Below are 66,601 nucleotides of genomic sequence, written 5' to 3' on the forward strand. Positions count from 1 at the left end.
ATTTGTATTAAATAGTTTAAAGGAAAATATAAAACAACTCCATTAAAATAGTTGTGGACCAGTAATATTAGTAACATGCAAACCAACATGTCCGTAGCTCTGGGATTTGCTTCCTCGTTTTTCACGCAACGGATAACTCTATCACTGACATGGTAACGGTGGAATTGCGTGTTATATTAATTGATACCTTCTCATACAACTGCATGTCTGGCCTTTTAATCCGCGTTCAGTTTCTTATTCTAGGCAGCCGTTAAATGGCAATAAAAATGATTTATACACTATTTAAGTTAATGTTTGTCTAAGGAACGGAAACTTCTCAAACGGAAAAGCCGGATTTGGGAATATGTTCTAACAGCACGATAGAGAAAAGGAAATCATGGAATGTATTACAAGATTCATATTTGATATAATAATATAACTTGATAATCTTTTAGACCTTCACTTAAGCTCAGCTGGAAGAGTAAGACTGACGAGGGGACGAAATTTTGAAATCCCATACCTGGTGAATGTACCAACAGACTATTTAACAGAAGACAATGTGACTAGCGTCTTTCGGTTTTCAGCTCCTATACATGCGGAGCGGTTGCAAATAACTTGTTGAGTATTTGTTAGTACTGAAACAGAGTCCAGTAACGCTCCTTAGGTTGAGTAATCTCCGTTATGAGACTAAAGCTATCACTGATTATCAATTTTCTTTATAATCCGATGTAAGACTCATTTGCTAATTCAAGATTTATAGATTTATAAGTACTATTACGTTACCAAATAAAACAATTAATGTAAGAATCAGCCCTGGTTGGCATATTAAAAGAAAACATTTGCAAAAATGAAAATTATTTCGATCAGACAGGATAAATAATCATTGCATAATGGAAGCTTTGCAATATGTGCAAAGTAATTTTTGCATGTTGTGGTACAGCTTATGACTTGTTCAGTTTCCGATAATGCATTGAAAAAAGGTTCGGCGATTAATGAATCGCCGCTGAAAAGTCTACCTCAATTAATAATACCAGCTACAAAATTGAAAATGACATGTTGTTCTGTTTCTGTAGTGTTACAAAAAGTGCACTTGATATAATACTGTGATTAACTGATTCATTTGTACTAGACTAGTGGTAAATTTGCTTCGATAACCGTTAATTAATGTTAATTGACTCATGCGATGATGCCATCTCATACTGTCACAAATTGCATGTTTGTCGGTGTCACATATATTCTATTCTATCCAACTAGCTTGTCCTTTACTATTTACAAAAATGAATGTATAAGCTGTTGTCAATAAATGTTCAGTAAGTCTTATAAACACTTACTTGTATTTTCTTACATAACAATTCCAGCATTTGTGGCATTTACTTCGTCGTTTAGCAGGCAAAAGGTAAATTTATCTCTGACATGTTAACGGCTAGATTTCGTGCTGTGTAAGACGAAAACTTCTCCTGTCTGGCTTTTGAGTATGGGTGTCTTTTCCAGGTACCATTTTATGATCATACAATTTGATGTAGACACTATTTACTGTGATATAAGTGATTCTTAGTTGTAGGAATTAATGAACGTTGAGCACGTGTTAGGTACGTAGAAATTACTAAATGTCATGTCCAGATAGACTGATAGTAGGGTGTCACGCAAACCAGTTCGGAAGGTCTTTGTAGAATAATCACATGCATTACATCAACCAGTAATGTGTCCGAGAAACAAATATACCCAAATTACAGATTTGATACAGAAAATAACTTCACATTTGACTTGTAAAATCAAATACTGAGCATTATTTACATATAGTTTGGTTTTGTAATTTTGTTTATGTATGTTTGTGAACACATCCATACATTTTCGGTTAGAAGGGGCTGCGTTCTGATTGGTCCTTGGTAGTTATTTGTAATAGCTATGACAGTTGTAATCATAACAGTGTGTCGCAATGTTCCATAAAAATCAGTAAATTAAAGTTCTTAAGGTGACAATATAAAGGCCAGACAGTTTTGGCTGTACGTACATTTTGGTCACTTTTTAAAAGCGCAGTTATTCCAATTATTACCTTAACACCGGCGGAACATGCATGCACCCATATGAGACATTGATTCATGTCAAACAAGCATGCTATCTGCATGAGCAAAAGCTAGTCAATCTGTATGACATTTGTCTATGATCAACAGGCATGCAACCTTTATCATATCGATCCATGAGCAACAGCCATGCAACTCGTATGACATTGATGTATATAAGGCATAAGGTCTTCATGAAACTTGTGATCATCATATGTTTTATGACGTCTTGATATGGTAAATATTCCAATATATAATGAAGAATTATTATGTTACGATACCCTCGGCGGTGAAAATAAACCGACAGTTTAAGAATTATTAGTTTCTTGACTTTTGTTTTACTAGTATTACTTGTCAGTAGGTGTACATATTTATAGAATGATAGTAGCAAATATCGTTGTACATGCTTTTTTAGAATTTCATAAATGCACTTTAACCCTGACCCTGACCCTGACCAATAAATTCAAGCGACAAAATCCTTAAAATATCACAAAACTGTAGCACACGTTTGACCCAAAATTGCATTCAAGCTGTAATACAGCTTCCAGTAAAGACAATATGAAAATAATGTGATTGCATGAATGTAAACAAATATAATAAACAATTTTTAAAACAAACGTTGAAATATGTGCATGAAGAAATAGCTGTAATGTGAAATTTATGTTTCATTTATAGTGTACACATGATATATTAAACGATGTTTCTATCTAATTTATCCAACATTTATATTTAACTTAATCCGCGGTATTCAAGAGCAATTTTATGCACGACTCGAAAATGTTATATAACTTAAAGAAATTAATTTCACTTTATAATGTATGCATTCCCGCATATATGAGGTATACCGTGGTTCCTTGGGTGAACCTCAAGCATATTTCGCTGATAATCGCTGATAATCTATTTCGTTAACTTTGATACATTTTTACATAACTGTTTTTAGATATGCTTTACATTTTTACATGGATGTTTTTAGGTATGTTTTACATTACTTATAGTGTTCTTTACATCATCAATGTCTTTGGGTATGCTTTACATTTTTACATCAATGTTTCTGCTTTACAGTTGGCGTTTGAAATATGACTTCTTCTCGGCGATATATGACCATTTGTGTCGATTCGCCGTAAAACCCAACTTACTCACTCACACACTATTTTGTTTGCATTGCAGATTAAGTGTTTTTCGCGACAAATTTCGCAAAACGCCTTAACCAAAAAAAAAAGTTCAGGAAAAGCGTGGACATATTCATTTCAATATCGACGCATATTTACGATAATTATATTTTTCATTTCTGACAAATCTCTGAATATTCGATAAGTGGAGTAAATCTTTATTTAACGCAGCCATTTTGTGACATCGTCGTAATTTATTGTAAGCAAGTTGGTGGAATTGATCTCAGTTCGTCGGATCGATGTATGGGAAAACATTTGAAAAGAAGAAACTGTGTCCGATAGAAAGTACATTAACTATTTTCAGTACTTACTACTAATTATTATGACACAATGTCTGTATAAATAAATGAAAATACTCTCAAGTTCACATGACTGAGGTATCAAGACGGCTTTTTTTTTTAATTTTAGAAGTCCATCTTAGACCTTTGAAGTGTCAAATTGTACAATGAAGAATAATTGCTATGTTTAAAGTCTTCATAGTTTTGCTTTTGTAATGAAATGAGCTCTGGGCAAATCACAGTGCAAATGGTTTTGCTAGACATGGAAGTACAAATCGTTTTAGAGTTGCAATTTGCTTTCGTTTTACGTACCTACTGATTGGCGACCCAGAATTTCGGACGACCCAGAAATTCGGACAGTCGCGTTTTAAACGCTTATTTTGGCGATCTTTTTTGACAAGTACACATACATACACTTGCTTTATGTGCAACATCCACTGCAACAATTGCAACTCAGTAAGTAAAACTTACAAAACTGGAATATTTATATTTGTTCACGAAATGCTGTGACAGCTCTCGCTAGGGAAAGATGCATGTGCTTTCAGTGCGCATGCGCCTACTTGTTTTGAGGCCCCAACATTATTCAAGGGGTACCCATCTACAATCTGCTAAATGCAGACGAGGAAACTACGTGTTTTAATATGATCAAAATGAGTAGATGGTGCCAGGTTTGAATAAAAAATTCCAGAAGATATTTGCCATTATTTATTTCTTAAGTTATTTAAAAGAAGGAAAAGATGATTTTTTTAACTCTCGACAGCCTTATATTAAACATTAATAGTTGAATGTAAACGAGGGAAACATGTCTTTTTATCATTAACACCGACCTAAAAGTGATTCTGCGAGAAAGAAATGACGATGATTAGCGTTTTCCTACTGTCCGCTTTCTGGGTCCTGCAACACGCTAAAATGTTAAATTTACGTACCCTCTTTCGGGCCTCAGTGTCGTGTTCAGTTTATTTTTAGATACAAACAAATTCGCGTTTTGTGACACCGAAGAACTTGATTCAGGTAACACTTTATGGATTTTGCATAAAATATGAAAATATGACAGCTGAAAAGGCTGTAAAACTGTCCGAATCTGGGTCGCCAACCAGTACTGAATAATTTGGAATGCTTTTTCCACGGAAACTGAACTCAGAAGTGATAAATATTGATCAAAGTTTATAAAAGTTCGTGGACATGGTACAAAATTTAACTGCTAATCATTTGTTAGTGAGACAAAAACATATAAGAATCAACAAAATTTTAGATAGCCAGCAAACAATTCATCAAATACATTAAACTATTTAATCAAACGATACGTCGTACAGTCTCAGTTCAGTTTAGTTCAGAAGTACGTTTTATTAGCGGATATCATCTTGATGTAGATTCTGTTTTTGCTTCTACTGGTACGACAAGAAACCGTTATTACACGTTTTTCTTGCTAGATTAAAAATTAAAGGTAAGAGTATATCCCTATATTCTTTCGAGGCACAGTAAACCCATCAAAGTGCCACAAATCGCAAACTTGGGGCCAACCACAACCAGAGACTGTTGTGAAAAGATATAGCAGGCGGGTTGCTTCAAATATCTACCAACAAATACATTTTCCAAATATAAACTATATTAAAAAGAGGTAAAAGGAGGGTAAAATGTTATGGTGCACTGATATGAGTTTATTCAAAATATGACGAACCTGACATACTACAGGAAATAAGACAACTATGCCATACTTTTCTTTGTCCATAGAAACACCAATAGGCGACTGAAAAAGGCTTATAAAAGTCTTCGTTATGGCATTTTCACAAATTGAAATCCTGAGTAACGGACGTACATATTAAGTAATTCTAGACAACCTATCATCATATATCTTATTAGGCGTTTGGGTAATATCTTATTAGGCGTTTGGGTAAAAAAGAAATTGTACATCTGTGAATAAAATACGAGTATTATCCTCTAAGTGTACCCAAGGTATCCAAGGATATTCATGAATGATTTCTGCCGATAAAACATAATGGACAAAATGAGTCCTTTTCAATGGTAATTTGATAAGAAGGATTAAAGCCAGACCACATTGTCACTTCTTAATGACATCTAAAATCTCACGGGACATAATCAGCACGGACACAGATAAAGAGTATGAAGTTAAATGATAATTACAATAATTTCTGTGATTTAATGGACGTACTCTGAATAACATAGACAAAGGCGTCTCCAACTGGTGTTTTGAGTTACACAATAGGGACTAAATCAAATGAAGAATCCACAATTATTAATAGTTACAATTACAAGTAAAGCGATAAATGGACATCACAGCATTTATATGATATAAATCATACATAGTTCCGCCCCTCCACCTCCAAAAGAGATAGATCATAATGTTATATTATTTCTTACTATCTCTCCATCCCAGCAATCCCAAATTCTATTTTTATCTTCCGTAATATTGAATTTTATCTTATATCTCACATTGTTTCTTTATTTCCCACATACCTTATCCTGCAAATGCTTCCTTCCGTTGTCAACATTTCTACACCTTTTTTGTATTTAAGTATTATTGATTAATTAATAATTAATGTAAGTATTAAACATAAAGTGTTTCGAAACCCTCCCCTCCCATTTTCCGTTACATATTTTTCTGTAACGTTCATTGTCTTCCCTTATTATATTATCACTTACAACAAACATTTCAGATAGTCGAGCATGCTGTCCTTTTGAGAGCTTATTGTTGTTAAAATCAATTATAAACTGACAAATATACTAATAGTGTACATACATTTGATGTTATCTTTATCTAGGAACAAGGATTAGTGAAAACAATTTGCTTTGTACTATTAATTGTACCTCTGGATCAATCTTCTGTCATACTGACAGGTAGACAACAAATAAATAGGCAAAATAGAATGATGTACATATTCTCAATATTTTATTCCATCAAAAGAATTCATGAAATATTCGTTTGTGCATTAAAAATTGTAATATATACTTTGCTGGATACAATTTTTGTGACTAGTTTGCTTGTATGTTTCTTTCGATTCAGACCTTTTTAATTGTATTTCCGTTATAAACGTCGGGCAGTTAACCTTACAAGTGTGCTTGAATTTTACACATGCACTAACCTGTTCTACCCAAGCAACTACCAATTCCCAACATAAGTCAGATACGGAGAACGAATGATACCAGACCCATTGTCTTCTATCAAACTGTGACATTTAAATACGTAGCCCCAGCCCGGGGATCGACCATAAAATCCCAAGATTCATTGAAATGCTAAGAGGGCGGACTCTTTTTATGACTAAGGAACAGATGGACGAATGGACAGAAACAGACACAAAATGAATATAATGTGCATATTTTCAATATTGTTTTATGTATTTCTCCACTTTCATGATCACATCTCTTTGAATTGTAGTTTTTTGTTTAGTTACAGCTTGATCGACATTTTGTCAAACATTATATACGTGTTGCCAAATCATGTTTTGACAAAGAAAACAACTGTATAACGTGCAAATGTTCTATGTCGATATAAGCAATGTAACACATTTCATGAAAATATATCTTGTGTTTAAAAAAATAGTTTAAATTTAAAAATAAAAAAGATCCGTTTTGGTGACGAGCTGACGGTCTCATTGACTGACGCTCGGCAAACCATACACACCTTGTTAGAGTATTAACAATGTCTAGAATGACTTTGTTATAGAATACAGTGTTTTAGCAAAAATGTTTTGACAATCCCTCATCAATTTTTCAGTCTATTATATAATGTGTATTGATAAAAACATTTAAGTCGACCACTCTATTTACCGACGGATACTCAGTAAGGCAGTACCGATACAGTATTATACTATCTTCCGTTTGTATTCTTGATAGATAAGATATTTCCTTTAAGATAAAACAGGATATACAAATTCTTGGTAATTCAGTAAGAAACACGACGACCAGACTTCTTTATCACTTCGTAATAGCATCATTATTCTCACAAAACATAACACGGAAACTTTAGACAAAGTGTATTAGGTTAAATGATAATAACAATAATTTCAGTTCCTTGATGGGTTTGTTTTGAATAACATAGGCAAAAGTGTCTCAAACTGCTCTTTTCAGTTAAACATTTATGAGATTAATTGCAGTAAAAAGAAGAGGTTTATTTGCAACAAGTGTCAAATGTCACAATTAGATTAACTCGAATTAATAAATACCAAAGATATATGTGGCAATATCTGAGTCCATTAGTGAAACTTTAAGCAGTAATTACATGTCATCAAGGTAACTATTACAAGATGTCTTATGGAGGGCGGGTGCAAATACAATCTGGAAAGTAGATCCCTCGGAAGCACCGAGAACAAGGCAAATAGTGAAAATTGCAGACTCGGTTTGATTGAGTCTGTTCATGGGCAGTAATGGAAAAAGCAACACTGCCCACGCCCCCTGCAAAGTTTTTGATGTTGTTTAGAACTATTGAGTTTATTCAAGAATCATACTTCAGCCAGTGCTGGAGGTGTGAAATGTGTTGCACGTTTTATTATCGCTTATTAGGAGGTGTACAATGTGTTGCACGTTTTATTATCTCTTATTAGGAGGTGTGAAATGAGTTGCACGTTTTATTATATCTTATTAGGAGGTGTACAATGTGTTGCACGTTTTATTATCTCTTATTAACAGACTAAAGGAAGTCAAGTCTGCTGTTGTTTCATTTGGCTGCATTATATGCTTCCATAGGATCATTTACATTTTAAACATGAAGTTTATTAATCTGTACATCTTGTTATACCACTCTGTTTGCTCAAATTACACACTAGAATTGTTAAGATTCTGTAAACAGGTTCTATAACCTAGGATATATGCAGACTAACAGCATAACAACACATGACATACATCTTTGTTATTCGTTTGTGTTTCTATGCTTAACATAATACGCTTTTCTTAGAATTTACCAGATTAACAATGCATAATAACCTGTATGAATAATTAGAATTTATTATACCAATTAATACATTCAAGCTCCTATAACAAGCATACCAGCTCTGTTTTGTTCATTTTGTTTTATTTTATCTTTTTTTCAAGTTTATTTTATCTTATTATAATTATTATTTTTTCTTCTTCTTATTATTATTATTATTATTATTATTGTTATTATTCTTATTGTTATTTTGGATCCCATCTATAAGATCTAGCATCTCTTTAGATGGGCTTTTAAAAGCTAATAAGCTCTACTATATTAGGTTTATTGCATAGACGAATATATTTCTATTTTCAGAATGTTTAGTGCAAATCCAAAACAGCAAGATGGAAGAAACCCTTGTTGGTTTAAAAGAAAAATCTTAAAGTTAGACTACTACATCAATGGCTTATGTCTGTGAACTCTCACAGGATATAATAAGGACGAACATCTCAGACAATGTTTATGAGGTTAAGTGATAATAACGACATTTTTCTGACTTAATGGACTACTGCTGAATAACGAAGACAAAACACCCACATATTGGTGTTTTAAGGTAAAAGAGAAAAGGGAACATATTAGGATCTGTTTATTTTCCTCCTTTATCGATAGCTGCCACTACCTTTACAACAAAGAGAAAATGAATGTGTATCTCGGGAGCGGCTTCAGAGTTTATTTCATGACATCTTAAGGCGTTTTTATTTCAAATAGAGTCCCATATTCGAGTAACGCTTTAAACCCAACATATTAGGAATCCCGAAAAAGCACCTCCTACAGTCAGCTGCCATATTTGCAGAACTTTCAAAAGAGTTATTCAAAATATTTCGAGTTATGTCAATTTATAAGCTACACGAAACAGAAAGATTTTTAAAAAAATGAAGGCAAAAAAAACAACTTAATTTCTACATCTTATCCAGAACTGAAAACAAAATGACAATAACCTTATTAGAAACGTCCCTTGAGAAATATAGAATGACGTCCCTTGTCATAATAAAGGGCGTCGTTGAAAAGCGGCGTTACTTACGTCAACAGAACAGTCACCATTACTCCTGAAGACGGGTGAAATCGATTGAGTTTCCTAATTTTATATGACTGAACTAGATCAGAATAACTTAATATACAAAACCAAAATTGGCATCTCCACCCGTAAGGCTGTATGTTTTGGATTCGCCTTTCTATATACAAGAGAATAATATTATATTACAGCATAAACTATGACGTAATATTGGCTGGGGGAATTGTCTAATAAAACACTTAATAAATAACTTGTTACTTACATTTTAATATATTATTTTCTTTGATTTTTGTTTTTGTTTATGGTTTTACTTACATTGGAATTACCGTAACTCGAAATATTTCCCCTCATGTGGAAATAAACAAAAGTACTTCATATTTATTGTTTTGTTTTATATTCTTTTGTCATTAAGAAAAAGAAGTTATTATTAACGAAGAAGAATATAATTTGATATTATATACCTTACTATTAATAATAACAAAAATGCATACGACAAATTCCTTTTATACACACTACTTTACCCTATGTTGTCGCGATAAAAAGTCGTTAACAGAGCGCTACCCTCTCGTGCAATATAAGTTTAGTCGTGCTAATAACCACTTCAGGCTAATAAGTGTATCATATTGCCCTCTGACTGTTACTGATAAATTACTTTTACCAGTGCCTTCTTCGAAAGTAACAACTGTTTTTAACCTTAAAGTTTTGTTGTGCCCCACTGCTTTCCTTGTAAGCTCTAGTGTATGGTGTTCTAGGCTGTTTCATAGAAAATAATCTAAATGAGACAAAAAGCGAATAAAAAGAATTCGAAACCGTGAAAAATCATTGTAAACGATATTAATTCAGCAGGTGCGCGTGAGACATACCTAATGATACTAAAATCTCAATTTTGAGGAAAAAAATGGACTTAGGCAATGTGGTAAGGCGACGACATGTAGACTTATCTAAATAGAGACCTCTTACTTTTATGAAAAAGAAACGATGTTGTAACACATGTTTCAGACGTTTACTTTGCAAATAGTTAGATTGATAACTCTGGTTGTGTGAAAATCATTACTTTTTGAGAAAGTGAATAATCGTCGAAAATCAACGATCCTTTACAATACCCATGCAGTCAAAATGTAGCAAAGTATTAGTCGGAATTCTACAAACACAAATATTTTACTAAGCAAGTGACAGGCTGTAACGAAGTTTCAAAATACTTGTATGACCAGAAATTTATTTACGAGATCTTAAAAATCCACAAGTATCTGTTTTGTGTTATATAATCGTACCATTTTTCGAAATGTTAAATATAGATTGCTTATTCGGATTAGGGTTTATATGAACGAAATAGTTAAAAAGAACATAAAGTATGAAACAATATAGTTTTAACTTTGTCTGTCCGTCCGTCCGTCCACTATAGGGAAATGCGGCCCGTCAAGTTTCAGTTAGATTGCCCAAGTACCACCGGAGTCATGGCCCTTAGTAGTTTCTAGTGTTACCTTATATAGGGTACTGTAAATATGGCAATTTCTGCTTCATAACTTGTGACATTTGACCAAGAACTATGAAATTTAAATTGAATTTAGATCACTATAATGTGGTAGTGCACACACAATTTCGTCAGGATCTCTTAGTTTTTGTCCTTTAATTGTTTAAAAATCCACATATTTGTACATAACAAACTAACCAATTGGTAGAATTTCATTAAACTTCTTTCATTTTTAACTATGAACTTTTATTATCAACATGTGAAGTTGTGTACAAACACACAAACACACGGTCACCCCTACCGCCCTGGTCACACCCACTCCCCATCCCCTGCCTCCTACCCCATTTTTAATTTTCATTTTCACTCTTTTTTTTAAACCTTAAGCCTTCTATGAATATTTATCAACATGGGAAGTTGTACCCTCCTCCCACCTCACTCCTCCATCCAGTCATCCCACATCCCCGATCATGCACCCCATCCCCCCATAATATTTATCATCATGTGAAGTTGTACCCCCTTCCCACCACCCCGATTTCTTACTTAATTGTGCTCTCTAAAGGACATTTGCTCTTTTAAGTTATAATGACATTATTTGTTTCTTAGTAAAATCCTTTTACTTTTTGCCGGATATATTTCTTTGCGATTCCAAACCACAAACCCATTTGGCGGGGAATACCAATTCATCGAATTTGCTTGTTTAATGATAAAAAGGTTAATCTGTAAGATGAGACCTACCCTTTAGCTCAGAATGAGGGGCATACGAATACGACTGACAAGGGGATGCAAGTTTGAAATTCCAAACAAGGTGAAATTTCACATACACTATTTAACAAAAGACAATGTGACTAGCGTCTTTCGGTTTTCAGCTCCTATACATGCGGAGCGGTTGTAAATGACTTGTTGAGTACTTGTAAGTACTGAAACAGAGTCCAGTAACGCTGCTTGGATTGAGAAACTGAAGGGACCACTGATTGTCAATTTTCTTTTTTAATAATACGGTGTAAAGCGCATTTGCTAATGACAGATTTTAAGTGCTCTCATTTGCCGATAAAACAATTAATGTGAAAATCAGCCCTGGTTGGCATATTAAACAAAAAGTATAATTATTTCGATCAGACAGGGTAAACAATCATTGCATGAAGGAAACTTAGCATTATTTATTATTAACTTTGTATTTTACAAAGTTGAATTGTTTATTTGTTTGTTGTTTGTTTTAGGTTTATCGCCGTTTTTAACAGTATTTATATGTAATTTAATATGTAACGACAGGTAGTTAACATAGCCAGTGTTCCTGGATTCTGTACCAGTACAAACCTGTTCTCCGCATGTAAGTGCCGAATTCCACACATAAATCAGAGGCGTACGACGAATGATTTCAGACACAGTGTCTTTTATCAAATCTTCTTGGAGAACATACGCTCCTCTCGGGGATTGAACTCACAAACGCACGATCCGTAGATCTTTGCTGTCTCTATTTAGCTAAGCGGGCAGGCATTAAATTTTTTGCATGTTTTGATACAGCTTATGATTAATGGTGACCAACTGTTCAGTTTCCAATTATGCATTGAAATTAGGTTCGGAAAGTAATGAACGGTTGCATAAAGTTTCCTTCAGTACAAAATCCAAAATTACATGTTTTCTGTTCCTGTAGTATTATAAAACGTGCACTCAGTATAATACTAGTACATAACTCTATTCGGTGCAATTAGCCTTGTATGTTACTTTTAACAAAAAATGAAAGTATAAGCTGTTGTTAATTAACGTTGAGTAAGTCCTACAAATACACACTTGTAGGCTCTTACGTAACAATTTCAACGCGTTGTTTGGACATTAAGCAGGCAATGGGTACATTTATCTCTGACATGTTAACAGTTAGATTGCATGCTGTATAACAACATAACTTCTCTTGTCTGGCTTTTTAGTATGGCTGTCTTTCCCAGGTACCATTTTATGTTTATACAACTTGTTGTAGACACATTTTAATGTTATATCAGAACTTCTTAGTTTTAGAAATTAATGTACGTTGAGCACGTGCTCTGGATGAAGCAATAACTAAATGTCAGGTCCAGATAGACTGAAAGTAGTGTGTCACGTGAACGAATTCGAATGTTCGAATTGTTTGTGTAGAGTAATCATATGAAACAGTAATGTGTTTAAAGACGCATCTGATACAGAAAAAATACATTTGACTTGTAAGAAACCGAGCATTATCTACATATACGTAGTTTGGTTTGGCTTACTTTTTCTATGTTTTTTTTGTGTCCATATCCATACATTTTCTGATAGGAGGGCTACATTCTTATAAGTCCTTGGTAGTTAATTTCTAACAGCTGTGACTGTTGTAATCATAACAGTGTGTCACAGTTATTGATAAGGAATGTCCCTTAACAATCACTGTATTAAAGTTTTGAAGAACCTTGCACATACCAGAAAATATAAAGGTTATCTTGACCAGACTAATTTGGCTATACATACATTTAGACACTTTTTCAAAAGCGCAGTTTTTCTAATTATGATCATAACACCGGAGCGACAGGCATGCAACCAGTATGAGACATTGATTCATGACCAACAGGCATACTATCTGCATGATATTGATCATGACCAAACGCCAGTCAGCCGGTATGACTTTGATCTATGACCGAAAGGCATGCAACCTGAATTAAATCGATCCATGAGCAACCCATATGACATTGATGTAAGAGTAACAGGCATGTTGTATTTATGAAACTTTTGATAATTATATGTTTTTTATGTGGTTATCATTAGTGGTAAGTGGTCTAAGTTTGACATTGACATTGAGGCTGACGTCTTGGTATGGTTAATATTCTTATTGCCTATGTGTAATAAAGAATCATTATGTTACGTTTACGAAGTGCGATCTTCGGTGTTGAAAAAAGAACGGGAGTTTAAGAGTAATTAGTTTTCAGGACGTCAGTTATAATACGTGTCCGTTGGTGTATAGGTTAACATATGAGCTTCAAGATTTAAAATTATGAATCAGTTTTTTTTTCACAAGCTGAACTTCTTTAAACTTTAGGCACATCTGACAGTTTCCTATATGTATATAGGCAAATATTTTCCTACGGACATAATTTCTTTAAACTTTGTGTACTGACTGAGAATCAAGTTTAAAACGGAAATATTCGATAAGTGAAGTAAATCTTTATTTAACGAAGCCATTTTTTGACGTCTTCGTTATTCATTGTTAGGTTAGCAAAAGTCGGAGGAATGAATTTCAGTTCCTCGGATCAATTTATCTGAAAAACACTGAGAAGATGAAATCTCATCCGAGGACAAGCTAACCAAACAAACTACATTAATTAGAGGTTCATCTAGAGACTATGCCGAACCTCTGGTGGATGTTAGTAACTATTGGAGTAAACTTTATTCTAAGTTTAAACAAAATTAAGTTTTAAGATTACTTGCACTTGACTGTGATATACTGGCACCGAAGCTTTCCATATAGTATACTGTGTTTAGTGGAACGTTTTTATATTTTATTATAATACGTAATAATTAACTTATCTGTAATATATTCTTATATGACACCTATTATGAATCGACGATCCAAAGTTTGTGCTACTGGCCGGTCTATAGTCCAACAAAGTCTTACAATTGAAAAAATGCAACTTTGAAAAATATGGTTGTCATATTACTATATTACAACACAAATTAATTGGCTTTCCGATCAATAATCAAGTCTGTTAGTATCGGGCTTTTGATACTTTCACACTATTATTATTTTGTTATAGTATTCTTCATGTATAACACATATACACTATTTTCATTATGACGTACACCTGCAAAAGTAATTTAATTTGTCATTACATTGAAGATTTCAATGAATGAGTTAGAGAGAGAAGTTTAATCTCCAGTTCAGTTTAAGTATTTCCTGTACTTACTACTGATTATTATGGCACAATGTCTGTATAAATAAATCAAAATACTCTCAATTTCATATGCTATCACTGACAAAGATATCAGGAAGGCTTTTTCTCAAATTTTAGAAATGCCACCTTAAACCTCTGGAGTGTCCGCTTTTACAATGAAGAATAATTGCTATTTTCAAAGTCTTAAAATTAAGGACATTTGTAATGAAAAAAAAAACACAGTGTAAATCGTTTTAGAGCTGCATTTTGCGTTGGTTTTCGTATTTTTTTAATAATTTAAAACGCTTCTCCATGAAAACTGCAATCACCAGCGGTTAATATTGATTAAAACTTATTAAAAATTAGTGGACATGTTACAAAATTAAAGACTGACTAATTTGTTTTGTATTCATTAACAGCTATTTATTAGTCATTTTCTTAGAAATGAAATTCCAGCATCGGTCAAAACGATCATAAGCGAAAACCTATTTATATCATTTTGCATTTTGCATTTTGTGAATTTATAATAAATACATTAGCGAGGTAGTTGGTAGAAGTTATTTGATAAGTCTTTACTGATATCTGAGACCACTCTCTTTGACTATACATATTTTTGTAATTCCTTATAATATTGTAAATAATAATACATTTATATTCATATGGGTTATTTTTATATGTGTGGTTTCTTTAATATAAGTAAATGCACTAAACACTTATCGTATTCAAACTCCTTTAAATCAACAATCGTCCACTTTAAATTTAATGAATTTCATTTGCAAAAACATGAATCAAATAAATACTGCATGTTGAAAAACATGATTTATAGGTATTGATTCAATTAAATTGCTATTCATTTGATATTGAGATAAAAGAAGATAGGAAATCCATACACTTTTAGATATCGTGCAAAAACATTATCAAATATTTTAAACTATTTAATCAAACAATGTGTCGTATATATTCTTAATTCAGTTTAGTTCAGCAGTATTAGCGAATTGCGTATGTGTGGTATTAGCGAATTGCGTATGTGTGGTATTAGCGAATTGCGTGTGTGTGGTATTAGCGAATTGCGTATGTGTGGTATCCTGTCGATGTAGTTTCTGTCTTTACTTCTATTGGTAACAATTCTCGCCTTATTGTACATTTGAAAAATGCATTGATCTATTTTGTGTAGACCGCAATGACAAGCATATGTTATTATACGTTGCTTGCTAGATTCTAACAATATTAAAAGGTAAATTCTTGTATTCCTTTGAGGCACTGGGCACAGTAAACACAGTAAAGAGCAAAAAATCGCAATTAGGACCAACCACAAACAGTAACTGGAGTAGAACGATATAGCAGACGAGTTGCTTCAAATATCCATTAATAATTTAAACTATATTAAAAAGGGGAAATGGGTAAAAGAAATCTAAAAAGTTATGGATCACTTAAATGAGTTTATTTAAAATATGACGTACCTGACATGCTATAGGAAATAAGACAGGTGTGTCGTACTTTTCTTTAAAGTTTTGATAGTCAGTCTCTGAACATTTCGTCATCCTTGGTGTTGAATTCTTTATGTGAGGAAGCCATCCAGCTGGCCTACGGAAGGTCGGTGGTTCTACCTAGATACCCGCCCACTGAAATAATGCACGGAGGGGCATCAGGGGTCTTCCTCCACCATCAAAGCTTAAGGTCGCTATATGACCTATTATTGTGTCGGTGTGGCGTTAAACCCAACAAAACGAACTATTCATCATCTTTAATGAATTTCATAAACAAAACGGTTTAGCCGGGCAGGCAAATGGAAAAAAAAACTTATATATTTTCCATTTTGTCTTCAGTTTATTGTCAACGAAGAAAAAAATATAACAAAATATGTTATAAATCATTATCAACATGTCACGGTATAGATCTTGAATATTAAAACGGGGAGAAAATGTGTAGGCGGCCGGGTAGCTCAGTCGGTAGAGCATCGGAACGGTATTCCAAGGCCCCGGATTCGAGTCCCGGTCTGGCTGCACATTTTTCTCATCCTGTGACATTTGGCGCTCAACAATTGCTTACATATAAAGTACCCGCTGTAATTCGAGGATGAATTTCAAAAATGGTGGGGGAATGTGTCACGGTATAGGACTTGAATATTAAAACAGGGAGAAAATGTGTAAGCGGCCGGGTAGCTCAGGGAACGGTATTCCGAGGCCCCGGGTTCGAGTCCCGGTCTGGCTGCAAATTTTGCTCACCCTGTGACAAACAGACTGTTGCCATTACAACAATGTACTTATCATAGCTACAAAATTGTAAAAAAGTGCACATTTCTATATATCATTCTGTCCCTATACCAAGTTTCAAGGAAACATAATTTTTTACTGTTTCAGTTTCAGTATAACGGGTTTGCTAACTGTGCTAACTGACGAAGGACATATCATAGATTCCATCCCTAGAAATAGCAATAAGGGGACGGAAAAAAATTTACGAAAATCTTCGTTATGTCATTTTTACAAAGTGAAATCCTGAGTAACGGGCATTTATAAAAAAGTTATAGACGACCTATCATCAAATATTTTCTTAGTTGTATGGATAGAAAAGAAACAAGGCATCTGTGAATAAAACATGTGTATCATCCTCTACTTCTGTCCAAGGTATCCAAGGATATTCATGGATGTTTGCTGCAGATAAATCAGGATGGACAAACGATTTTTCTTCACTGGTAATTCGATAAGAAACATTAAAAGCCAGACCTCTTTGTCACTTCCTAATGACACCTAAACTCTCCCGGGACAAAATCAACACGGATACTTCGTCTGAAGTGGATGAAGTTAGACGATAATAACAATTATTTCAGTGACATAATGGACTTACTCTGAATAACAAAGACAAAAGCGTCTCAAACTGGTGGTTGAGTTACACACGATATGGAATAAATCAAACGAAGAATAAGAATTGAGCCGCTACATGAGAAAACCAACATACTGCATTTGCGACCAGCATTGATCCAGACCAGCCTGCGCATCCGCGCAGTCTGGTCAGGATCCATACTGTTCGCTTTCAAAGCCTATTGCAATAAGAAAAACCATTAACAAACAGCATGGATCCTGATCAGACTGCGCGGATGCGCAGGCTGGTCTGGATCCATGCTGGTCGCAAATGCACTATGTTGGTTTTCTCATGGTGCGGATCAGATAATAATCAATAGTTACAATAGCAAGTAAAGCAATAAATGGACGCCATAGCGTTTGTATGATATAAATAACACATACTCTTCATTTTCTATCCCAACCTCCCCCAACTCACCCCACCTTCCATCCCCCGCGAAATCCTTTACACGTCCCCGCCTCCCCATGCCCCCTTACTTACTATACTCCGCCCCATCCATCCCAAATTATTTTTTTGTTTCTCATTTCTAATACTGTGTCATTTGTTTCTTAGTGTTACCTCCCCTAAAATATAATCTTATATCTCATATTGTTTCTTTAATTCCCTCATACATTCTCTCGTAACTGTTTCCTTTGTCAAGATTTATACTCTTTTTTAATAATTAAGTGTTTAAAAACCCCTCCCCTTCTCCCTTACAATTTTTCTGTCGCATTCACTGCCTTCTTTTGTTATCAATTACCTTTTGGCAGACATTTCAGATATTCGATCGCGTTGTCATTTCATTTCGAGAGCTGTTTGTTGTTATTATCAACTATACACTGACAAAAGTTCTTTGAACAAGGATTCACGAAATATTCGTTTGTGTTTTAAAGGTTGCAATATATATTTTGCAGGATACAACTTTTGTGACTAGTTTTCTTTTTTTGTTTTTGTTTTATTTAGCGCTGTTTTAACTGTATTTCAGTAATAAAAACGACGGGCTTTTAATGTAAAAAGTGAGTCAGGATTCGGTACATGTACTAACCTAACGCAAGCAACTATTGACTTCTCCATATTAATCAGACGTGGAGAACGAATGATTTCAGACTCAATGTTTTCTATCAAATCGTCACAGTTGAATACGTAGTTCTCGTCCGGGCATCGATCATACGATCCCAAGATCCACTGCAATGCTAAGAGGGCGGACTCTTTTTATGACTCTAGGAACAGATGGAAGAACGGTCAGAAACAGGCAAAAAATGTATATAATGTACAGACAAAAAATGTATATAATGTGCATATCTCAATATTGTTTTCATATATCTATCCACTTTCATGGAAACATCTCTTTGGCTTGTATTTTTATGGTATAGCATGACCGACATTTTGTCAAACAATACATACTTGTTGTCAAAGAATCCAAATAACAACCACAAGTTTTGACCAGGAAAACGATTGAATATCGTGAATATGTTCTATATTGCCTTTAGCCATGTAACAAGATTCCTAAAAATATGTCTTGTGTTTTAGAACTTTTTGCAATATGCGTTTTTTGTGACAGACTGATAGTCTTATTGACTGACGCTCGGCAAACTATAAATCCCCTCAGATGACACTCTGTTAGAGGAAATGAAGAAATAATGCATATTAATTAAAGCATTTATTAAGTCGGTCACTCCGACGACAGTACATATACAGTATAATACTAACGTCCATTTGTATCCTTAATATTTCCTTTTTAAATGAAACAGGATTTGCAAAACAATTTCCTATTCTTGGTAAATCGGTAGGAAACGCTAAAGACCAGACCTCTTTATTACTTCATAATAGCATCTTAAATCTCACAGGACATAACTAGGAAACTTTAGACGAAGTGAATCAGGTTAAATGATAATAACAATAATTTCAGTTACTTAATGGGTTTGTTCTGAATAACGTAGGCAAAAGTGTCTCAGTTTTTCGGTTAAACTTTTATGAGAATAAATGAAGTAATTATAAGAGGTTTATTTGCAGAAAGTAACAAATGTCAAAATTGGGTGTAACTCGATTTAATAAATACCAAATAAATATGATGATTTATCTCGCCTCCTCCAAGTTTCTTGCATTTCTATTGGTCAAAAGACGTCACGTGGAGACAGGATATATTCAATATCCTGCAAGTACATTTCAGATATGAATTTTGATTAAAACAAAATGGCTGTTGCAACGCTGGAGTAATTGAATCAAGTCAGATAATTAATTATCTCTAGCGATAGTATCGTTTCGGGGATTCTTGCCCTTTTTTATTCTACTTAGTTTAGGCCCGTGTTTAACAAAAGTTAGCCTAAAAGCGGAATAACTCTGTATGAGAGACACGGACGTTGAAATCTTGTTTTAAGTTAAATCATCGTAAAATAAAGGAACTTAGCAGTTTGTTGTAGGATCATTTAATCTACGTGCAAGATAAATGATTTAACAGGAAATGGGATGAAAGCCGAAATTCAAGACATTTGCGACATCGTGAAAGGGTCGTGATAAATTCGAAAATCTGGTGATTTTCAAAAGGATGGAACAGAAAGCTTTTTCGTCTTTCTGATCTAAACCAGTTCATAACCTGTGTACATGAGCTTTTGTGTTTTGTGATTTAATCAAAACACAGGTCATTGTGCATTTTATGGCTGGTGAAAATCAACTATATACAAATCATGATGACCAAACATTGATGATTGCAGGATTCCAGTCTGCACTGTAAGTAGCTTTGTTAATTTACAAAATGTGTCGATTATAGCATGTAAGTAAAGGGTAGTCGGCAAGATAAAATCGTTACACAGCTTGTTGGAACAAGCAGTGTAACTAAATATATTGTTTACATATATGGTAATATCTGAGCTCATGAGTAAAAATATTAGTAATATTTATCTCCACCTGTCATCACGGTAGATATTTGAACATGGTGCGAAATAGTTGCTATTAGATGTTTTCAGATTAATTGGAAACGGAGCGATAGTCTTCAATAAGTACCGTGCGGCCGCCGTAAATTGTTACATTTTCTGGTCCTAATGGATAGAGTTGTTTCAAGAATTCCACTAGTGCTCGGGGCATGAACGGTGTTGCATGTGTTATCTCTCATAAACAGACCCAATGAAGTCTGCTATTGTTTTGCTTTGTTGCATTTTATGCTTCCAAAGAATCTGTTCATAGAATTTATTCGTCTGTACATTTTGTTTTAATGTTGAATTTCCGTAATTGACCAGTCTGTTTGCTCAAGTTACAGGAACTATTTTTCTCTGGGATCCGGTTCTTACTTAAGCTACTCGCAGACTTACAACTTCACCACATAGATATCACTACACTTTTCTTATTCTTTTGTATTTCTATTTTTCCATAATGCGCTAATCTGAGCATTTCGCCATTTGATTCACAGTTCATAAACACATTTCTTGTAACTTTAGGAATAATTTAAAATAAAATGTTTCATATCGATTTATACACACAGGCTCATGTAACAGGTATACTGCGGCTTGATTTGGACTCCGTCTGTCAAATCTCTTTTAAATGTCAAAACTATAATTATGTAGACGAATGCATTTAACCATTATTTCTTGTGTATGGCGCAAAACGCAAAGATAAAAGAGACCCTAATTAGTTTTAAAATAAAATTTAAATGCCAGACTTCTACATCATCTGCTAATGACTGCGAACTCTCAAAGGGTATAATCATAACGGATATTTCAGACAAAGTGTATGGGGTTAAGTGATAATAACAATAATTGATGTGACTTAATGGACTATTGCTGAATAACGAAGACAAAACACTCACATATTTGTGTTTCGACTTGCACCCGTAAGGGAGCTGTTACTGTCAGATTATTTTCCTCCAATATCAATAGCTGCTACTACATTTATTACGCCGAAATGAATGTAAAAGAAAATGAACTGGTATCACGGGAGCGTCTTGAAGGCCTGATTATTATGAAATTATGACATTGTAAAGAGATAGGCCCTAAAATTTTCAATGATAATATTACATTAAATAAAGTCTTGAAAGTAATTTCCAAGTCCTTGAAATAACCAAAAATGATTTCACAAATGTGGAGTTTATGATAGTTTTGTTATTATCAATAACAGAAGTTTTAATTTTTAATTTAAAGTTGTGATCCACAAAGAATGACAACTCTTGCCTTAGGCTAGTACTTATAAGTAGAGATCTATTAGTTTACTTCCCTTGCAATTACACAATTGAGTGGAAAATGAAAACTGTTTTAAACACAATATCATACTTTTTTGCACAACAAAATCATTAAGGATTTATTCATTTGTGTTTGATTTACCCCTCAAGACATGGTTCCTATGATTCTGTCAACTTACATATGGTAAAAAATTAACTTTTAACAAGCCAATAATAAAATGAAGTACCAGTAGGTAAATAATAGTGCAGATAATACAGTTTTGCTTGTATCAAAATGTCACAATAGATCCACTTTTTGTAATACAGAACACCTGGTAGGATTAGTAAAGGTGCAATTATATTGATCTCTATTTCCTATGCCTACATTGTAAGTTTATCATTTCAAACAGAGTCGCATTTGTATATCATTTCTTTGCGGCCATAACCATTATTCTTCATATCGATACTAATTTATTTCATCCACCTGGATGCTGGTTTATTTATATTCATAGCAGAGATTGTCTTAAGGGCCGACCATTTGAACTTTTCACGGGAGATGGGTGGTATTTTGTGGAGCCAAGAATTTCTTTCTATGAAAGTCAGAATTTGATGACCAGATGTTTTTAGAGTGAACCGTGGGCATTTTCTTTTTTCTTTTTTGCGGAATAGTTTTTGTTACACTTTTGTTTTTAAAATAACCAGTAAGCACGAATAAAATAAACACATTCTGTTTTGAGTGATCTGCGTGAGTACATGAAATAATTAAACCCAAGCCCTTTGACTGATAATTTTTTGATTATATATTCAAATTAGGAAGAGTTTGATTCAAATTATATCTTTCAGTTTTGACAACTGCCATAAACAATAGGCAAAAAGATTGAAATTTATACATATATAATTAATGTCCTAAAAAATAAATGATCCAGCATGGGCGCAGCCAACCACGTATGGTGCTTTTATGGACATTTTGCTGTGTACAGAAGCTCTAAAACATTTTGACGTATATTATACGATATAACATGATCTCTTTTGAAAATTATCAATATGATAAATTATGCCTTTGAAGATCCTGCATAGGCCCGGGCCTTTCTAGGTAAAATAAACATAATTCTCTAGATTTAATGCCATGTTTAGCCAAGAAAAGCAATAAATGAATAAATAATAAAATAAACAAGCAAATTCGATGAATTTGTATCCCCCGCTGAAAGGGTTTGTGTTGAGGAATGGCAAAAGAAATGTATTCGGCAAAAAGTTAAGGATGTTACTAAGAAGCAAATAATTTTCACTAGTCAAAATCAATTTAACAGAAAATGAATGCTTTTTGGGGGGAGAGAGAGAGAGAGAGAGAGAGAGGGATAGAGAGAGCGGGGGGTGACCGGATGAGGGTACAAAACTTCACATGTTGATTATAAATATTGATGGAAAATTAAAAATGTAAAAAACAAATTGGGTGGGGGATGATCGGGGTGGTGGGCATGAGTGGGGTGGGGGAACGGTACAACTTTGCATGTTGATAAATATTCATGGAATGTTTGAAAAGAAGTTAAAATAAGAAGAAGAAGAAGAAGAAGAATATTTTATTGACTTAAACTGTACACAGTTTCTCGTCATACATATATACATATTACAATAAACATAGCTTAACAATAAGGTCATAGTTACTGTAAAATAAATCAATAATTAACAGATCTATAGATCTATAATTATACCAGTAGTTTGTTCACAAGTTATATACTGAGCTGTGAGGGTGGTTTTCTTCAAATTATAGCAATAATATTAACACATTTTGTCAATCATGGTACTCTTACTTTTATAACGACTATATCTAACTATCTATCTAGCAAAATGTTACCAAAGTAGATGCTCGATTTCCAGTCTACAGTAGACAGGCTGCTCGAAAAAAACAATATATACTGGTTTTCTCATGGCGCGGCTCATATAAAACATTTTTTTTTTTTTTTTTTTTTTTTTTTTCAGAATAAACCCGTAGTAAATTTTACCATATTTGGAACAGTCTACATCGCCAGTCAATACACTATATCGTAAATCGAGTCATTCAATTTGATAACGGTTACATAGTGACACCTCCAAATAAGGAAATCCGATATCACGGTTCGTACATATTCGGGCATGCGTAGTCAGTGTGTAAACCAAGCTTGCAACAGCTGAAAAACTGGGACATGTGTTTTGGATATATTAACCTCAAATATCCGGCTGTATAATTGTAACAGGTAAATGATTTGAGTTTAATTCTTTTGACTGATAAATGTAGTATATGTTTACTAGGGTGTTATAAGCTGACATTTGCTTGACATATAAAAAATGCAGTTTTATAAACTGGTCATACCACGTCACGTGTTTCAGTGCTTTCACAATGTTTCTGCCAGATTTAATGAATTGAGGTATCAAATTGTACTTAAATTGCGTATTCTATATCCAGAAATGATAATTTCATGATTCTTTGTTGCAGCATCATTGTTAAAGGTATAACTGACACAGTGGCACGCACGGGGATTGTAGGAATATGTGATATTGTACAGCATCGAAAAACAGCAACAACAACAACAAGTCTTGATATGCAGAGAAAATAAGGTACTGCAGTACACATATTTTGTCGTAGTTAGATATGATCTAGTATGCGTATTTACTGATACAAAGTGATTGACTTTTTACTATACTGTACTTGATATAGACATGATCAATGTTTTATATTGACAATAAGTGAACAAATTTTAACTTAAGATCAGCATTCTACAAAACAACTAGGCTAACTCTTAAGCTTCCTATGTAACTCTATAGGTAGTGAATTCACCAAAGTATTTTACATATATACATGTATACAAATATTTTACAAATAGCTCATAAGCCCAATAGGTAGTAGAATCTGCCTTAGTAGTTTACAGATATAAAAGTAGTTTAATAAACTAATTTAAATTTGTACAAGATGGAACACAATGCAATATATACAGCTAACCATAATTGTTTAATCTAGCATTTCGCATAGCGAAGGCTTCATACACATACCGACTAAGATTTGTAAGGGTTTTATGGTTTTTTGTTTCCATTAACATATTGAATTTATAAACACTAGGGTGTCTGTAAAAGTATGGTTTGATATAGAGTCTTCTCAATTGGTGATATGCCTCACAGATTAATACAAAATGAAATTCATCTTCAATGTCTATTTTATTACAGATTCTGCAATGGCGCTGTTGTCTGTCGTTTCTATTCTGAGAATATCTGTCAGTTTCAACACGAAGTTTATGAGATGCAAGCCTTAATCGCGCCAAAGCAACACAATATTTGCTGGGTAATACACTTAAATAACATTCAAATTCAATGAAAGGAATGAAAAAAAAAATTTTTTTTTTGGGCGGGGGGGTGGAGAGATGGGACCAAGGCAAGGTGGTAACCAGGTGTGGGTACACAACTTCACACTTTTATAATAAATGTTTTATGGAAAAGAATGAAAGAAGTTTAATGAAATTCTACCAGCTAGTTACTTATAAATGGCTGCGGACGTAGATTTTTCATTAAATCAAGGGCAATCACTCTAAGAAAAATTGACCAATCCAAAAAAGAAATGGACGGGCATCATCGATGTATGTTGGTTCATATTTCAAGTTTCATACAATTCTACCAAGAAGTTACTTAGAAATGGCTGCGGACGTGGAATTTTCATTAAATCAAGGGCAATAACTCTAAGGAAAATTGACCAATTAAAAAAATGACGGGCATCATCGAAGTATGTTGGTTCATATTTATTTCAAGTTTCAAATTCTACCACCTTGTTACTGAGAAATGGCTGCAGACGTGGATTTTTCATTAAATCAAGGGCAATAACTCTAAAGGAAATCGATCAATCCAAACAAAAACCTGACGGGTATCATCGCAGTATGTTGGTTAATGTTTATTTCAAGTTTTATGCAATTCTACCTGCTAGTTACTGAGAAATGGCTGCGGACGGACGGAGACGTGGACTTTTCATTAAATCAAGGGCAATAACTCTAAGGGACATTGACCAATCCAATAAAATCTTGACAAGCATCATCGCAGTATGTTGCTTCATGTTTATTTCAAGTTTTATGAAATTCTACCTGCTAGTTACTGAGAAATGGCTGCGGACGGACGGACGCACGGTCGGACAACGCCATTTCAATATCCCCCTCCCGATTTCATCGGCGGGGGATAATAAATCATTGTCTTCGAAAATTGGTTCTTCATCTCCCTGCTGCTGCTCCTACGCCTACGCATATTGTATAGGTTATTGTTCACATATAATATAATGCAGTCATATTTACACCATACTGCTTTGATACATTCAAACCAATCTTGCACCTTTCTTCAACAGTGTTTAACAGTAACATATATTAGAAATCCAAAGTCAGAATATGAAATGGTCGACCTGTCATACGTCAAGATATTTGTGCGATATTTTACATTTAATTATAGTCACAAAGAGATTTCTCTTCATGATCACAATGCAAATATACGTTTTTTATCATACATTAAGAATACTGATAATCAATAGACAAAAGGTATTTTATATAACGGGAATTCAAGTGGTGTAAACAATGCTGATACAATGCTTTGCTAAGCAGACAATGTATATACTAAAAAGATCATTCTCTTTACAAAATTTAAAGCAAAAAGAAACGATTATTTCCTGTAAGTAATATTACCCATAATGTACAAATAAATATCAATACGTATTTAAGTGTTATCATGTGAAGAAGATAATCAGAAATTGAGAAGTATAGTTTACCCCAGATTACAATACCAATGTATTGTAACAATATTAACAAAAGTGTCCCCGGGTTGTAATGCCAATGTTTTGTAACCATGTTAACAAACGTATCCCCAGTTGCAATACTAGTGTTGTAACAAAGTAAACAAAGGTATCTAAAGACTGCAATACTAATATTTGTATCAATATAAACAAAGGTATCGCCAGGTTGCAATGCCATGGTGTTGTAATAATATTAACAAAGGTATCGCCAGGTTGCAATACCAGTATGTTGTAACAATATAAACAAAAGTTTCGCCAGGTTGCAATATCAATGTGTTGTCACAATGTAAACAAATGTACCACCAGGTTGCAATACCAATGTGAGGTAAGAATTTACAAACGAAGATATCGCCAGGTTGCAAAACTAATGTGTTGTAACAATATAAACAAAGGTATCACAAAGTTGCAACACTAGTGTGTGATATCATTATAAACAAAAAATCGTCAGATTGCAATACCAGTGGGCTGAATCAATATAAACAAAAGAATCGCCATGTTGCATTACCAGTGTGTTGTATCAATATAAACAAAGAAGTCGCCAGCTTGCATATAAACAAAGGTATCGCTAGGTTGCAGTTACAATGTGTTGTAACAACATAGATTCGCCAGATTGCAATACCAGTTAGTTGAAACAACATACTAGTAGTTGTCGCCTGGTTGCAAGACCAATGTTTTAAACACAGATTGGCCAGGTTACTAATGAATGAAAAGTCGCAAAAATAAACATAAATGATGAGAAAATTCCATTATTAAGAAACAAAATATCAAAATACGCAACAACTTTGTTGCTCTTCGCAACCTAAGAAAGTCTGATTCATGCCATTTAATTAACATATGCTGATTTAAACACAGTAATGAGGACGTTGTAGAGTTAGGTTCAAAAATAAATGCTGGTATGATTAATTTTGGAAAGGGTCACACATTCTATAAGTATGTAACAACAGGGCTCTCTAAAATATGAAACATCTAATTTCTTTTTTAATTTATTAAACAGTACTTGTGTTACAACCGGAACACTTCAGCAAAATTAAAAATTCCTATTTCGTGATAGTGTTTTGACACGGACGATGAAAGAAAGGCTAGTACAGTAAGGTACAAAGGAAACGGGAAATAACTATAACTTGCATTTAGATATGTTAAATGTTGGAGTTACTTTCCTAATGGTACAAATCCTTCAACATAACTGATTTGTTTAATATTTTGGCACACTGCAGTCAGAACAGGAAAGAAGTGACAAACACCCAAAACACTAAAAAAGAGTGGAATGGTGCACTTCTTACTGATGACGTTGAATAGGTGATCTATTTCTCAAACAGACAAACATATAGATCTCAAGAAAGCATGAGTTCTAGTTATCTGTGACAACGACTATACTGTAGACAATGATGCTGCCACTATGTATGGCGTCCATAAACGTCTCTATGTACTGGACTCAGTGGTGCTATATTTTTGGGATCTTAGAGTTCATTAAGTGTGTCTTTGCATGGGTGAGTGCTAGGGGCCACTAGGATCTTGCATAATTCTATACCTTTCATGAACAGACTCAAATAAGTCCAGCCTATTGGTTTTTATTGATTGTATGTGTTTGTTGTTGTTGTTGTGGTGGTGGTTGTTAGTTGCAATCTATTCTCCCAAAGAACCTTTTTATAGATTTTATTTATTAAATTTTCTATAGAACTCCATCACGGTAAGGTGATCATAAACTATACATAAACATAAAGACACATACTCGCGCTTTGTTAATGAACACCCCCATATGAAATATTATCATACAATGTTTTTATTCAAATATAGTCAAGTTGAACAAGCAAATACGATATGTAAGTAATGGTACCGATTCTGAACCGTCTGTTGCCCGCGAATTATCATAAAACACTAGACCGTTGTAATAAAATGTTGCAGAACAAACAACATATATTTCTTCACGGCATTCGTAATTACACTCAGGCATATACACGATAGAAGAATCATCTAATAAAACACATCATAGATTTCCCGTTGCTTAGATTTCAACACCTATCCCGTTTTTATCAATCATTCAATGTAACTCGCATATTTGATAAACAAGGTGAAGAATAATATTTTAGCTTTTAATTGCTTCATTTTTTGTTAAGGGTTTTAGTCACACTGTTTCAGTTTAATTTCATCAAGCTGCATTAATGATAGAAAAATCTGTTAATCTGGTCAGTATTTTTCGAACTGGCAGGTAACCAGTTACAATAACTGTCCTTCCGCATGCCTGTTGAATGGCTTACATACTGTCTGCTTCCAGAACAATACAAACTTTGAAATTAAGTCTAACAGTGCACATATACTCTGGTAGATTGCTTGTTTGATGTATCTTGGCAATGATGCATAATATTTCACCTTTAGTAAGTGCATGTATCTAATTATGTAAAGAAGAACACGTTTGACAACGTTGTATGTGTAACCTTGTGATGGGGATGTGGCGGTAACACAATTTTGCTAGGTACTGCTTTGTCACCGTGTTTATGTTGAATCAAATTCTTGATCAGTGTTGAAATTGTTTTGTTTTTTTCACGACAATTTTACTTGTGCGGTGACTGCGGTCGTAAATAGTCTCCTTATGCTTGTAATCAGTCTTTTTGTCAATACATGTATTTCGACAGTCTCTTGTATGCTGCAACAAAGACAATATTTGTCTACATTATTTGCTCACATTTATCTTGGGACTGTAGTGATCATTGGTATACTAGCAGTTGTCGAATTTGTTGTTGCTAGGCACTGTCGCAGTGTCGGTGTAGGTATAAGCAATGTCGTCTAAGGTGTTATATGTAACATTCCAACAAACCTTCAAAAGCAAAATTTAAGTTGAGAAGTTTTAGTTTTCTGGCCCTGTCATCTTAACGTTAGTGATAACTGAAAGTTGTGTTTAACGTCGCACCGACATAAGTATACGTCATATGGCGACTTTCTAGCTTTGATGGTGGGGGTGCCCCTTCATGCATTATTTCATCAGGACCGGGCACCTGGGTAGAACCACCGACCTTCCGTAAGCCAGCTGGATAGCTTCCTCACATGAAGAACTCAACGCCCTGAGTGAGGCTCGAACCCACATTCGGTGAGGGGCATGTGATTTGAAGTCAGCGACCTTAACCACTCGGCCACGGAAGCCCCTTAAACTTAAGTGGTTAATAAGATAAAACTCATACTGAAAATTCTGCCTCGTTTTTTGCTCTACATTTCCATACATGGCAAAACTGACATTCTTACTTTTAGTGAAAAGTGTCTTTGAAAAAAAACATTGATACTAATGTGTGACGTAAAATTGATACTGCCAATTGCATTGTTACATTTTCACAAGGCCTGTCAGAATAATGTTCTCACAGTATTAAAAGCCTGTCTTCCTTTCTTTAGATTACACTTAATGATACTAGTATTTGTCGCTTTTTTAAATATTTGATCTGAATAACGGATGTATGTTTTAATTCACAGCTTATACTTCAGTTATTGTATTATTTGTGTCGTACAAATGAACAATTGGTGTTTGTAGAGTAGGTGTTGAGTGTTAAAAATACGGAAGGGATTGAATGTCGTAAGTCAAGTATGCAGCCGCTACTTTGCTTTCAGTTGCATTAGTCCACATCTTGTTTATATTAGTTTTATAAAATTCATATTATATTTGCACGTACAACAAAGGCCAATTATTTTAAACTATTTGTTTATTCTTATTCTCAATATAAACTTATAATACAGGTTTTATAATAACTCTGGGGCCAAGTGGTTTTAGGTCGTTGACTTCGAATCACATACTCTTCCCCGATGTGGGTTCAAGCCTCACTTGGGTCGTTGAATTCTCCGTGAGAGAAAGCCATCAAGCTGGCTAACGGAAGGTCGGTTGTTTTTCCCAGGTGTCCGTCCGTGATGAAATAATGCACAGAGGGGCACAGAGGGTCTTCCTCCACCATCAAAGCTGGAATGTTGCTAAATGACCTATAATTGTGTCGGAGCGACGTTAACCGAACAAAAACTTAGAACAATTCTACCCTGTAGATAAATCAATTAAAAGTATGTTTTGATATGTCCTCTGTTCCGTAGGTAAGAACACTGAACCCGATGTCCTGTTTCCAGCGAATGTCTTAATGTTTAGATAATGTACAGTTGCCTTTTCAATTGTGTTATATCTATATCGTATATATCATTCTAAACTGCACAATGGAAAACGTCCCAGTAAAGAAAAGGTACGATTATTGTTTATGTTATGCTAACTGGTGAAATACTGAAAATAGCAGTGAGATAGTTCTCTATTTCACTCACAGTGCCGTTTTGTTTTGTTCCGAAAAAAAATATCTCCCTTGATATATATTCTTTAGTTATCTCCCTTTGTTGCCTTTAAAGGCACTGACCTCCAGATCGTTTGAAAACAAATAAAAAAACGATTTTTAGATGCCTGGAAATTAATACTGTATTTCTAACTTAACTACTGGCAAACTATATGTTACGGAAATTTACGGTCATCATTTTTTTCTTGATATGGCATTTTTAAAATAGGTTAGAAACAAAAAACTCATATTCTAATGTTCATAATATGACCAGACTTCAATTTGAAAGAAAACTAATTTATTAGCCAAAATCTGGAGGTCAGTGCCTTTAAAATTACTACCCTGTGGTTATCCTAATTTTTAAGCCATACACGAGCCATATACAGGTAGACAATCCTGTATATAACAAGCTAGCTATACAGTATACTAAAGTTCAAAAGAAACAATGGTAATGCTCTAGCAACTGTAATGGTAAATTGATTGTTTGAACTTGCCATTGACGCATGTGTGTGCTTCCTCAATTTTTCATCTGTTTACTATGGCTTGGTATATTATACTGGCGACAGCACATTTAGTTGGATGTTGTCTTAGTTAACAATAACATGATATCAACTCAACCGTACATAATATACCAGCATTTCCAGCGATGTACTTTCCTAGCTGGTTGTCCGAGCTGTGTTCCATCCCAAATTCGCGACATTATTTGTGACGTAGCTCCTAGATCAATATTCCTTACCTATTGCTATTGAATCCATGATAATATTTAATTCTGAAGCTTGACTTACCTCGGCCTTTCGGTTATTCTTCAGTTGTTTACGTTTTCCGTGTTGTTGTTGTTTTTTTTTTTTTATCTGACATTCAGCATGCGTTTGTGTGGTAAACAAAGCTAGTTTCCGGTCAGTCAACGAACTGACGGTATTGATTCGAAAAGTTTTAAATATGCATACTTAGCTATTGACATTTGTCACTATCTGTTAGCCGCGGTTCGTGTATCATTTCAAACAAAGGACTTTAAATGCAGTTTTTGTCATTACTAACAAAATGGCGTCTCAAATAAAATTTTCGAAACAGTTACACAGTTGTTTGTACCAGTTTCTTGAAATATGAGTTTAAAGCGTTTGACGTCCGAATGGGCCATTAGGCAGTCATTTTTGGAATGAATGTTAAATAAATCCAGTTTACTGCACTTTTCGAAATAATATGTGTTTAATGCTGTTCAATTTCAGTCAAACAAATTCTTCTTCTAAATTTGTGTAGTAAGATTTGTTCTCAAGGCTAACTATCAAACCTTAATCTTTTGTACCTTAAAAATATGGCTCTTCCAAATTTACCGTATAAACTTAGGGATGACTTCTATTTACAATGCCCTGTAAATTTGGAAAATAGTGGAGATTAAGACTGAAATTTTATGCACATTATAATGTTTAAACTCCCCTTGGTGTTTTGCCACTGGTTGCTTAAGACTATGTGTATCTGCTTTGTTTTGTCTTCTATTTGACTTTCTATGTTTATGCATTTTTGTACATATAACCGACTTTGACTCATTTATACATACAGTGTGATAGAATATTGTTATCAGGGGCTGTGTTTTCGAAAAGAAGCTATTCCTTTGAGGCCTTTATCCTGATCTTAGCATAGTCCTAGCATGTCCTTTATGGGGGCTCCAGACCGCTTTGCTAGTGAAATCTTTGTATACGAATGATTCCAAGGTGTCCACTTTAAAGTGAATTCTGCGGCGACTATACCGAGGGCGAGAAAACAAAAGTGTATTTCTTTATTTGTAAGAACTTAGACTTATTTATAATTGCAGAATCCTCCCTGCCAAAAGTGTCATCTTTACTTCTTCACAAATGTTATGTTACCGGGTTGAATTTATTGCATCTATTTTTATTAGGTCTCGGCTAATATATTTAATCATATTTCTTTCCAATTTATCCTTGCTTGTCGTCTCTCTACTTTTACATTCAGTTTTGTAGTTATTTTTAGTTCCCGCTCTTTTGTCATGTAATCAGTCATATGGTCGTTTTATATCTGTGTTTTTGGTTAATTTGCCGCAAACTTTCTTTTGGCAAACTTTTACCATGCAAATTAGTTTGCGGCAAATTTGCCGCAAACAATTTATGCAAATGAATATGCAAATGAAGTTTGCAGCAAATTTGTGGCAAACCTAATTTGTATGGTAAAAGTTTGCCGCAAATTCACCAAAACCTTTCTGGCGAACGTCTGGCAATGTTCTGGCGAGCTTTTGGCAAACTATTTATGCAAATTAGTTTGCGGCGACTTTGTAGCAAACAATTATGGAAATTTGTTTGCCGCAAATTTGCTGCAAACTTTTGGCGCTAAAGTAATAGACCTTTTGTTTTTGAAGAACAAAGGATATATTTTCAAGAAAAGTAAGAAAGGTCTATTAAATTAGCAAAATATCATCAGCTAATAATGATTTATCTTTTCTAAATAATTATAAAGAAAAAATACAAATGCACGAGATCATTATGATAAAGTATTTCGTTAGTAAATATATTTTATGCTTACATGGGTTTGAAACTCTTTAAATATTTTAAAGGAACCGTTGTGAAAGCCGATTACTGATTTGCAAAAATTTCCTCTGTGCGCAAATGTCTTAATAAATTTGCAGATTCACTAAATTATTTATTGCAATCTATTGTATCTTATGGTATTTAGGTGACACATGTCTGAAAAAAACAATGGCTAACCGTATAAAAATCATTCTGCTTTTGCATGCGTAATAATGTGAAAACTAACCTAACATCGCAACATTTATCCGCAGAATTAAACACAGTATACTTCGGTGATTTATCCATCTTTTTGTGGAAGTTTTTGTTTAGTAAAGATACATGAATAATTCATGTTAATACATCGATGTTTAACTACTGTTTGGCAGTTTGAAAATGGAGCCAAACTCTATGCAGCCAATAAAAACAAAGAAGAAGTCATGTGATACTGTTCTGGCAATCCTCTGGCGAACTTTCACATCTGGTAAGATAATTAAAAGGTCATACGGCGAATGTTTTGGAGAAGGAAATATAGATAAAAGATTCTGGTGACGTTTTGGTGAACAAAATCACGTGATAAAGTTTCTGGCGATGTTATGGCAAAGTCTCAATTCAGTAAAGTCTGTGGTGAGTTTGCAGCAAAGTCACCGAAACGTTTGCCGAAAGGTCACCGCTACCGGTGAACTCCTGCAAACATTTATTACTCTGTTCTGGTGAACTAAAATGTTTGCGGCAAATTTACCGCAGTGTTATGGCAAATTTGCCGCAAACTTTTCATTTTGGTAAGGGTCTTTCATCGCTATAGTTAACAGTGATAAGTCGGACATGTTTCTTAAGAGACTGCTGAAATATTCTATCTCGTAGACAGATTTCGTCTTTAGTAGAGTAGTTACAGGTAATTTGTAATAACTGGAAAGATTTGTTTATGGTCTCATATTTGTAATTTCGGCTTCGAAACATACTTCCATTGTATTGGAAATGGCGGCCAATTCATCTGTTCTTCTGTAATTGAACATAACCTAGCATGTACATAATATGATATGTTTGTTCATAGTAACCTGAGCACAGAAAAAGAGACGTGTGTGTGTTTCCAGAAAGGGCTTGATCCCATCAGATCAGTAAGTGTAATAAGTGTCCCTTGGCGTGTTTGTTTAAAAATTTGTTAATAAATTTGTTGATAGCTATTTTATCTACATGTATATTTTAAGGTTTAAGACCACTATACTGTGGATTTGATATATTTTACTGTTTTATAAATTATTGATAGGTTTGATTAATTACCGTATTTGTTCTAATAAGATATTTCGTAATTGATATTTTGATATGTTTGATATGTTTATTTTCTGACCCGGAGGGTTTTGGTATCTGTCATCTTAGAGATTTGTATAGTTGGAAGAATGATGCTAATGATATCAGTTGTTATCAACTGGTAATAAAAGTATAAAAATATCGAACAAGTCTTCTTGGATGTGTTTGTGACCTCTATGAGTGTAATGGACACAGATTTCAGTTGATATTTTGAGATTCTAGATAAATAACTTTACATTCACTGTAACAAATTATAGTCGCCTCTAATAAAAAACAATTGGAGGACTGGAAACCTCATACTAGATTTTTTGTTACCTTTTTTCAACGAAGACATTGTGACGGTGTAAAGTCTTGAGGCATTCGCTAGCACCATATATTACATTTTCACTCCTGACTGCGCCGCTCGTGAAAATACTGCATCTGGTTTTCATTTGGTGAAAAATAGTCCCATCTTACACTGAAGCAAACAAATATCGTCTGTTACATTATTTTGATATTACATTAGTGCGATAACATATTGATGTTATGTCGCCTCATGTATAGGAGACGTTCGTTGAATTGACTTAGCTTATAATAGTTAAAGAAAGAAGAAACTTCCAGCATGGAAAACTTACATGTGATAAGAAATACTACGTCTGTGTCTGTCGACATTGAATTTATTAAACTTGTTGAATAGAAAACAAAACATACAAAAGAGTTTCGCATGTAACTATTACCTTAAACTAGTATATAAAAATATCATGTGGTATCTTCTATTTATTGGCATTTTTATTGGTCTATTAAAGGCAATTATTGTACATGTAACAACGATCGAACGTTCATGCAGCGTCGTGTAGCAACCCATGCTTCCACAAATTACATCTGGATAAAATTCATGAATCTCATATGGGATAACGAAATATCGTTTTAATTTCAATAAGATAAGCTACCTTTTTTTGTGGTAACGTATACAAAAAGCCGCGATGGCTTTGTTGTCCGAGAACCGAAACTCGAGGTCTATTATAACTATTCCTAAATGCTTCTGCAGGCTTCAATACAAAACAAATCGTAGTATTGACCTATTTACGCATTTAAAAAACCTTTAAACGATATGCATTGTTCCAATCTCCATATAACCTTGCACGTTACCCGTAATTTTTTATATTTAGCAACATTTTTTTCGTAATGAAACTAAACATGACTTATTAATAGCCATATCGATGTGACAGCATAAAAAAAATCACTCGCAAAAGCGTTGATTGTGAAGGTATAGACCATCTGCGTACTTTTTAGTTTTCAAACGTAGCTTTACACTTATTTTCATTAAATGAAAAATATGATGCGAGTGACCACTTTTGTATTGTAAAAAACATACTTTGCTTCGAATTATTAAAAAGTGCAATAGCCACGGATGAGTAAATAGTGACAGCTTCTTTTATTTCTATTATATGTTTGGAAAATCAGTAAAACAAATACTGACTGATGATAAACAAAACAACCTCATTCAATATAATAATAAAACACGATATATCAATTACACGCATACAGAGTTATTCAAGGATTATTAATATGAAACTAGACTTTTGAAAGGTAAGAGTAAAACCTCAAGGGGTCTAATCTCGTTAATTGATGGGGACAGTACGCTTTACGTCTTAATCATGATAAGCTAAACATTACATGAAATTGTATCCCCTATAAGCTCGAAAGGATTTATTATGAAACCAACAAGATTCACATGCCAATTATCAGATCTGCGCAAAGATACTACATTCTTTCAGGCAAAAACATTCAATATAATATAAAAAAAAATGTTTTTAAAGCGCACTTGAATGTGCCTTGTTTTCACACGATTTTCTGTAACAATGTGTTAGTACCATGTGATTCATGTGAAATTAGTTTGTTATGCAGAAAAAGTAATGTATACCTACATTTGATCATTTCGCGCCCCATACACTAATTTTAATCACGTAATTAGCTTCTCATGGCCCGTGTTTACGTTTCCGAAGAAATCCCATTATATATAAACGGCAACATGTCAACTTTTATAACTATATAAAACTGTCTAGATTGATTTTTCTTCAAAATTACGGAAAATCTAACATACAAAAGGTATATACTGACACTTTAGAACGTATTACAAAAGGAGCCTTTAATAAACGATTTGACAAAGTTGCAAAAAATCTCCATATAACCTTGCACTGTTACCCCGTGAGATTTGTGTTTATTTCGGGTTCAAATATTTTTTTCGTAGATGAAAAGCTGACATGTCATGCTAAAGCCCAGGTATTTTCAAATCGTTTGAAAGTGGTGAAAATAAAAAAGTCAACTTGCATACATTTAAACGGTGTGACCCCTGTGCGTGACCCCTGACTATAGACCAATGCAAATGCGACTTTCGGTTTCAAATTTAGCCTGTTTACTTTCATTTTCTTTACTTTCGGAAAAAACTGATGGTCAAGTGACGTCACTTTCTGTATTGTCAAAAACATACGTATGCCTGGCGAGATTATATAAAAATGTGCCAGTAGTCCTAGGGATATGAGATAATAAGAGATTCCTTTTAATTTCTATAAAAGATCATGTTGAAAATGAGTTAAACAAATTACTGATGTTCTGCATGATAAACTATAAATCTAACCTGGCTAGTTTGCGGAAATATATCAATGAATTGACACGATATATCTTATACAGCAAACAGAGCTTAATCAAAGGAAATTATTAATATCAGTAAAAAGCTTTTGACTTTTTGAAATACTGTACCACTGAAGTATAAAACCTCAAGGGTTTGGTTCTAAATCTTCGTATGAAACATTTCTCCAGCTAAATTTACATTTCGCATTTCTTACGTCTTAATTCATGTATGCAGGAAGTCTCTAAATCATTACATAAAAATATGTATGCCGCACTAGCTGACCCTCGAAATGGATTTGATTTACAGAAACCCCAAGCAACATTACGTACTCATTGTCGGTTCTGAAGTTATGAGAAAAATGCCACAAAGCGATACCCCCCTACTTTCTTTTCAGAGAAAAACAATGATCATATCATACATGTGATTTTAAGAAAAAAAGGTTATTATAGTAGTCGCAACTTGACCGCGATGGTTGACCTTCGGCTAATTATTCATATCGATTAGTTCAATGTAGAAATAAAGTGTGATTAGGGTAGCCATGTATATTTATATGGAATTAGTTTGTATACAGTGCAGTATCAAAGTAGGTATACCTACATTTTGATCAGTTAAAATTTTCCAATACACTAATTTATAATTGCACAGATTTATATTTCCACTTTCTCATACAGCTCGTGTTTTACGTTACTCCTTTTCAATAATAGGATGTGCCTCATTATGTATTATAATACAAAGGTCAACCATCGGGGTCAAGCTGTGTCCACTATACTATATAAGGACACCTTCAATTGATTTATTTATTTCGAAATCAGTTCACGTAGAAAAGCTGAACGAATAACAAAAGGTTTATCTGGGTCACTAAAACTGATCTGACATGAAAGGGATAAGTGCTCGTAAGTGAGTAACTAAAGTGGCCACTTCCTCCATCAAGCTGAAATAACACCTCCGAGATTTCCCCGAGATTTTCATATGCTTCACTCTTGATGCCCACATTATGACCTGAAGGAAATTGTCGTAGCAGTTTGGCTTCTTTGATGGGAGATTTGCAAAAACTAATGATGTAATTTTTCGGAGGCTTTTAACACTCCTTTTTTTATACATTTGAAGTAGCTTAACAGCATAATGAAACAGAAGTCAAGCAGGCGATATATTTAGCTAAAGCTACTTTATACAAGTGTATTTGTTTATAAAACACATGTGTTGTAATTTAACACTGAATAAAAACATGTTCTGAAATATTGTTGTTATAAATAGATATTTCTCTTACTTTGGCTAATTAATGAATCATGAATCATCTTATTTAAGTAATTGGAGCATTGTGCTTTAAGTAGTACCGCGTTATTTATAGTTGGGTCTTTTTGTCTGACTTTTGTCCATTTCCACGCCTTATATATATATCACGGAATAAAAAATATCAAAGTTTGATATTAAATGTGTGCGAAATGTCAACAGTCGTATGTCAGTATTTATTGAATTGATAATTAAGTCATCCTGCTGGCTTACAGAAGGTCGATGGTTCTACCGCCGTTTTCTTAAAACAATGCCCGGAGGATCACTTAGAGGTCTTCCCTTATTATAAAAGCCTAAATTATGCCGCTGCTAAATGATATTTTATGTGTGATTTTACTTGCAATACAGTACAAATAAATTCGTTCTATATTAAATCAAATGTTCCCGTGTTACATACTGTAAACCTAGAAATGTTCGCGGATACTATGTTTCGCGTTTTTCAGAACGTGAACATTTTCGCGGATACAAATATTCGCGGAATCATATCCATCGCGAATCCCGCGAAAGTGAAGTCGCAAGTGAACGTATTTAGTATGCTAAGGTAATTGTTGCATACTTGCATTTATAGTATTCTCGAAAACGTTCTGTATTTTGTACCCTTTAATTATAAAGGTACCCCAATCCTTTTCATCCATATCAACGGTTATTCGCACACCCGATTATTGACAGTCAGTAAATTGCTGTTATTACACTATCATTTGTTTGCCATGTTTAAAGCAGTATCTTTTGTTAGGAAATTAAACAACACTTAGCAGAAATAGACACAATATTTTACTTACAAATAATACATGTGTATATCGCATTGGCAGCCGACTACAAATTGCGTTATATGTCGTTCGATAGATGCATATTTTTTCTGTTTTTATCCCCTGTTTGCCTGACAGATCGATATTGAAAAGGCTGTTACATCATAGAGAAATAACTTGTCAATCAATTGAGTTAATGTGGATTTGTGCACTCATTTTATACAATTATGGTACTAGAATTTGAGCTATTAATATCCAGGTATGTGTAAGTACAGAACCATTTTATAGCGATCTATTTAAGCTGAAGCTAGAATCTTTCGCGTTTTTGTTAGATCAGAGTTTTTCGCGGCTATTTAATTTCACGGAAACATACTACCCGCGAAAGGCGCTAATTTAAAAAGCGCGAAAACATTTCTATGTTTACAGTAATACATGGTCATATGGCAATTTTCCAGTTTTTGATTGTTGAGGAAGACCCAAGGTGACCCTCCGGACATAATTTCAAGCACGAGAGGACAGCTGGGTAGAACCAACAACTTCCGGAAGCCAGGTAAAGAATTCTACACCCCTAGAGAGGTTTCGAACACACGGCGGTGAGGGGCAAGTGAACTTAACCCCTACGTCATGAAGGCCCTGTCTTTTTAACATTTAATTGAAATAGCATAAATTGCAGATGCATAGAACACATACTACTCCATTTGAATAATGATGTGACAGTCACCGTCTTCCAATATTCAGTGATTCTGTCTGTTAATGAGAGATAATGAAATGTGCACCCCCCCCCCCCCCCCCCCCCCCTCATGCCCTTTAGCTCGGCTTAAGGCAGTTCTGCACGTTTGATAAACCGGAAGAGATGGCGTTATGTCATTTGTCCGGATAACGTAGAATCAAGCCTGGATTCGGCGTACGGAATGGAAAATCATTTTATGAATTAATGACAACCCGTGAGTAAATTTACTACAATGGCAACGTTACTATCTTTCTAAAGTTAAAATATTATATCAAAACGTATGACACGTTAAATAATTCAAAACAGTGTCTTAACACCTGCTTGAAATGTGCGGATGGGCAAATACGTCAAAAACAAACGCACGGACCTATAGTAAACCTTTTATTTCACTGTAAAATAGACCATATGTCCATTTACAACTTTGCGAAGTTTCATTAAAATCTACATTGTAGAAGAAAAAAGTCTGTTTGCGAAAATTTTATGAAAATTGTGATTTTCCAATAGACTCCCATTATGAAAACTTGCACGAGGTACATTTTTTTCAAATCAGTCAAGCAAAAAATCAAGCGAACGGTCCTATCTTTTTTATTTGCTGAAATGTCAAAGTACATGTATATTCTGAAGTTTTGAAAAATCAGGGTTTAATCAAATTCTACATTGTAGAAAAAGAATTGATACGACTGTGCAGAAATACATAAAGCTGAATTCTAATCTATGTTTATTATTTTAATTGCGATTCTTGTAAGTGTTTATTTGTTTTGTAAGTTCTTGTTGATGTGGTACAAGACGAAAATTATATTTAGGATTATTTTTGTAGTGTAATCAAATAATCTGACCTATATTTTACATCTACACAATGTTTTTCATTACTATCTGATCACGTTCGGTTAGAGTTGCTAAATACTAATGAATAGCGTTAGATAGAACGTTTATTTATTTGTACTATCAATGATACAATATCATTAACAAAGTTTTATCATATAATCAGTTTAAGTTACCGCAGCAGTGTATTTATTATCATATATGATATAATATGACATGATACGATACAGTCACTGCGTGTAGTTGTTTCAGTAAAATTTCAATTAATTCTTAAATCTACACTAATTTTGATTTATTTTTTTTGTGATTTCGATGGTATTTTTGTATGGTGATTATAATCTAATTGATTTCTTACTACGATAAACGAAGACGATAGTTTCTGTTTCTATCACAGATTAAGGCCATATTTAGCTTGCGAAACGTAAGTGGTTTTTATTTGTACAAATGATAGAGTTTGTGACACTTGGCTATATCTACTTAAACATGTTAAACCATAAACTTCTAGAATTCTAACAAATTATGCACTGTTGCCTACTCAAAACACATATAAAAAATTAAAAAAAAAATTTTTTTAAAAACAAAAGGAAAAATGCTTGAAACTGAAACTGATTCATCGAGGTTTTGGGTTTTCCTATCATGTAAGTAGCTGCACTGACTTCATGTCAGGAACGGATATCCACGCGTATTTCAGATGACTTTATTCGCTAGTGACTCAAGTTAAAGTCTGCCCATGACCATGACACTTAAAACAATAATTATGTCTATTTTACCTGACTCTATTTCTGTCTGTATTTCAATGGAAGCAAAGCCAATCATATATTCAATGGTAATGAAGAGTTGCTATCTCTGTCGAAAATTTTCAAAACTTGAATTGTTTTGATATTCCTGCACTATCATAGTGCATTATTTGTCGTAAGATTTATAGTCAAGGCAATGGAATATCCAGTGAACAAACACTGGCTCAAACGACACTGTAAACAGAAGTCGTTTCTTCTGAAGCATGAATGTGCCATTTCAATATTGCGCATAAATATCTATATAATAATAGTTCGTTATTTAGCTTACAACAACACAAGATACTAATACACATATTAAATGAAGGAAAAAACTGCTGCTAGCGGAAACTTTAGGTACATTGTAGCAGTGGAACTCGTATCCTTTTAATCACTTCTCTAAATATTGCTAAATTGGTTTCGTTCCATTGCTCACTGACGTATAGGGTCGCCAGATCTTGAAATAGAAAAACTCTTTTATTGATTTCTCATGAAACGCTTATTGGTTTGTAGTACCTAATATGGACTAGTTTAAATCAGAATTTATTAATATTCCAGTGTGTTTCTCTATATTGTAAATTGCAAAAGTATGTTGAGGTTTGTGTTAGTAGAGATATTTGGCCTACCTTGTTCATACCTAATCAGGGATTGCGATATCATTTATCCACACCAATTCATCAAAGAAAGGCAGTTGTTTTGTTAATTTGATAATTCTATGAAATAGGAGGAATAGTTTCAAAACACTTTTCAAGAAGCTCAATGTCGTTTAGTAACACTACTTAGCACAAACCTGTTCTTCAAAACCCGCAATACTTTATGTTCTGTATTTAGTATTTTTTTTTTTGCCTCTATCGAGGCGGCAATCATATTTCAAAAACTGACTTAAGTCGTCATTAGGATACTGATGCAAGGCAACTAACAGACAAAATATTGGACGGATCGGTGGAGAAAACTTCCGTTGCTATACCTGATGTCGTTTCGGAGTATATCTTTAATACCCGGATCTTCCTGGTTTGAGTGGATATAAATGAGTACCAATGAAGTATGACTGTTCTCGTCTGAATATGCGAATTACGAATTTAAAAGTAAAACACATACTTTTCACAGGCTGATCAGCCAAAACAAAAATCGGTAGACGTGTCAAGAACACCATAGTCACTGTGATTTGTCTCAAAGAATCTTAAAGTACCATGCATTAAAGGTAACATACTTGTATGGAGATCATATTAGATGATCCGAGTTAACCGCAGCTTATTTTTGTACTGAAATTAAATATCAGGCATGAAATGTTTCCCTAATATGGACTTATGAAGTGAAAAAAAAAACAGTAACGTAAAAAGTCATCAAGTTCAGAAATGAGAAAAACTTTCAACAAATAAACATGCAACTGATTGTTATCAATTTACCTCAGCTTTGTCTGAACCAGGACTTTGGTTTAGATTAACACGCGTATATGTCAAATATGGGAATGTCAAATGCGTTATCTAAAAACTAACTAAATTTATCCCGAACTAAGGATACTTACGGTTAAATAAGGGAATGACAATTAAGAAGAATTAAAATTATTACGCAAAATGCACCGTTATCACGTATTGGTTTACTATATTTGATTAATTTCACGTTCGTCATCACAATGAGAGCAATAAAACAATTAAATATAGTAACTTCATGATATCAATTGTTGTTATCTTACATTTAATTAGTTCAAGTCGTCCAATTTCATGCCAGTTACCACGCACACTTGTTGTCATACGTCGAAAAACAATTGTCAAAATAATTGGTCTGTAAAGTATACTTTCCGTTTTATAATTGCCCATATACTCCACTTTGTATATAAGTATGGCTGGAATGAAACTTTTGCAATGGGAACTTCCTTTATAAACGCGTGTTTGCAACAGTTAATGTTGTAGAAAACAACGCCGAGGTCGAAGTGATTATTCAAGTCTCTCGTGATTGGAAACTATGGATCTGTACCTGACAGTTTTCATTATGGTAAGTACAGTACTTTCTGTCTCGTACATTTCTTTGTATTAATATTGTGGAGCTAAAAGTTATTCCTACAAACCGAAACTCGTTAAAACGTTAGTCTTTGGAACTAAGAGCAGACTGGGTTGTACCTTTATAGAACACACCTATTGATTGACTTACTGGTTGGTCAGTAGTCAAAACAATTGACCATGGTCAGAAAGACCGAGGGCAATAGTTTTGACTATTAATCGGCAAGCCATTCTATAAGTTTTACATTACACGACATCAAACATTAATTTCCACAGTTAATTTTTAAGTTTTTTACGGATTAGCCCAGTTTAGTGTTGAATATTTAACGGCCATAGCACAAACTATGAACCCATAATTTATATAAAGAGTCATGTAATGATTGTTACTAGTAATTATTTGAAGAATGAAGAATGCTGAAATCTCATACAGAGAATACAGAACTTACCGATTATCATTACGTGTCAGTTACCACAAGCCGAAACTAGGGAGCTTAGATGGTATTTTATATATATATATATATATGCATCTCATGAATAGACTCAATCAAACCGAGTCTGGTATCATGTTGATGCTTCAAGGTGGGTGTTTTATCATATATATTTTATTTCATGCTATTATTAAATCCAGTTTTACGGGAAATATTCTTTCTAACCCTATGTCTTCACAGCTTCTTTTGTTTCATTTATGAGGAGACATGTTTAAAGATATTATAATATTACAATATTACAATAAAAATATTAGATAGAAGCGCCCTTTATATATAGAGTTACATTGTTACATTTTTTCGACTATATATTTAATGCGTGATGATCATACATTTACAGACTCACACGCATCATGAATGTTCCATATAAAAATTACTGCCTCGAATTCATTAAATACCGTTCATTTTTTAGTTATGATGACACTTCATAATTTTCGTAAATTTTAATGCAATGTATATAGTATGAAGTGACAATGTACAAATGAAAACGACGGATGGTATATCAAATATTTTAAGGCACCGACTTGTCATATCTAATATTACATATAAGATGAATTTCAATACCAAATATGTTGTACATTTTTAATGTAAAATCATTACACTCAAGCACCGTACTTTTTTTATTCCAGACACTGCTAACTGCTGGCAAGTCATTCGCCGACGGTAAGTGTACATAATTCTAAAACTGGATAAGACAACGGCGCACGAAACTATAAAATTAGTTTGAATTGATAGTTTCTGCCAATTAAACAAGAAACATTGCAATAAAAGGAAATTATGATATTAGTCTGTGACACAAAATGCATTTGTTTTATCTTTATGAATTATGAAAGCTGATCATGTTTAATAAATAGCAAAATAAACACGCAAAAAAAAGTAATCTATTTTCATTTATTTTTTATTTATTTTTTCTTTATTTTTTTTTATTTGAAAATATATATAACTCGGTATATCACATATTTTGCAGAATGTAACAGCGAGCCAGCAGATGTTGTTTTTGTTTTGGACTCCTCCTACAGTATATGGCCTCCAGACTTTGACAGGGAACTCAAATTTGCTGAGAACGTAATAAAGACGTTAAATATTGGACCAGGAGTAGACAATACTAGAGTCGGTGTTGTCACATTTGGACATGGTGTTTGGCCAAAATTTTATCTGGACTCATACTTAGGTATGTATATGCAATGTTAAAAAATAGTAAAAACGGAATCAAATCTTATCTGAAGTCATATTCTTTAAGAAAAAAAAATATTCTTCTTTTACGAAACATGAATGCCTGGACATGGCACAGTGGAGTGACCTGTTTTCCAGATGCTTTGAAAATAGCCAAAAATACGTTTTGTGTATCCAGCTGTTTTACGTTAGGTACAATCGCAGATACTGTATCTTTAGTTTTGGTCTATTTTTAGATACGGACATGATCATCCGAGCAGTGAGGAGGATAACTTATGGTGAAGGAAAGACAACTAACACTGGTGATGCTTTGACATTCACACGTGACGTCATGATGTCTGCACGTGCCGGCGGACGCAGCAATGTAACAAAAATTGTTATAGTAGTGAGTGACGGACGTTCGCAGAAGACTTGGTTTACACAGGAAGTAGCCAAAACAATGCAGGATAACGGCATGTTTTTGTTTGCAATCAGCATAGGATTTAAACTGGACCACAAGGAACTAGCAGGCATTGCTAGTGACCCGGACAATTTACACTATTTCAGTATTGACGAACACAGCGATATGACATACATCAAAAGAACTATAGACGAAAAGGTGTGCCAAGGTAAATCAGAAATTATAATACGTACATATTGATATAATCCAAATTTTAATACTTTGTAGTTTGCTTTTTTCCGTTGGAGATTTTGAGGTTTTTCTAATTTCAATCTATAATTTGACAAGTTTGGTTATGCAGTGCTATTCTGAACGCATTATTTATTTATTATTCTATGACGTCACATTATTTTCTACTTTTACAGTGAACGATGACGCCTTCGGCGAATGGAACTTCACAGACAATACAGCTGAATTTAAAGCTAACGAGGAAGTACTTATTTTAGGTATACTTTACATTTTTAGAATGAGAGGCGTTGTTATTTGTCTTACAAGGGTCTTTAAGTTTATTTCAATGCATAATATGCTTATACTTTAATACATGTATAACCATAACCGACGACATAATTAATCACATTTTAAGTATTTCGACTAATTAAAATAAATTGTATTCGTAGGTAGTGCTAAGCCGTATAGAACAGAAAATTAGCGTGCATGTGTGATGTCGCTGTTGTTTATTATTCGTTTCTTTCAGATTGTAGTGATAAGAAAGCGGACATATTTTTCATGATTGATGCATCATATAGTATACAATCGGATAACTTTGGTAAAGAAATGGAATTTGTCAAGAGCGTGGTTGACTTCCTTGACATCGGCGCAAATAAAACTCGTGTTGGGGCCATGACATTTAGTGATACGATAAAGTTTCATGCAAAATTAGAATATAACTTGGAGAAAGAAGAATTCATTTCACATCTAAACTCTGCGAATTATATGGGAGGTGGAACCGATACGGCATCTGCTTTACGACACATGCGTGAAGAAGGTTTCTTCGCAAGTACAAGTCAAGTACGCAACGACGCAGCGAGAATTCTTATAGTCATGACTGACGGTTTGTCAATTACACCGGATGTTACAACAAGAGAGGCAAAACTATTGAAGAAAATGGGTGTCCAAGTATTTTCGATTGGAATTGGCAGCGGTATTGATAAGCGTGAACTTGAAGATATTGCCAGTGATCCAACAGATAAGTTCTTTCTCCATGTTGATAATTTTGGTGCATTGGATACTATCAAGGTGAAACTTGCTGCAAGATCATGCACGGTTCCCCCGACTGGTGGATTCCCTTTTATAGCTGATCAAGCAGGTAGTATAAATATGCATTATTCCAATGATGATTTTGCAAAACAGTAAACAAAAATATAAAATATTTTTTGAGAAATTAGCTTAGATTTTTGTATGGCAAACCCAAAATTTCCTCTGAGAATTCTTTTCTCTAAATTTTACTGATAAGGTATTAAATGAATAATTCGATTAGCTTACATAAAAGATTTTAGGACCAAGAAAAACATCATGAACTTACATTAATATAGTTATATTGTTTCTGTTTTTAGTATGTCATCCGATGCGGCCTACGGATTTGATATTTGTTTATGACGCACAAGCACTTGGAAGCTGGCGCTCCCAGTCCATTTCACAGTTCATTTCCAAGAGTGTTGCTGAGTTCAGTCTAGCAACAGACGATCTTCGGGTAGGACGAGAAATAGAGAATTGTCCTAGTGGCAATATACCTATAGGCAGTGCACTGCATAACACAGATCTAGATGAAGTGCGGTACCAAACCTTTACGGATATGATTAGACGGGTCACCAGAAGTCGAATGTCGGAAGAAAATGGAGGGAGAAAAGATGCTGCAAAAATGGCGGTTATTTTTGTTGATTCCTCTCAAAGAATGAATTATGAGACATTCATGGAAGCAAGAAAGTTGAAAGAAAGAGTTGACTTTTTCTATGTGGTGACAGTAGGACATAATATGCAAACTTTGCATCTTACAGGGCTTGCTGGGGAAGGACATTTCATAAGTGTTAAAAGTTATGAAGAGTTGCATCCCTTAGCAGACAAATTAATGAGCGCTATGTGTGACTTCTTTTTCACGTTCTAACGGACCAATTTGGAAAAGTATGTGCCATCTAAGTGTAGATGTAACGTGTATTTACTAGGGCATGATATATGTTTATTGCTTATTTATGAACAGGCCAGTATTTATTATGTTAAGACAATTTCGTTTTTAACTTGAAGTGATTACAGCTTCCCACGTGAGTTGAGGTTTTAAACTCGCTGAGGCTCCATGATTCGCCAGTGCAGCGTCCGATACTTTGGCGGCCGTAAAAAGTCGCACCGACTTCCTTTCAGTGTTGTTATATTTTTTGGTCCTTCGGGATCATTGATTTCAACTCATTTAGATTTGAAGTTTGAATACTGCTTAAGCCGGTGCTAGGTTGCATTTTTCATTACTGCTCATGAACAGACTCGATCAAACCGAGTCTGTATTTTCACTCTTTGCCATGTTCTCGGTGCTTCCGAGGGATCTACTTTCCAAATTTTATTTATCATATGTCGAATAGTTTTAAATGTTAACTGCAGCATATTTTATGCCTATCAATTTAAAATATTCACCTATAACATTTTGACATTTCCTTAGACTCTATTACATGCGGACTGTTTGTGTTCAAAGTGCGTCCTCTTGGCTAGTTAGATAAAGAGAACTTATAACTACAATCCGGTTTTGTCAAAACACTTTAATGTATATCTATAGGATAGTCTCTTGTGACCATTATAAACTGTAACACTCGTTGTTACATATTGCCATGTAGTTGTACAATAATACAATTTTGCATCTATTATATTATGTGCGGGTCACAATAAATTTTGAACTCTCTCTTTGGTTAACTACAAACACAACTGTCACTTTTACTTCCCATTGTGTTACAGATATACAGGAAAGCGTAAATTAAAGCCAGGTGAATCACCTAGACGTGTGTTGCTTACATTATGTACGATATCTTGAACATAAAACTGATTCCATAAATATATACATACACATAATTTAAAAGAAAGCAGAACAACTCAAGAAATAATGTAGAGTGTGCCCCTCTGAGCATGACCTTAACAATAAGTGGTCACATGTGTAAAATCACCGATTGCGGGCTAAAGTCAAAATTTGAAGAACAAAATGAAAATGTACTTCTGATGTCACGTAATTAAACACGTATTGAAAGGCTTGCCGATCAACGTTAAAAACTTTTGACCCTCTGTCCTTCGACCTCGTGATATAGTTTTGATCTTGTTGTGCACTGCTATGATACTTAATAAATATATCAAAAGATCCTCGTTAGCGTTGGTCAATTATTGGTGATGGGTAAGAAATATTTATTGCATTGAATGGCTTAGATCATTTTGCAGGGACCTTTCTAATTATGTATACATAAAACAAAACATATTTCAAAACATTATAAAAAATGATACACATCTATTAATATTTTAGCGGAAAAGATTTCATTATAAGATTAAATAGGTTCACTTGACTATTTTAGCGAAAAATATTTCATCATAGGATTTTGTAAACTTTAAATATTTAAGCGAAAAGATCTCGTCATATGATTAGAAATGTACCAGTCAGTGGCGCAGTGGTTAAAAGGTTGGACTACAACGCCAGCGGTCCTGGTTCGATTCCCGGATGCGGCTGATACTCCGTCTAGTGTCTAGTTCTGTGTGATTTGCTTAAACTGGTACTGTTTTCAGCAGTATCGGCTTAGACTGGATACTGGGGAGGTAAATATGACGCTTGCCGTGGGCTCGGCTGGAAATATGAACATGAATTCGTGGATTTTAAATGTTTAAAAAGCAATACGTTTTACCTTTTTTTGTTTATATAATCACATAGCGTGGATTATTGTAACCAAGTATATTCCTGTATGAATTCTAATGATTTAAAGGTATGTTACTTTAGCCAAAAGCTGGAAATTATACTCCCCCATCCGTAATTATTTTCATTTATGTTTACTGTTAACCTTAAATATAAGCTATCAGAAATTAAATATGTGTAGAAACAGACGGCGATTCGTTTCTTGTATACAAATAAAAAAAATAAAACTGCCATTTGATACCAACTTAAATGTGCAATTACTTTACAGAAGATTACTTTATAGAAGGTTGCTTTACGGAAGCAGTAAGAAAGTTATTTACAGCATCATGTTGTTTTCTTGGCCACAATGCTTCACAATGAGGCACTGGAGATTTTCCAATTTCCGATTTTTAAGCAATTTTAACCGTATCAGGCAAAACGAAAACGCCGAGGTTTACCAACCGTTTTATTACTTAATCAAGGTTAAACAAGCTACAATATTACTCTCTTGCTAAAGAATACATTTTAGTGCCTAGATGTTTGCGCCGCAAATATTAGATAAAATTATTTCAGACAAGTTTAGGGGTAAATTTTGTATTTGACCGGATCTTCTTCGGTGGAAGGATGTTGAATATCATTGTGAGTAAGATTTTTCAATTTGGAAATAACTTGCATTTGTAAAAAGCTAAGGAAGTTTAATTAAAAACTTTGAAAGTAATTATTTAATTATTTATGCAATCTAAAAAGTCGCAAAATGTTATGTGACAAATATTTAAGGAATGGTTATAGGTAGAATGTGTTAATATATTAAATATAAAAATCTAGTTAAATTAATTTCTATTCGTGATAAAGTCAAATATATAGCATTTGTTCTTGTAGTAATCTATAAATTGTTCCTACTCTTTATACATGTGTATTTGAAATTTCATCTGTTTCAGTTATCTTATGTTGCAGTAACGTCTGTATTAATAGTTAGAGGGATATATGGTAAGACAAAGATCAGTCTAAATTAAATTGCAGTTTAAACTAAAGAGAAATGTAAATGGTTATCGATGTAAGATATAATTATTATCATAAAATGTTTTAAAATGAAGTATAAAACGGAGAACACTTTTTCTTCCGGTGTTTTAATGATGTAAAAATAAATATTCCACTGTGTGTAAACAAATGATTATAGAGAATGGTAAAATTACAAAATGTGTGTTTTCTGAATGTATATACATCTATATTATACATTTTCAAATTGAAGAACTAAATATATATATCTAGTTTCATTTAGGTGATTGTTTAGGACCAGAGTTGAAACTTTTGTCAGACGATCCACGTCGCACATGTATAGAAAAAGTTGCATCACCAGAGAGAATAGAATACAAATGCTCATCTCTGATAAAGGGTATGCCATCTGTTTACTGAAGCAAGTATGCATTAGCAACATAATGATCTCTTATAAAGGGTTAGCCATCTGTTTACTAAAGCAAGTATGCATTAGCAACATAATAATAACATCTCTGATAAAGGGTATGCCATCTGTTTACTAAAGCAAGTATGCATTATCAACATTATGATAACATCTCTTATAAAGGGTATAGTTATCTGTGTACTAAAGCGAATATTCATTAGCAACATAAAACCCTCCTATTGGTACCATACCAAGGATATGTCATCTTTTTAAAAAAAATGGGTAAGCATTAGCAACATAATGAACCTTGGTATTGGTACCATCTCTTATAAAGGGTATGTAATCTGTTACTAAATAAGGTATGCAGGAGCAACATCATGTACCATTGCATTATTAATATCTCTTATAAAGGGTGTGTCGCCTATTTACTAAAGCGGTTATGCATTAGCATAATAATGAACCTTCGTATTGCTATATTAAACAATTATATTTAAATTTTCGAAAAGTTGAGTAGTTGATCAATGTGTGATTAAGTCTATCTATTAGTTGATGTTTTTATATTGAAACACAAATAATTGATAAAGTTAAAAAGTCTCTTGACTGTCTATAGGTTTTCCAAAAGCTATGATCAAGTATTGTCCAGTAGAGTTGTGTATGAAGAATGGCACTTGGTCCAAGCCTTCAATATCATGTGCATGTAAGTGTTATTTATTAATAACTTCTCTCTGTTGAATATATGAAATACTTGGTCTCTCTTATAAAATGTAGCTTATTGTATTACTTAATACATTGTGATATAGACCTTTTCTGTTTCCCATTCCATGGTTACAAGTAGAATTATCTGCACACTGTTATCGAAAACGAGGCGCAGACTGCTTGGTGCACACCTTGATATATAATAATAATCGTTCTTTCCTATAAGATGATTGACAAATTCGATTTTTTACTAGACTTCTTCACACATTTCCTGTCGGTCGGTTCCATAATGAAAACTTCATTTCTATACATATTCATAATTACCTTTATTACGATGCAAGTGAAAGTAAACGGCTAAAACTCGCATTGAGTTGCTAATACATACAATGGCAAGATGCAGTTTGATAAAATGGTTACAAAGACAATCTGCGCTCTGTAAGGTAATTTGGTATTATATACATAATGATTTAATTAATTCTGTTTTGTGCTCGAATATGATAAAGATCTTGACAACATGTTGGACAGTCCTTCTTGATTGACATTAGATTGGCTTTCTGATTTCTGTGACCAGTTTGCAAGTATTCTATTTAAATCAGGAAAACGTCTCCTCCAAATCTATGCTCTATTGAAAGAACTTTCAATTGTAAGTAATTATATATAACTAAACAGTAAAAGTCAATAAAGCGGGTGATGCTTTAGTTGAAGAACACTCACGCAGTTTATAAAACAGCAATGTTTAGCTGAATCTGCACTTAAAAATTGTAACATACTCATAGAGTTACAAATTATCAATTTTAAGATTTCATCGTAAAAATATCAAGTTAAGCCTCAAGAATATTTGGATTGGCGAGAAACACAATAGCACACATTCACGTTGCAGTAAATTAAAATCATACCGCTTCTCAAGTACCTACAAGATCAGAAAATAAGATGGAAATTGGTAAAGTTCTTTTGATTAAAATACTCATGCCGGGTGTCAATTAAAGTTTTCACACGGCGCTATATATAGTCAGATAAATGTTTGCATTCAAATTGTCAACGACCTAGAATATTTTGCTATCATGCGAAATAAAACTTACTTTTCTTTTATATTTTTCCACGACTGGTACAAAGAATTATCAAACTTTAGAGTAACCACACAAATCGCATCGACATTTTATTTGCAAATGTACAAAAATGAATAGTTACTTCAGCCTAAGTGTCGTGATCAGTTGAGAAAAGGCCTAGTGCCATAGTTCTTACTTGCTGCATAAAAAAAGGCAAGCTACTTTATGCTGTTTATAATTCCGAGGTCTTACATTTATTGAAAGATGATATTTCAACTTGATTTTAACTTTGATTCTGACTTTAATCACTGAGTTAAAATCAACAGCTCGAAACCCGGTTCCAAAAACTTATGATTACTAAAACACTAATTTTTTCCTGTGAAATTTCGCATATACAAATAAATGAAACAGGATACAAGTATCATAAATGAAACAAAATAACGAAAAACGCGTTGATACAACAAAGTTTCTATATAATAACTATAATACTAATAGACACTTATTCTGTAGCTTCTAAAAAGACCATGACGGGTGGAAAACATTTAGCGTGAGACATATTGAAATTGCTTTTTTCCCTGGTTAAAACTTATTATTATTTAAATTGAACTTATTAAAAAGTGGGATTCACGTCATGAATATCAACTTCCTCTTTGAAAAATAGTAGTTGTTTGAATGTCAGAGGACTGTGTCGCGCTTATGTAATTTGGATCTGCCAACTTTGGTCTAATATTTGTAACTTAATAAAAATTTACTTTAAAAGATTTCTTTTTCATAGACGTTTAAGGGAATTATTTTGTCAAACAACATCCTATCGCTTCGTTATCAGTATCACTTAGTTCCGACCTGGCAGTCTGCGCCTCGTTTTGAAAACTCGGGATTTAGCGAGAAATCACGAGAATGCTAAATTCGCCGACTGTGAAACTGGTCTATTGTGACAGAATATAATAACATCTGAACATTTTATGTCTATCGGTCGTTTCAATATAGTGTCAGAATGTTACGTCTGAACCAGGTATGACAACTTATCGTCGTGATATAGTGTAACAATGTTACATCTGACCATGTTATGACAAACTGTCGTCTTGTCGTTTTGATATAGTGTCAGAATGTTACCAGGAAGGAAAATCTATGGACTATGTCGGACACAGGATGTGCACAAGCAGTGGTCGCCATTGTCAGCGTTGGGATGCACTAGAACCACATAAACATAAGTAGATATATGAGCCGTGTCATGAGAAAACCAACATAATGGGTTTGCGACCAGCATGGATCCAGACCAGCCTGCGCATCCGCGCAGTCTGGTCAGGATCCATGCTGTTCGCTTTCAAAGCCTATTGCAATTAAAGAAACCTTTAGCGAACAGCATGTATCCTGACCAGACTGCGCGGATGCGCAGGCTGGTCTGGATCCATGCTGGTTGCAAAACCACTATGTTGGTTTTCTCATGGCGCGGCTCATATATATATATTCTTAGCTGATATTTGCGATTAAGTGTGTAACGCATGCCTTCTACTTAAATACGTTCAGGTATCTTTAAGTTGGAACAATTTAGTATATAATTAGAAAAAATAAGGAAATACCAATTAAATCATTAGTTTCGTCTGCAGGCTACCTTAGCAGATTAAAACAGAACTGAAACTGATAAGCTTATTCTATGCATTCAGCCACTCCTCTACAAATATCCCCTGAAATTTCTGCTTGGAATAGTCGCAATAGTTCACAAAAAATTACTTAAAGTATGAACTATATATTTTATACACTTTTTTTATTTCTTTCGTCTTGTGTTTTCGAGTACTTGCCACACGAATATAATAAAGGTCGACAAAATGCTTATTTGCGTATCGTCGTGTCTTTGCGTTTGTGGGCGAATTCATGAGGACAGGAGACACTGAGCGTTAAATATTGAAACTCATGAAGTGTTCCAGTTCTTTTGCCAATTGTACGTATAGTCAAGTATTAAATGTGGTATTGGTGCCCTGTGTTTGTCTTGTCTTCATGTCTTCGCCCCGACTACATAAAGAAATCAGCAGTCTTTAGTCTTTGTACTCCAAATGTAAGAGTGTACAAAGACTACCGTACTTTCAAGTTTTTTGTCCTGCCCCTAACACACGAAGATATGGAAAACGACAAACTGCTGATTTGTCATGTCTTTGGACGAAAATCTACTGCATTTTGGAATGTATAGTTGTGTGCCATACGTACGTTCAATACTGATGGTTCATTTGTGCATTGATTGGCAAAATCATGCATTTTGTTTTTATGATATCGTATTTATACCATTCATAAAAAAAACAGTTTTCGGCAGAACGTCTTTTACAATAGCAGAGAATGTCTCTTCATAGACTTTCTTCTTAGTCTAGATAAATCAGAACTGTTCATAGAATATATAAGAATACAGCTTTAAAACCCATGATGCCGTTGTTTTTTATTATGCCTTCATTTAATTAATAGGATCACACAAGGTACATTTTAATTATACACTTAATTCCGGAATATCAATACTTTTCCCGAGCGGAATAGCCATCGACATAAATAACGACTGGTATAAAAATGAACGGAGTGGATATTAAGAAATTGAATAAGGTGAAAACTGTTCGTTTATTATTGTGTCAACGCTACTGAAAGGGACAGACATGTTTAATTTGCTTATAGGACAACTACAGACACTGAACAGGATTTGTTTCCTTTTTTCGTGCACTTTGAGCTAAGGTGAGCTGTATTATCGCCGTGTCCTTCGGCCTTCTTCGTGTGTCGTGCGTCGTCAACAATCTTAAATTACTATTTACAATCAGGAGTTCGCAGTATTGGTCCAATTTTCATGAAACTTGGTCAGAATGTTATCCTCAATAACATTCTTGATGTGTTTGGGTCATCTGCGGTCTAGAACTAGATCGCTGGGTCGGTTCATAGAATAACCTTGTTTGAATCAGGTAAAAAGATAGAGCACTAGGCTGAATCACAGGAAACCATATTTACACTTTAGAGGCCACATTGTTTACTTTATCTTCAGAAACCCTTATCAGAAAAAAATGAGACTTTATCTAATTATTTGTCTGTTTAAGATCTGGAACAAATTTGTAACAGGGCATATTGGTAAAATCTAAGTCACTCGGCAAATCATTGAAATATTTCATAATCTACCTGATTTACATGAAACATGATCAGAATTTTGTCTCTATGAAATCTAGTTAAATAATTTCACAGAAATGTTTCTTTTGTGACCCAGTACCAAGTTTGTTTAAATTATTCCTGTTTGTCAAAAACATAGCTGCCAGAGAGGGTAATCAATTTTTCATTTATGTATACATATATATATATAGAGAGAGAGAGAGAGGGAGAGAGAGGGAGAGGGGGGGGAGAGAGAGAGAGAGAGTAAACACTTTAAAAATCGTCTTGTTAGAAAACGCTGGCTCAATTTTAAAATAATTTCACATTTATTTTCCATGAGCGACCCGCTGCAAAAATTGTTCGATTAATATGTGAAACTCTGTGTAATCTGGCAGTTAGACACACTTCGGTAATTCTAACTGGACTAGAACATTTGACCTCCCAATTATGGTACGGGTGCCTCATCCATTAAAGTATATAACGACAGATAGGTATATGTATACGTGCATATTTAAACAAACGACATGCGAATTGTTTTCAGATTTGGGAAGTCGGAGATGTTTCCTGACTATTCCATTCAGCTTGCAGAGGCTTATTGCCGAGATCCCGGTGGTACACAGGGGGCTCCATGGTGCTTCACCACCGATCCCAACAAGAAAATGGAATTCTGTGATATTATGAAGTGTTCAGAGATCAAACAAATGGACGGGTCTTGCGGACCAGTACAGCAAGAGAAGGGTACAAATATGAAAATCTAAATTTTGTATTAATAATTTTACCACAAAGCGGATATATAAAAATAATTCTTAAAACTTACTTTATTCATACGCTTGACATTTGTCAAGATAAATATTGGTAAATAATAAACTTTTGCACTTAGATAAATTATAATAAAAAATACCTTTGATTTATACCGTTCAGTCAATAATTGCGTTTGCGTTTGCGATATAAACTGATTATCGACCTTGTCTATGTCATTTCATAAATCTATAAATGTAACTAAATACTGTACATGTCCAAGGATTAAGGGTTTTACCCTATGCAAATAATATTCTGACATCATGTTGCAGATAAACAAACGCTCGATGACGATGAAGTTGAAAACGCTGCAGACTCTTCTGCCAATGAGAAGAATTTATCTGAAAAATCAACAGATGACAAGATCGGATTTGATGATACAGATCCTTTGAAGAGATGCCCTAGTGAACATGAGATTTTTAAAATGCAGAAAGACTACAGAATCCGTGGCAAGGTAGTACAAGAGACACATGAACGTAGTACTCTTGAGTGTGCGACTTTCTGCTCTCGTAAGAATATTTGCCGTGCCTTCACATTTCGCCCCGGAAATGGAGCATGTATACTACATGGCGGCAAAGAGTACATAGCGGTAAAAAAGAGAGGGTATACAGCCGGAGTAAAGACCTGCAATTTGTAAGAATTCATAACACAGGATGATTTCACATTTAGAGTCTGCAGTGAGATACGTGGTAGTAGACTCGTGGTGTACTTAGATCGGTATTCATCGACGCTTAGACTTGTTGTAACACTTGTAAAGAAATAATATTTGAATAGAATACTTTTTCTATAGTGTACAAGTTTATTTATTTCTGTCCTTAACAATTGTTGTCGTAGATAAATTCTTCTTTCTAGAATAAAATACATGTCCACAATTTCTTTAACAACTCAAAGTTAATTATGAATAGTTCTAGTATTAAATAATTTCCAAATTTACAAGTTCTTCTATAGCGTTTTAGTTATAGTTTTGTCGGACACTTCCCAAAGAACTAGCTAAGAGTCAAAGCTAATCTGTTTTATCTAGATCTTAACCACGGTGGACACTACACAATGGGTATTCACCGGACACTAAGGATTACAGCCCTCTGGTCCTCACATTAACCTGGAAGATCCCGGATACGAAATTGAAAGGTTCTAAAATAGCATATTCAGTCATAAATAATAAACATTTAATAGATCAGGTGACTTTTTACTGATCTTTCTACGATTGAAGCTTAGGGTTTCTCCGCGTGGCCTTTATGTCGGATACACCCTAAAATTCAGTTATGAAAGAAACAAACTAATTGACCTAGTTACAAAGTGCCATAAGACTGCCCTTACGACATTCCTTCCTATTAAACTAAATGGCTTATAGTGGTCAGTACATGTCAAATGACAAAAGGTACTATGAAAATTATAAAGTGAGCAGTCTAATTTGTGTAGAATCATATTAATGATGGAAAGGAATGTTCAAAATAGCCATTAGTGATATTACTTATATTCAATCCACAAGGTAATGCCAAGTTAAGAGGGAAAGTACCTCATACAATGATTATATACATGTAAATTTTTTGACATGTAAAAGGAGTGGACTTTACGGATACGATGTATCAAGGTATTTACAACGAAGCCATTTTATTAATGCATGTCCAAATTTTTTACATCTTAACTGACTTGACTTGGATTTAGTAAGGACAGCAAATATTTAATTGGTCATAAGTTTCTTTTAAGCGCATGTATGCTGGTTAAATTCTAAGGCAGATTGCATAGTTTCATGACATTATCGGCTGATTCCACAATGATAGCAAAAAAAAGATGATTTTGCATTTTTATAAGTCAAAATCTATATTCCAGTCTTACGATGGCGATGAATATTATTTTAGAGCCGAAGAACTGAAGAATTGTATATATAGGTACTACAGAGTATAATGGCGTTTTGAAATATACTGCAAATGATTGAGTGCATGCACACCAGAGTATTTCCTCAATACTGTCTAGTACTTATACAATTGCGACAAAGTGGTCTTGGTTTTTCCCTACGGTCAGTTATAAAAAAGTTACAATATAAGTTATTTATAGTAACAACTAAGGGAAGTAAATCTTAAAATAAAAAATCCCCCCCCCCCCCCAAAAAAAAAACAAATTTCTAAGTCCACACAAAAATCCTCACCAGGGAGAGATAAGTCAAAATACACCTCAAAATTGGATGTAACATGCATGTTGTACTACAGAAAAGTGGTCTCGATTTTTCCCTACGACTAGTAATGAAAAAGTTACAATATAAGCTATTTATAGTAACAACAAAGGGAAGTAATTCTAAAGAAGGGACCTGCGCATGACACTCCATCTCATGATGGTGTACAATTGTGCCAAGTTACATCAAAATCCCTCCATGCATGAAGAAGAAATGCTCTGGACAAGGTCATTATTGCATCTGACCTTTGGCCTCTTAAGCGTGGCCTTGACCTTAGACCTAGGGACCTGGTTCTTGCGCATGACACTCCGTCTCATGATGGTGAATATTTGTGCCAAGTTGTATCAAAATCCCTCTATGCATGAAGAAGAAATGCTTCGGACAAAGTTTTCATTCTTGTATCCTTTGACCTCTAAGTGTGACCTTGACCTTAGACCTAGGGACCTGGTTCTTGTGCATGACACTCCGTCTCATGATGATGAACAGCTGTGCCAAGTTTCATCAAAATCCCTCCATGCATGAAGAAGATATGCTCCGGACAAAGTCTGTGGACGCCGCCCGCCCGCCCGCCAGGGGCGTTCCCATAATACGTCCCGTTTTTCAAACGGGCGTATAAAAAGTAAGACAAAACATAGATTTCATAAATACTATTCCGGTTAAATTACAATGCCCGCTGTATTCAATACGTAATTTGCGGTTAAGCATTGCGAACCTTTGGAATTGTATCTTTTATCATTATGTATCATGTTTTACTCATGCGCATACTCGAGCATCAAGGTCAAATTGACAGCAGTAAAATTTAAAAACCGGCGATAACTATTTTTTCGGCGACGCCGTCTAAATTCGTTTTCGTTACCTATGGCACGTGACTTTAGTTTGCAAATCAAACTACTTGATAACGCATTATAGATAATTTATTAAAATGGAAGATTTATGCAACACTCTGCCTGATTGGACGAGAGTGTCAATTTCTTTCACTCTGTTGATTGTGCTACGCTGAGTGAAATGTAGACAAAGCGTTTATCCTAAATGACGCTGTTCACAGTTTTAAAGCTAATTTTGGCTCAGTATATTTAGCAAGAATATTGATATATCTCAAAATGATAAGTAAGTTTAATAAATATGATAAAAAACTGTTCAAATTCCAACATATATCAAATTAAAGAAAGAGCTGAATACGGTCTGCGTATCACATGAATAAGGGTGTGATAAGAGTCTTTTATGTAGAGAAGTGGTTTTTAAAAGATTTTCCTTGTTACAATTGTCGTCTGTATATGGAAAGGTTTCTTGCTTTTGTGACTTATTCAGATTGCATATTAAAATGAATACTTGTTTGCTTTGATATATTTGTTATAAATTATTTAACTGAATTATTATATATGAATATTTTTCTTTAGTATGGTATGCAAATATTGAACTCAGTTGAAATTTGTTTTATTATAGATATGCTATATTATGACTGAATCTCATTGCACTGAAATGAAGGTACGCTGCATACAGTTTATCTATGTGACTACGGTCAAACTTTGCTTATGAAACAGAAATATTGAAATAATTACAATTGTATGTTTTGCTTGACCTTCATTTTTTATAGGTGTGACGTCATTTCTCATGTATTCTAATCAAACTTGATTTGTAGCATCTTTATTAGGCCCGCAGTCAACTTTGTTCAGCTGGGACATTAAACCCCTTTTAGGGGCTGCTAGAGCTAAAACTAGAAATGCCTTTATACAGCGTCTCATGAACAGCTTTGTGGATCTTTGTCATACTTGGTCTGGAGCATCATTATAAGGTCCTCTTCCAAATTTATTTATATAGGAACTTGGGCCCTATTATCGACCACTATAGCTAAAAGTAGATATGCCTTTCTTCGCATTAACCACTAAAATGTAATGGATTTTTATCAAACTCGATGTGTAACAATATCGTAAGGTCTCCTGCTATTTGGTTACAAATGTGGATAGGGACCAATTAAGCTAAAATATAAACACGTTTAATGACCTCTTCTCATGAACCGCTTCATGAATCTTCATCAAACTACTGCTGTAATTATTCGTCTAAGGATAAACGAAACAAAATTGCAACCCTACGAAACCTTTGCGAAAAATTGAAAGAGAACCATTTAAATTCTTAAAGTGCGGTGTTTAGTTTTGCAATTTGAAAAATGTTAGATGAAAGATGAATGTAAGATGAAAAATTCATAAACTTCTTTCCTTATTACAATTCGCCGACCATCATTTTTAAAGATATTTCTTGTTATTATTTATGTCAGTATATGTGCGATAAATATGATTTTGATTCAATATTTGACAAAAAAAAATGTGTTCGAAAATTTAAGTGTGGAAAGGAACATCATTAAAAATGGGGAAAAATCGGTGAAAAATAGGTTTCTTTGAATTGTAAAGGTGTCTATTCATTTGCAAACCCATCCTTTTAGCGCATACAATTAACATAAAGCCCCATTCAAGGTTTTATTCTATGTGTGCTTTTTAGGCAAGGTTTACACATGCAGCGAAAGTTGAATCCTATAGTAGAAATAAATTACATTAGATTTTTACTATTTTGCGTTTTTGTGTGTTCATTATAACAGTATCTATCATTATGCGATTGAGCAATTCAAATTATATCAGATTTACAAGTTTTAAAAGAACTGAAATAAACTTAAAGTGTGTCACTATAACACACCATTTTGTGATGACCGAAAATTGAAAAATGTTGTACTCAATCTTTATAAATTATGCTTTCACAGGCTCGCCCTCCCTCTTATCGTTTTCACGCGATTCTCGCATCTATTCGAAACCAGTTCAGCAACAGCGTGGTCATTGAGCTTTGGTACAGAAAAAGCCAAGTATATGAATTTTTTTCTCGTGGAACTGTACTATGTGGCGCTTAAGATTCGTTTTGAAGAAATACACCTTTTCAAAATTGATAACACCACAATAAGACTTATCCGAGCCGTGCTTAATTATGCAGCATTGCAGCTGCTGTTTTTGAAGAATGTTCTCTCAATCAAAGTTAGAACGTGCTTCAGATTATTGTTTCTGTTCAGCATTCGGCAAAAAGTGTAGATTCCTCATTGAGTTTATTAAATGATTCATCCATTGCTAGGTATCATTACCAGTTAAATAAGTAAACGACATGTTTACATCCTCCAACTAAAGATGCTCCAACTAAAGAAGGATAGATAGTGTAGTGAAAATGGCGTATTTCGGTCATCCTGCATGCCGCAAGTTCTAGCGAATTTATTACGTATATTAAATTGTAGCATTAGCATTATGAAATTGAATATAAAAATATGCACAATAGATTGAAATTGATACGCAATACCAAATATCATGAATAGATACTGTTTAAATTATTTAAACTGTTTATTTAATAAGTAATTTCATTTACGCTCTAGTCATTTTATTTTATATCAAAGTTCAAGTGTGCGACTAACGCTTTTAAGTATTCTACATATTTCAAACACTAATATTGTGTTTTTATAGATGAAATATAACTGAATGTGCAGAAGCGGGTATTGTCTTGCTTTTTTAAATGTTTGATGTTTTAGGTTAATATCGAAATATACAACTGTTAGAAATCAACAAGCAATTCTTTATTCAACATTAAAAGTACAGATATTTATGTCTGAACCATAATAAATGTATATAGATCTACTGCAATACAAAATAAATACAAAACTGGTACAAACCTGCTAGAATTTGCCTTTAATAACGCAACAATTGCCGGTATTTATACCGTAATCGTGATTGTTTTTCGAACGCATTTAATCAGCAAGAAAATGGGAATGCCTGGCTTTTTAGCTCGCCTGAGCCGAACGGCTCATGTTGAGCTATTAGGATCGATGACTGTCCGTCGTCCGTCCGTCCGTCGTCCGTTCACATTTAGTTTGTTTACACTCTAGCATCTAAAATTTTAAAGCAATCTTAATCAAACTTAATAAAAATGTATTTGGTCACAAGGCCTCGGACGAGTTTGATTTTGGGCTAGATTGGTTCAGTATGTCCAGAGTTATGTGCCCTTGATTGACAAAATTTGCTATTTTTCACTTTGTTTACGCTCTAGCATCTTCATTTCTTCACCAATCCTAATCATATTTATAAAGGATGTGTATGACTTCAAGATTTTGGATGAGTTAGATAATTAGCGAAATGGGGCGGGTAGGACAAAGGCTATGTGCCCTTGATTGACAAAATTTGCTATATTTCAGCTTGTTTACACTCTAGCATCTCCATTTCTTCATCAATCCTAACCATATTTACAAAGAATGTGTATGACTTCAAGATCTCGGATGAGTTTGATTATGAGCAAAATTGGACTGATAGAACCAGAGTTATGTGCCCTTGATTTACAAAATGACTATTACGTTGTTTACACTCTAGCACATACATTTTTTCACCAATCCAAAACATATTTACACAGTATTTGTATTGTCATAAGATTTTAGATGAGTTCAATTATGAACAAAATCAGACAAGCAGGACCAGAGTTATGGACCCTTGATTTTGCAAAAGTCCCTAATTTTTACCTTGTTTACATTATAACACCTTCATTCCTTCAGAATCCAAACATATTTATAAAAAATGTGTATGAGCATGAGATCTCGGACGAGTTCGAATATAAGTGAAATCTGACCATAAGGACTAGAGTTACTCGCCCTTGATTTTACAGAAATTGCTATATTTTCCCTTGTTTACACTCAAGCAACTTCATTTCTTCACCAATCCATATAATATTTACACAGAATGCGTATGATTAAAAGATCTTGGATGAGTTCCAAGAGCAAATCAGTTTAGTACGACCATAGTTATGTGCCCTTGATTTACCAAATTGCTATATGTTACATTGTTTTGCATTTTTCTTTCTTCATCAGTCATAATCATGTGTACGTGATTGATTTGAAAGTTCAAGTATAATGTCTTCAGGTGGTCTCAGATTATCGGGGAAGATCACTCTTGCCTGATTTTATTTCAAATTACCTCCCTGTGTCTTTCATTAAAATGAACATATTTTGGTAACTACTTGGATGATTGGTTCCAAATTTCATTTAATAATATGTTATCAAGTGAACCCAGACATTCAGGGGAGACAACTCCGGAGTGAACTTTTGTTAAATAACCTCCCTTTATTTTAATTTGAATGGATATTTCTCTGTAACTTCTGGCAAGACTGATTTGAAATTTCATCAGTGTCATCAGGGTACTCTGATGATCAAGTTAGAAACCTCTGGACTGATTTATCTCAGATTACCTCCCTTTGTTTTTAGCTAACGATGATTATTGTAAAACCATGATAACACAATACTCACCATAGGTCACATTTTAGCAAACTCTGCTAAGTAAATTGCATGTAACCTGTACATGGTCTTTATAGAAGTTGAGCGAAGAAGTTTTTTATAAAGTCCAATATCTTGAATACTGTCAAAAGATATAGACTTGAAACTGGAAAATACTTCTTCACTATCATCATCTTCACCAGGGGAAACAATCCCCATAACTCTATTTTGTTTTTTGACAGATTTATCCCCCTTTTTCACTTAGAAAATTTGATTTGTAAAGTACAATATATTGAATACTATCGAAGATGTTAACTTGAAACATAAAATACTTTTTACTATCAACATCTACACCAGGAAAAACAATCCCCATAACTCTGTTTCGATTTTTGACAGTTTTATGCCCCTTTTTAACTTAAAAAGTTTGGTAGAAACTTCATTTAAAGTCCAATATTTTGGATACTATCAAAGGTATTGACTTGTAACTTGGAATAATTCATTACTATCAACACCTACACCAAGGACATCAATCTTCGTGACTATCTTTTCATTTTTGACAGATTTATACCCTTTTGTAACATAGCAATTTTTGTTTTCGAGTTTATATCTCCAATACTGTAGCAGGTATGGGACTGAAATATCATACATGATCTTCGAGGTAAATAGACAGTGTCATTACAACAAGACCCATAACTCTGTCAAGCAGTTTTCCTAAATTCAGTTTATGTTTTGATAGTAGCTATTAAATCTGTTTGAAATATCACTTGTGTTGTGCACATTTTATATAAATTACAAATGGCATTCACTTGTTTCAGTTCTTTGTTTCCCTACTTGAAAAATGCATTTGCATGTCTATACTTCAACAAGTGTAACTCTTAACAAAAATTATAAACTTGGAAACCAGTATGCTATATTAAAGATAGCTAATAATTTAAACATGTATTTTCAGACATTCCTGAAATTCACTGTATTTAGGAATAATATGGTAAATTAAAAGAACCTTTGACAATTCAGATAGGTCTTTGACATCAGCAATGACCGCAATATATGAAAAGATGTTTGGCATTGGCACTAAATGTTTTATTCTTTACTGTGACTGTGCTGTACAGCCCAGGAAAAGACTTAAAATTCAAACTGTGACACATACATTTCATCTTGCCAAAATTTATCACACAGTTCTAAGGAACAACATAGACACCAAAGGTGGAGAGTAGAAGATAATTTTTAACTCGGCACCACTGCCTTTATATTTAAGGTATTATGTCCATAATAGAGTATCTCCTTTTTAAAGAGTATTCAAATTCTACCATAAACCTACTTTGACTACAATTTTCGTGTGTGTGGTGGGGGTGGGGGGGTAGGTTCAATCCCCACTGGGACCAAATTTTTTCCCTTATTTTTCTTTTTTTCTAGTAAGTTTTTACTTCTTTCGAGACTTGTTATTGATTTATTGTGGTACAAAATTGGGAAAAAAATCATTTGATAAGCGATTTCTTGCTGTTCAAAGTGAATTTACGTCTGAAATAGAAGGGGTAGAGTTAGACATCCTTAAAATACTGAATTACGTGCGGTAAAAGTTCTCTATTTTGCCTTCATTCTTTAGATTACATATTGTGGAAGATATGTAGGTAGGTTTTACTTCTGCCCACAGTTATTTTTGAATGAAGTGAGCAAAATTCAAAACAGATCCGCAGGATTCGACCTTAATTTTTCAATTTTCGAGATAGAATTCTGTCTCATTAAATCCGTTTATTTGAGAGACTCTAGAAAAAAATGATACTGACAGTTTTATTTTTTAGTTTTATAATTGTTTACCAATAGTTTGATGATTCTTCCATAAAAAATTATGGTATAATGAATGCTCTGCAAACGTTTTGGATAAAGACCGCTACCTTGAAATTAGTCTCTACTTGAGCTCGAGGAAAATACCATAAATTACACAAAATTTATAAAAAACGGCACAGTAAAAGTTTTTTAAAAATTTCCCAAAAAAGTTGAAGCAGGGCCCAACGTAAAAATATCCCCAGCAATTGCCACTTTTAAACAAACTATGGGGGCCTAATACCTTAACCCAAGTACGGGTTTTCCCCCCACTCAGCAAATGAAATAAAATGCAAAAAAGCATTTCAAATTCCCAGTCCGTTTGTTTATAATTTTGAAAATATGTTTATACTTCCCGACACAAATATCACTCCAAATTTTTAGCGACCGGCCTCTGAGGGGTTTAAATTCCGGGTGTGCATTTTTTAATGGATAAATAAAACGACGGGAATTAATGAAATTAATTAATTAAATTTTTGCAACGCCAAACCGAACTTTTAAAATGACAATTTAAAAACATTCATTCAGAGCCTGCTGAATCCCGGGTTCATTTCCCCCCAAAAGGCCGAAACACGGAAATTATAAAAAAGAATGAATTCAAGAGTCATACGATTCGGGCCCGGTTACCCAAAAAAAAAAAAAAATTTTTTTGTGCGAAGTAAATTCTAACCCCATTTGCCCTTTAAAAAAAACCCTTTGGGCCCAAAACCGACCAATCCCGGGCCAAATTTT

The 66,601-nt window shown here is 33.9% G+C and overlaps 2 protein-coding genes and 2 long non-coding RNA genes across 6 annotated transcripts; 3 read left to right on the forward strand and 1 right to left on the reverse strand.

Moving 5' to 3' along the window:
• Nucleotides 1–23,708: 23,708 nt before the first annotated feature.
• On the forward strand, nucleotides 23,709–25,101 carry LOC128546861 (uncharacterized). Its single transcript, XR_008366191.1, has 3 exons — nucleotides 23,709–23,981; nucleotides 24,221–24,342; nucleotides 24,946–25,101. It is a non-coding gene; the product is annotated as an uncharacterized LOC128546861 (long non-coding RNA).
• A 3,547-nt stretch (nucleotides 25,102–28,648) lies between these two features.
• LOC128546862 (uncharacterized) lies at nucleotides 28,649–38,732 on the reverse strand. The gene is made up of 3 exons (XR_008366192.1): nucleotides 37,852–38,732; nucleotides 34,959–35,100; nucleotides 28,649–29,351 (listed from the first exon to the last, which is right to left on the reverse strand). It is a non-coding gene; the product is annotated as an uncharacterized LOC128546862 (long non-coding RNA).
• Nucleotides 38,733–41,046: 2,314 nt separating this feature from the next.
• Nucleotides 41,047–57,390, forward strand: LOC123532838 (plasminogen-like). 3 transcript variants are annotated; one of them, XM_045314420.2, is made up of 8 exons: nucleotides 41,047–41,263; nucleotides 50,127–50,192; nucleotides 50,492–50,540; nucleotides 50,833–50,946; nucleotides 51,563–51,649; nucleotides 53,794–53,905; nucleotides 56,344–56,540; nucleotides 56,873–57,390. In XM_045314420.2, the coding sequence occupies exons 2-8, from the start codon at nucleotides 50,178–50,180 to the stop codon at nucleotides 57,235–57,237; spliced, it is 939 nt and encodes a 312-aa protein (XP_045170355.2). In that variant the 5' UTR covers nucleotides 41,047–41,263; nucleotides 50,127–50,177; the 3' UTR covers nucleotides 57,238–57,390. The 3 variants fall into 3 exon arrangements, with proteins under 3 accessions (XP_045170355.2, XP_045170356.2, XP_053374725.1); XM_045314421.2 differs by lacking the exon at nucleotides 41,047–41,263 and having other exon boundaries at nucleotides 49,182–50,192; XM_053518750.1 differs by lacking the exon at nucleotides 41,047–41,263 and having other exon boundaries at nucleotides 49,182–50,192; nucleotides 51,563–51,643.
• LOC123532837 (cartilage matrix protein-like) lies at nucleotides 43,447–49,034 on the forward strand. Its single transcript, XM_045314419.2, has 7 exons — nucleotides 43,447–43,607; nucleotides 44,727–44,760; nucleotides 45,065–45,268; nucleotides 45,507–45,878; nucleotides 46,075–46,155; nucleotides 46,404–47,015; nucleotides 47,263–49,034. The coding sequence occupies exons 1-7, from the start codon at nucleotides 43,578–43,580 to the stop codon at nucleotides 47,808–47,810; spliced, it is 1,881 nt and encodes a 626-aa protein (XP_045170354.2). The 5' UTR covers nucleotides 43,447–43,577; the 3' UTR covers nucleotides 47,811–49,034.
• Nucleotides 57,391–66,601: the final 9,211 nt, after the last annotated feature.

This window comes from Mercenaria mercenaria, chromosome 11, assembly GCF_021730395.1.
Source record: "Mercenaria mercenaria strain notata chromosome 11, MADL_Memer_1, whole genome shotgun sequence".
NCBI classification, from domain to species: Eukaryota; Metazoa; Mollusca; class Bivalvia; order Venerida; family Veneridae; genus Mercenaria; species Mercenaria mercenaria.

Coding starts and splice junctions, on each gene's coding strand:
- LOC123532837 (XM_045314419.2), top strand. CDS start 43,578: ATGGATCTGTACCTGACAGTTTTCATTATG. Junction 43,608..44,726: donor ACCTGACAGTTTTCATTATG/GTAAGTACAGTA, acceptor TTTTTATTCCAG/ACACTGCTAACTGCTGGCAA. Junction 45,879..46,074: donor AGACGAAAAGGTGTGCCAAG/GTAAATCAGAAA, acceptor CTACTTTTACAG/TGAACGATGACGCCTTCGGC.
- LOC123532838 (XM_045314420.2), top strand. Junction 51,650..53,793: donor GCCTTCAATATCATGTGCAT/GTAAGTGTTATT, acceptor GTTTTGATATAG/TGTCAGAATGTTACCAGGAA. Junction 56,541..56,872: donor ACCAGTACAGCAAGAGAAGG/GTACAAATATGA, acceptor ATCATGTTGCAG/ATAAACAAACGCTCGATGAC.